Below are 72,089 nucleotides of genomic sequence, written 5' to 3' on the forward strand. Positions count from 1 at the left end.
ATGCTTCACTGCCCTCCCTCCATTAATCACATGATTCTGCTAAAATGTGATTTATTGTGTTCCTGCTATGCAGGATTCCCCAGTGCGCGCTCATACACACACACACACACACACATACACACATTTGGCAAGTAATGTAGAGGGAATGTGCTTTCCCCTTATCACAAGATCAGCATGAGCAGGGGGGCTGAACACAACACTTCATTATACTTCACAATATTCATTCAAGGCTTGTTCTGGGAAAGAAGGACAAATTACCAACTTCTGAAGTTGGGCGTCTGGTATAGCTGCAACATAACTGTGCACATTTCTGCCCACACAGTAATGACATATTTTCTTAAACATAGGATATCCTCTATGACTTCCCCTGCTTGTTTTTCATTCTTTTATTTGTGCCTTTCATGTTACAAATAAACCAGAATACTAGTATTATAAGCCATGGCAGTGATCCCTTCAGAAGCACAGATAAACCAAGCGTATATGTATCAGACATGTTTTTGTGGTTGTTTATGTCATGGTCTGATGAAAGAAATTCATTTGCAATACTTCTAATGCACCACATAAACCATATTGCTGGATTAAACGGTTGCTCCAGCAATTTTATATTGCAGTTCCATACAGACGGGAGACTCTCAAAAGAGAGATTAAAATAAAATAATCAAAATCAAAACAGCACAGACTGACATATCCACATTTTTAGTCTTCAGTAATGGTAAAGCTCCAAAAAACAGTGGATTCTACATTACATTTCCCATAATGCAACCATCACCAGACTCTCACTGCCCGGATGTGTCTTTCAAACTCCGCACCTCCAGCTTGTAATGCAGTCTTTCTTCTCATAATTTGAAGCCAAAATAACCCAGATGACATCATTGGGATATTTTTTTTCAGATGTACCTTATAGACTATAATAGGTAGCCTGATGACTCTTAAGGGTAGTTGCTTTTTCATTTCCCTTCGTTATTTATTCTGAGGGGTTATTTCTTCCTAACCAATCAGTAGTCAACTAGGATAAGTGCATGTTTTTCCCCATTGGTCGAAGAAATACAACTGCCTGCACAGCTGCGTTAAATTTATCCCTAATTGCTGTCACCACGCCGTCTATGTGGCCTTTTTTTTTTCTGGCTCTGGCACAGAGAGATGACGCCCACATTCAGTAAATAAGATGACCTTATTTTAGAGTCCAATTTGATGTTGTATTTTTATCAAAATGGAGAGTCAGGATGAACCAAAAAAGGGCACAACTGGAAGCATTCAGGGCCAGTGTTCCCTCTAAGCTGATAGGTTTGTTGACATACAGAACATCAAGCGGGCTAATTTAGCACAGTGAGCAGTTACATCAGTAATCTGTCGTCGCTCCACTTTGTCTCTAGAAGTTAAGCCCGCTCATGCATGTAGCACTTATTTGGTGATGAATGACGTTAGATGCAGGGACAATAGCACCACACTCAGACCATCTATTAACAGTTTATCCTGCCTAATTTTGTGATTTGACCCGCTTTGTTCTGGGTGACAGTGACAGTGGTAGTCCCCGGCCCAGCTGTGAGCAGCAGGCCGACCTAATGCCGTTACATAATGCCGAACGAGGCTCTGATCAGTTGCATAAGCCAGTTAAAGGATCGTGCTCTCATTGGGGGCTCACTACACTCCTCTGCCTGCTATGATTTGGTCCCGGCCCTGCCCCCGAGAGACCTTCACCATCATCATCAGGCTCATCAACAGCGACTTCACCCTCCTCCTTTGAGGGTTCGACGCACCTGGCAACCCAAGTTGAAAAACAAGCTAAATGGAGCCCTGACACATTTAGGGTTTTAATAGGCAGCCCCAAAAGTCTTCATTAGACAGCTGGATGATGTTCACCTCACGCTTGTTATCAAAGGCGTGTGAGGACAAAATAATGTGTGATACATTACACATTCCTGGAATATGATGAGTGTGTAGTTGGATATTACAAGGAAATAGTTTATATTTTAGCTTATAATATTCAAATCAATAAAATAATGAATCAAATAGTTGAATAACTGATGAGTACAACTCTCTGTGATTCTAATGAGGCCACATTATCAAGTTGAGCTGATAAACATTGTTTTTGTGATTATTCCTCTACTTCACATGTTGTGTTTCATTGCGTTTTGTTGTCCTGATGCTCTCAATGCAGTTTAAGAGACTTTTTCCAGAACCAAGTTAATATTCACAGATAAAACAATAGTGGTACTAATAATAACAACCATAAAATGTTTGTGTGACTATGTTATCCTTAAATTAAGATTAAGGTTTCCCAGATTTTCTTTTGCTGGCAGTAGTCAAGCCTGAATTAGACATTCAAGCCGGAATTTAGGTGAGTTTGCTTTCAGGACAACGGTGCAGAAATGTGACTTATGGACCCGATGTGACCATTATGTATCTGCTTTATTCATTATCATCATTCATGCCATTATAAAACAAATTATTTATTATATTAATAGACTAAAGGGATTAGAATGACTTGAGTTTTCTGTCATTTAAACTGTATTGTCATTGTATCCCCCAATGTGTATGTGTGCCGCCCAACATATGGTTATATTTTATTATAAAGTAGAGGACATTATTTTTAATTTGATTACAAATCCCTCTTTTATTTTTCTCTTTGCTATTGAAGGCTAGTCATTTTTTGTTTTAAAGGGACAGTTCAGCCCTTAAATGCTATTTAAGCATCTAGATTGTTTTGGTGTCAGTTGCTGAGTTTTGGAGATATCGGCCATAGACATGTCTGCCTTCTCTCCAATACAATGGAACTGGATGGCATTCGGTGCTCAAAGTGCCAAAAACAATTTATGTCATAAATCAAGACTCGTTTACTCAAGATAATCCACAGACCTTGTTGTGAGCATTTTCATGTAGGAACTATTATCTTTCTCCCGAACTACACCCACCAACCATGAGTAGCTTTCTTCTGTGTGGTGAGACGGGTGTAGTTAAGAAAGAAAATAGTTCTTACATGAAATTGCTTACAAGAAGGTCTGTGGAGATTTTCAAAAAAAATTTTCTTTCCTTTTTTTTTTTTTATAAGCCAAGTGCCGTCCGTCCCATTGTATTCCAGAGAAGGCAGACCTCTGTATGGCCCATATCTCCAAAACTTGGCAACTCACACCAAAACGAGCTAGATGGATAAATAGCACCAGAGGTGAGAGGAAAAATATGTCTTTTTGATTTTGGGGTGGACTGCCCCTTTAAAAAAGGTATGGCCGGAAGTGCTGTGTTTTCTCTATACCGGACAATGACAGCAGTGATGCTGGCGCGTTGGCAAATTGCAGCATCAACTTTCAAGAGGATTCATTTCGTCCCACAACCATCAGAGCATCTGGACTGAAGTGCTTAGTAATTACAGCCGGTAACAACTTGTGTGTAACAGTCTGATATGAAGATAGTGACAGACCTGTCTGACAGGATGGAGAGACACATAACAGAAGCTGGAGGTGTTGTAAAAAAAATGAGCATAATTACTGTTATTTGAGGGGTGTTGTATGAGGTGTTGCTGAAGATGCCAGTGTCAAGCTAGCGAGAATTAAATAGGGCGTTTCCGGTCTACCATTAGCTATTAAAACATGATGACCTTAATACAGGGTCAAGTTGAATGTGGTTGTATTTTCAACAGTGCTTAAAGTTTATATGTGGACTCAAAGACGGACAATTCACATATTCAGTATTCGAGTTGCACTTAACGTCGTGCCCACAGTTTTGTCAACAACTCCAAGGCTCACGTTTCCGCCTTTACTCTGAAGGCCACATGTGAACATTTCCTGTCTGGTCTTGATGAACCTCGGCTGACTTGATGCAGCTGGTGAAGCTTGTGGCCGCACCGCAGAGAAGTGAAGTTGAGCATCCTGCAGGTAATGTAAGCTCGTACACGGTGTCAGTGAGGCAATGTTGGATATATTATCACATAATACGTAGCTTTGTTTTAACGGCAACATTTTTACATGCTGTGGTAGGACGGGTAATATCATTTAGCATGTTTTTTCTTGTCGCTATTTGATCAGAATGAGAAGATAAAATGTAGCTAACGAATAGCATAGCCAAAGCTAAGAGGAGATGTTGTCCTTTTTCTGTAATGTTTTTGGCTAACATGTTAGACTGGTCCTGGGCTTGTCCATTCCCCAAAACTGGCTTCATTCATTGTCTGTGACAGGGAGGAGGAGGAGGAGGTGGAGGAGGAGGAGGTGATCTGCGGCAAGTCAGCCAGAGTCTGACAAAACAAGACAGGAAGTTTGGGGATTTCACCTTCAAAATAAACCTCGAGCGTGAATTATATTTTTGCAGTTGGGCGTGTAGAGCAGCAGAGGTGATGTTCAAATACTCTGCTTTAAAGCACAGAGCGGAACTGAGCTGAAACAGAGTAGAGATGCTTGTTCCTGTGATGCAGTTTTATTTTGGAAACACTTAATTTAGGAGTGTGATGTTCCTTTTAGCTTGACGCTGATTTTAGTGGCTGGACTGTATGGTTCGGTCGGTGTGTGGCATTATGTAGAAAAACTGGAGTAGTGTGCCCCAGGTGCTCTGTTAATAGACACTGTGTTGTACTGCTGCTGCGGTATGTTGTGCCAGCTGTAATAGCAGCTACCGCTTGTTTCCAGCTACTCCATTTAAAATCCCCCAAATGAGGCAGTTTTACACAGGTGTGTGTCTTCTTTGGTCAGGGCTTATGGTTATTGGCTGTTTTGTTGCACTGGGCTACATCAGCGCTACGAACCCCGTTTGTAGCCAGGCTCCATTCAAAAAATCTGGCCCTTCAATATGTTTGATCAATTCTGCTGCGAGCGCGCATGTCTGTTAAGAACATGACTTCAGATGTTTTTTTTTAAATGATTGGTATTTTGGCGCAAAGGTGCCACCAACACTTCTTTTATTAAAATTCTTTTTTTTTTCACTCCAGTCAGTCACCGTCCACATGTGTTTTAGAGGAATATCATTGACAAATGTTGTGGGGGTTTTTTTTGGCACATTCACTGAATTTTTGAATGCCGAATATACAAAGGGACCATCAATATTCAGGAAACACCGTTATTCGTGTTATTTAATATACGCAGCTTGTTGAGAAGCGTATTTACTCTAAAATGTGTGATTTGTTTAACGGACTCTGGCGTTGCTGTTCGCCCGTGCAGCATCAGAAAACGTAGTTAACCTGTCTGCTGCCACACTGCCTGCATGATGCCTCCCGGCTGCTCGGACATTTCTGCAGAACCTGCTGCAAGGAATTCAACATGACATCATGCGTGAGAAACATTTCCGTTCAGGGCCGCAGGATCAAATCGCCAATAATATTACATAATCACAACCTAGCTTAAATTGGTGGGTTGATCTGGATGTCAGCGGCCAAGTGGATAAGCTTTAACGTCCCATGTTATTTCGGTATATTTTTACCCCATGAAATAAAAAAAATAAAAAAACAGAATGTAGTGGAGGATGCGCTTACAAAGAGCAAGAAAATGACCTACTGTACAGATCAACTCTGCAACCCCAAAACACTCCTCATTGCAATGATGCCGGCTGGATTAGAGGGCATCTGAGGACAGCTGTAGCTTGCAACATCGCTTTGCTGCAAAGACACTTGATACAACGGGGTATTTTTCATTTTCTCCATGTGATTGTGATTGGTTTATCACAAGATTTAGAATAAGCTAACTCTCCAAAGGCACATCACATTTCTGGGCACAAAGTGGAGCAATGTCTGTCTGAGTGTTCAGGATTTGATCAATGTGATAAATCTCCTGTTATCAAGCTGCAGAAGAGCAATGGTCATGGATGTAAATAATGCTTGTTTTCATTATTGATTCATCTATTGATCATGTGTTTGGCTCATTAAAATGATAAAATATGGGGGAAAAAAGACTGTCATGAGTTCTCAGAGCCCAACTGATGTCTTTGCATTATTTTTATGTATTATATTATATGACATATTTGCAGCATATTTCATTTACAATGATATAAAACAAGAAAATCTGCAAATTCTCACACAGACAGATGTTTGAAAACCTGGAACCAGAAAAGCTGTCTCATCGAGTTACGTACTAAATATGATTTGTAATTGAGTTGATTGATCACAGAGGACATAGCTGATATAATAGGGTGGCATACAGTAACCAGACATCCACTTCATTATCGTAATAGTATTAGGGCTGTAACTAATGATTGTCATTATCAATTAATCTGTCTATTATTTTCTTGACTAAGCGATTAGTTGTTTGGTCCACAAAATGTCAGAAAATGGTGAAAAATGTCGATCACTGTTCCCTAAAGTCCATGTTGACGTCCACAACCCGAAGATCTTCAGTTTACTGTCATAGAGGACTAAAGAAACCAGGAAATACTCACATTTGAGAAGCTGGAATTTGGAAATTTTTTGATTCCAAACAATTAAGTGATCAAAATAGTTGGCGACCAATCGAATAATCAACTAATCAATGCAACCATATATAGTATACCAAAATAAAACATACACTTGTTAAGTATAAAATCTGAAATGTGCAATAGTTAGTTTATGTGAAGTTAAACATATTGATAGGAAGTAGCAACGCATCACACATCACAGATACGCATAATGACTCACTCCTTAATGAAGTGATTTCATTGAATTTTTATAGTCAAGGTTTTGTGTTTGCAGAACATGAAGCACTCTTCATCCCCATCATCTCATCATCATCAGTCCTGCTTTTTCTGAATCCAAAAGGAACCTGAGCTGCCTCTCTGTGTCATGTTGTCCAGATATTTGGTATTCTCTTGTCAGACCGTGTCCTCCTCGACAGGGAATTTCTGTCCTCAAAGGCTCAGTGGAAAAGCCAGTGGCTGTGACCGTGGTTGTTTATTATCATTTTTCTTGCCTCGCCGTTGTCCTTCACCTCATCCCAGGAAGGATGCACAGGGGACATAACAGTCTGCGAGTGTATGTCCCATCAGTCAAGTTTGATGCTGTGTACCTGCATCAATCATTCACCCACATGATGAACAGGAGGCAGCTCCTGTTATTTTGTTGTTGTCGGACGGCTTGTCAGGGAAACATTGACCTCATGTATGTTTTTGAAAGCACAGCTCAACATTTTAAAAGCAGAATATATTCCTTGTGTCACAAATCTGCCTGTTGTACCATGAACATGTACATATTTAAAGGGTCACTCCACCAATTTTACACATCAAGCTCGGTGGCCGTGAGGAGTACCAGTCAGTCTGTGAAAACAGTTGGATACTCTCTCCTGTCGCTCTGAAGGGAGCTTTTTCAAAAATCTGAAAAAAATATGATGTCAAACAAATGTCAATCTTGAGTTGCATTATGGGAGTTGTAGGATCTAGTTAGCTTGAGCCACTACTTTGAACTAAAAGTCAGGATATCCTCCGCTTTGTTGATTTTAACCTTTGATACGACTTTTGTGAGTCCCTAAGTTTTATGGAAGTGCAGGACTGGAACATCCCTTTAAAGAATTACTATGCAACTTGTCATTTTCTGTTTCACTTTTTTTTATCCATTTTTGTTGTTTATTTCTCATTGTTGTAGTGGTTTTCATTGTATTTCCCAGAGACAACCTGTGTAACCTTGGATTTTTGGTTGATGATGTTTGAGTTTCTGTTGATGGTGCTTTTTTCACTCTGTACCACCAATTCGACTATTGCATCGACTATTATTGTTGCACTGAAACAGAAAAAATTAAATGCACGTTTTTCCCACAAAAGACCAGACATAAAGTGTTGAAAACAGCCAATAGAAAAGCTCTGGTTTACTAGATACAGGTTGAATCATTATTGTTTTATATCAGTAAACAATGAGGAGTAGCAAATATTGCTGTAAGGCATTTTGCCAGCACTTTTATCCAGAGCGACTTACCAAGCTCTTGGATGTGACTTCCAGTGTATCAAGCAGAAACAAAACCGTCATCGCCATTATGTACTGTGATTCCTATTAGTTTGTTATGGATCCCTGTAGGTTAGCGTTGCCTCTGTCAAGCCTGATGTAGTCATGGGTGCTAAAGTGGGAGGATAATGGCCTCACTGTGGCACTGATAGGCCCGGAGCCCAAATGGCTTTCACTGTGTTTGCCACTGGAGCCAGAATGGTGTGTGTGTGGTTTCTTGACACTGGACATAAGCAACAGAGCTCAAAAGACAACCAGTCTCACAGTCGATGCTGCCCGGCTCATAACACATACAGTGGTGGTACGGTAAACATTTATGCGGTGTGCAGAGTCTCAGAGTGTGTCCTGAAGTCCCAGGGCGAGCTGTTGCATCATGAAATGGCATACACTCTCAGTTTTTGCTACGGTCCTGTCAAAGGTCTCTCTGTTCGGCCAAGGGCAGTAGAGCCGGGTGAGGACAACATTGATATTCATGCAGCTCGTTCTGACGGAGTCACCAGCGGGCACCTCATCCCTCAACTGTCAGTCATTACAGTGTCCTTGGTAGCAGGTGAAATGTGAGGACACTTGTATCTGTAGAGCTTCACTGATGTTCATATCGCTCTTCCAGACGCTTAGCGAAGGGAGGAAATGCCGAGCAAATAAACAGCCTGAACTTTATTGAAACATCAAATGAACACCTCTCCAGGTGAGGGAGTGGAAATATATTTACCCAGGAGAACATGTGGCATCATCCTTCATGAGTTTGCCAGTCTGAACCCTTTCAGGACAGACTGAGATGTATAGATGACTGAGAATACATGAGAAAAAAGAGGTTTCAGTTCATTCCGGTGTTAACCATGTAAACACAAGGGCTGGGTACTGTTAGTTATATTAAAAAAAAAAAACTTTACCAATTTGCTTCATTTAGATAGCAACAGCAGATGATGACAGAGGATGCAACAAAGGTCTTTCTATTATTAGAAGTAAATTTAGATGCACATCGAGGAGATGCTTGCAAAAAAAAATAGCTAATGAAATAGTTGCAGTCAGTTTAGTTTAATTTAACTTAATTTTCTTTGGATGTATGTAATGATGATGTCATAGATATGCAGATTAGCACATGACATAATCTAGCCACTTTTCCTGCAGGCTTTAGCCACTTCCCACTGAAAACAGTTGGCATCACTGTCCCTGATGGCCACGTGGCCGTCGCCCTGCAGGTTGTAGCGGCTCCTTGAGAAACTTTCCAGTAAACTTGCTTCTTAAAAAATAAGCTCCATACATTCAATACCAACTTTCAGTGTTCTAACTTTAATTTGAAATAGTATCAGTGAATGAGGTCAATTCGTATGTGTCCAAGGCGTCCTCACGGTCTTAAGAATTTCAGGAAATCACAACATTCATTTTGACCATCCAATACAGTAAAAATAGGAAGTAGGAAATGACCATTCACCATTTCCCAAAGTGGTTACAGTACATAATGCTGAGCTTGCTTTACACTTATTGGAACAAATCTCCTCCCAGTGCAATATATCATCAACTCCATGTCCTTGCCTCAAACCTGAAAAAATACCATTTTATAAGTCTAAGTGACTACAGCAGTAATAAATCACAGATTCCTGGTGCAAAACCTCGTGTTTATGATTTAAGATGTGTCATGTAACCAGTGCTCACATGCGAGTTAGAATGTGTAGTGCGCGCACATACATATATGCATTGATAAGGGTGATAACATTCCAGCTAGTCATGCAGGAAGGGACCCCAGGGTGGCCCTGGTCATCCATCAGGAGGACTTCCCCCAGCCGCAGAGGCACAAGCTTAAATGTCAAAACCGCCGTAAGCAAACAGGTTTCCTCTCTGTCGGCAACCAGCCTAAGTCGACGGGAGCGGAAATTGACTCTCATCCTTGTTAATGAAAGAATACACTTGCCTGTGTGTGTTTGTGTGTGCGTTTACATCCTTGCCTACGCGTTTGCTTTACCATGTGCTTGTGCACAGGAAAACGTGTTGGCACAAAAGCTTGCACGTGTGCTTTGTGAACGCCGTATGCTCGGGTGTTAAGTGTTGTGTTTACATGCAGTGCGTGTGTGTGTGTATGTGTGAGGTGCATGGGAATCAGAGCATGTGTGCGCTCGCTGCGAGTTGTTAGGCCCTTGGCTGAGCTGCAGCCCTCTGCTGGAAGGGGTTGGATGCCGTCAGTGACCCTGGAGGCGAGCGTATGGACCCAGCTTGGTTTGCTCTGCGAGGTGGAAGGGCCTCTGGTTTCTGTGACCCCTGTGGAGAGAGCAGCCTGTCAGGCAGAAGGCCTGTCAGCTGCAGTCTCATTCACAAATCACCTAGTGGACGCACACGCATGCACACACACACACACATGCACACACACACACACACACGCTCAAAATGCATCCACATTCATGTCCAAAGATGTCCTTGCTTCCTTGAAAAATTGAATTACACAATGTTGAGACTGGCCCTTTATTACAAAGGGTTGTAATGTAATCAGAACAAACATGCATGAATGTTTGATTATTGCTCCTGCATATTCTTACTATGAGTGATATCATAGGCTTAATAATAATAATAATAGAAACACAGCTCAAAGTGCTTTACAAAATAAAGAAAAGAGCAGATATAATAAATCAGTACAATTGAAAACACAAAGGAACTTGTATAACATTAATAATAAGAACATACGCCTATAACATATCATTACTATAAACACACAAGCGGGATGTGAAGATTTGAGCCTCTTTTGCACAAACACTGAGAATGGACTGAAGTAGAAGATTTGTGTTCAGAAGTTTTGCAACAACTTTTGAAATAAAAAAAAATCACATTTTCATAGATTTTTCAATGAGGTAGAAGGAGGAGATGTCATTTTAAGAATTTCTAACCAGTAGTTTGTTTTTTTGTTTTTTTTGTGGAACAACCATTTTCATTTCTATATTTCTTAAAACACATCCAAAAGTGATCTTTAAGAAAAAATGTTGAAAAATATACTAAATATAATTTTCGGAGAATACAGTGGATACAAACTGTTCAAATTTACTAAATAATACTAAAAGGTATCTGATGTCAAAATCCTATAGATGTTGATTCACACTTGAAACTTTCAGTCATAATTCTTAAAGCTGCAATAGTTAATTTTTTGGCGATGCGGGGGCAGTGCTGCAACAAGCTGTAGACACAACACTAACATATCATCACCTTATAAATTTGTTAATGTTAGCAAACAGTCGCCTATTTGCATATCCAGCAGACATGGAACATTAGCATTCAGTCTGAGATGCACTTCTGTTTACCGGGAAACGCAAGTCCAACATAAACTCTCTTTTACCTCTGTTTTGCTTTCCATCAACTGCTGAGGCTGACAAAACAGTAAAGATGCAGGCTGTAAAACCAAAACAATGAGCTAAAAGATGCTAAAAAAGCTCTATGAAAATCAGAGCAATGTATCTGTTGATTTGGGTGCATTCATACTGATTGGCGCAGCTTTAACTCAGTGCAGAGACATTCACAGTGTGAGAGGAACATCACACTGACGTCCACACCATACTGTGTCCCTTCCTGTCTCCTGCTTACTCCTGTTGACATTGTCATTGTTGCAAGGTTGTGTTTTCTCTGAGCAGAGGGAGAACTATATGGTACTAGACCGCAGGCTTTTGTTATATAACAGCACTTGTATCTGTTTTTCTGGATTTGTCCCACAGTAGGTCTTTTATCCATGATGCTCCTGTGATAGAGACTGCAGCCCTGGTAGATAGCCTGCTTTCACGCAGAGCTACTGCTGACTCAGCTGATACCTACAGGTAGACCTCATCGGCAGGAACGTCCCAATTATTGCTTTGCATCGCGAGTGTGTGTCAAAATATTACCGGTGCCTACAGTAAGACTAGCTTCTCCCTGCCTCTCTGTGTGGATGATATAGATTCCTGGATAGGCGGGCTCTTTGGCAGACTGCCTCATCCCTGTGTGTCGATTCACTGTTAGTGAAATAAGAGAACATATGGCTGCTCTCTCCCTGCATTACATCACCTTGAGATCCAAGCAGATTGGTTTAAAGCTCAAGGAAAAAAAGAGAAGCTGACTGTATTTGGATGGTTTTTTTTTTATCTAGCTGTGTTTTCTACAAAAATTGGCATGCTGGCCTCTGAAATGAACTGTGTCTTAATGAAGTAGATGCACAAAAGGTCAGCGACTTTTTTTTTCTTCCGCTACTTGAAAGCAGGCTTGGATGTACTATTTTGTACTCTGTATCCCGCTTAACCCAGCGTACAGCCCAGCCAGATGCATCAGGCTCAACTGTGTTAGTATTGATCCATCTGAGTTATATCACATCATGCAGAGTTACTGCCTGCTGCACACGTTCAGGCTCCTGTGAAGACTTTGCATGTGGTTGTTATCAGCTATTCACTGGTTTCCATTAGCTTCCTGATTTAGCATTTCTACCTGGCTCTTTTCATGCACTGATGCATTGTGTGCTCTCACCAGTCCGATACTGGTAACGATTTGGTTTGAAACATCTTCATGACATCTCAACTTCAGACCCTGACTCTTCATACCAAAGCCAAACCACCGTCATTAGATGCTCATTTTGAATTTTAAAACAGAGGTATCTGAGACTGAGTGTGGAACCTCAATACTTAAAAAAAAAGATACATTTTTTGACATTTCATCATAACAGATCCATCTCAAGCTCCAACACATCCAACCAAACAAACTCCATCTGTTGATGAAGTTTGTGAAAAGGATAGTAAGTGAACCTTGATTTGGGATTATTTTCTCAGAGAAAAGGGTTTTGTTGTTGTAAGATATCTAAAAAGTATTGCTTGGTATTGGAACTGAAACTTAGGTATCGTATTGTACTGGCATCAAAATATTTTAGACGATACCCAGTCATCACTTTCACATCTTCATAAGGTAACTTTTCCATTCAACGACTTCCTATATAAACCATTTTTTGTTAGATTTTCAAATATCTTTTCTTTGCAATTCCATTTAATCCCAAATGTGTTAAGTACACTCCAAATATTTGCGGTTTGATATGACAGAGCCAGAAACCAGACATGGAAAGTCCCCTCTGATGTCATCACCAATAAAGTCTGGAGCAGTTCAACAGAGAATTGTGAATGATCAGGTCCAGTTACTGTTTCAGAGACAGTCTCAAGGGGGATTCTTTTCCTCAGAAGTGTACTGTATGAATCTTGTTTACTTCCTGGCTCCAAGAAGTCCAGAATATTGATTCACACAGTCTTACAAGATGTAGCTAGTCATCTACACTGCAGGTGTAGCCTTAAGCAGTATGCCTTTGTCATCATGATGGTGATGAGTGTATGCAAATGGTGTCACAGTTTCACTCAGCAGCCTTACCGAAACCCACACTCACACCCTGAAACCACAAACACTGGCAGAAACAGCTTAACATAGATGTGGGGACAAATATAGGGAGCGGCTGGTCATTTTTCCTATATTTAGCATTTCCTCTCAACATTTTCAACTTGTTTTCTCTTCACTCGCACAATGCCGCCCATTCTTCGCTTCTTTGTGCCTACTTCCTTGTTCCCAATTGGGTTTGCCGCTGGTCTAAAATTATACTTTTCTGTAAATGAACCCGTTGTCAGTGAGTCCCTGTCTGTAAATATCAACATATCACAATTTTTATTTATAGAGTGATTACCCTTGGTTAAGGTATAGTATCTAAATTGGGTTTTTGGAGGTTTGAAAAGCAGAAAAGGAATCTCCAGGATTTCTATGAATGCTGTCAAACAAAAATACTTCGGTTTTTACGGCAACACTACTATGATCAGAACTTTGTCGAAGTCACATGTACAGCATATAGCTAGTTATTCAAATCCTTTCCTCTGCTGTTTTCATAATTTAAGCCATGAAGTATCGACTTTTATCAGCCTGTTTTGCTGACCAAGGAACTGCAACAACATCAGCCAGTCTCTGGCAGAGCTTCCAGTGGCCTGGAAGCAGGGTTTTTCCTGGCTCAAAATAGTGCCTTGGTGGTGGACCACCCGTGCAGATCAGTATGTGGAGCATGATAGACTGAAAGTGTTAAGGGATTGGTTAACGCTTTGGTGGTCCTTGCTCAATACGTTGATGCGCTCAACCTCCTGTGAAATTTGACGAGGAAAAGGAATCATTTATCAGTATTTATATATGATATTGAATTACATTTGATTGAAAATAAAAGACACGCATTTGGTTGAAAATAAAATACACGCAACAAAGATTAATGTTTTTAAAAGCAAAAATAAGTAAATGAAAATATATTATTGACAGAACTCTGAGTCCCATCAGACAACTAGCCCCAATTTCACAGTACTTGCTTTCTTACCGAGAGTTAGATGAGAGGATCTATACCACTCTTATATCTGTCCACTCACTATGAGGCTGGAGACAGGAGATGCTTAGCTTAGCTTAGCCTAGCTTAGTATAGGTTAGCTTAGCTTAGTTTAGTTTAGGTTAGGTTAGCTTAGCTTAGTTTAGCTTAGTTTAGCTTAGCTTACTTTAGCATAAAGATAATACTGGTAGAAACAACTAGCCTGGCTCTATCAAAAGGTAACAAAAAGCACCCTCAAGGACCTCTAAAATAATTCGCTAATTAACATCTCATTTGTTAAATCCATACACAAAACAAAGTGTAGAAATGACAAGCTGCACTTTTTCGGGGGTTATGTGCCAGACTGTTTCTTAACCGGAAGTGACGACTTCCTGAAGTCTTATCTGGGGTAGCTGTTTCCTCTAGTTTCCAGTCATTGTCACAATGGCACACTGGCTCATAACCCTCTATGTTGTGGACGTATATTATGACTGACCTTAAATCTGATGTATTTTGGTTTAATTTCCCTTTAGTGAGGACCCTGCCTGAGTACATATTAAAAACAAGAAATCCAACAAAACAAGTAATATATCACTACAAAGTGCTTTGAAATAATGAAGTGCTTGAAAAATGAAATGTATTAGCCATGGTGTGTAGGATTGGGAGTGTCTCAAAACTGTAGTTGCTTGGTAGGTGTATTATGGTCACAGTGCTGTGGTGCACAGTAAAAATCTTAATTCTTGCTCCTTGAACACACAGACAGGCCTCTTTGGTTCATAAAGGCACATTTGTACATACATGGAATTAGTATGTTATTGGAGCAATAGGTAGTCTGGTTTGAACTTGCACCACCCACCACAGCTGAGCTCTGCACAACATCTGTCAACATGGTCTACTGTTGGGAAGTCAGGTCTTCCAGCAAGCAGAGCCTTTTTTTGTTCAGACATTTTTTAAAGCTCAGATAGCTATTTCTCTCTGTGGACTCTTTAAATTGCGGCACCGTAGCCTACCATGTGTTGGTCACATTGCTGTTTTCTGTGGCCATCGAGGCAGGTTGAGGTTGAGAGGGGCATCTGTTCCGTTCTGGTTGGTGGTTGTACGTTGGAGGGGGGTCTCTGGTCTGTCTGTGGCTGGGCGTCTGCAGGGAGGCAAGGGGACCTGTGGTTATAGTTATATGTTGGGATTTATTGGCTGGGCTTACACACACATGCACACACGTACTCATGCAAAAAGGTACACATCAACCTTCTAGATCCAGACAAGCTGTTATTTTTACAGTCAGGTACAGTCCACTGTGTGGAAATGCATGAAAAGGGTCTTCTTCTTTACTCACTGTTCACTGAACCTATGCACTCCAACAGACATGTTTCAAATCAAACATGCAATCCAGTATTTTTAACAGACAGTGATAATGCATCTCTGAGGTCATTAAGTACTACAGGCTGACTTGGTAAAAACCACCTTGTACTGTAGGAGGCAGCGGCAGTGACAGATTCTGCTGTCTCTGTGGTGTTTAAGGGCCATATGTGAAGCCCAGGACCACTGGGATGCTGAGGAGGACACTGCCTGTGTTTTCTCTCCTCTGACAGGTGGCACAGTGCCCAGAAACTCCCTCTGTGGCACTGCAGGATGGAGCCAGCACTGTCCTAAGCTTGGATGCTGCTGCTGATACTCCACCCCAAACCAACCAGGGTCGGACCGATATATGTGTTTGTCAATATTGGCCTCTTAGGTAAAATCAGACATCGACCGGTCACTGTCGTCCTCCTCCAATTTGATGGAGGTTCATCCCTGACTGCAGCAAGTCAGTCAGATGTCTGAGCAGACAAATGATGTCATTGTGGTGTTGAGGGGTTTTACTCAACTTGAAATCTTTAAAAGCTGCAGTGAAACTACTTTTCCTGTCTTTAAAGATGTGCTGACCCACCTTAGAGCCGCTCTAATCAATCTTTTTCTAGTAAAAATTGAGCGAATGACAACATATGATGTGAAAGTTGTTGCTCATACTGATGGACCCACAGAGAATTGTTTGTTTTGGTTTTACAGCCCGCAGCTTTACTTTTTTGGTTCAGTCTCACAGCTCTCATCAGTGCTGTGGCCAGATGCAACAGGCAGCTGTTTTACAGCAAAAAAAACAACTCAGATAAATATATAGTTATGGTGCCAGATATTTAGCTCTGGAGTTACTGGAACAAAACAGAATAAAACACAGCTCGAGGCAGCGTGATTATAGTAGTTACATCTGTCAGGTGAACACAAACATGACTCTAAATGAATTGCGAAGTTGCTTGGTATTTGCTGGCTGTATCAATTTGCAAGTGCTAACGTGTGATGATGATGTAATTGTGATAATATGTCCATGTTGTTGTTTACAGCTTTTTCTGCTGCCCCCAAGTGGCCAAAACACACAATTCAGGTTTAAATAATATGATTAATGCAGCATTTTTAACGAAGAGTTTGATAGGTCAAATATGATGTTTCAGAGGCTTTCCCCAAATACAAATCAGTGAGAAACACTTACTATTTGTATGTTTTAGATCATGTATGCCAACAATAAATCAATATTAGTTGACCCCTTTCTTTCACCGAAGTTAAATGAGGAAATGCAAACTCCTTCTAATAAGTTTAAAGAGAGAAATTTTAGTATTGTACCTCCAAAAATTTGGGGCAAGAATTAGATACAAAAAAAGAATGATCAGACAGGTGACCTTTAGTCACTAGCATCAGTTCAGCTCTTCAACACTGGATCCTAAAATTCCCATAATGCAACCAATAGCATCTTTTCTTTAGACCATCCCTGTGTGGTAAACACCCATGTTTTTCAAACTCCACTGCCCTAGTTTGAAACATAGGCTTTCTGTTATATATTTGCGGTCTCTAAGCCGAAATACTCAGGTGATGTAATTTGCTCAGACACCAGGGCCAGCCACATTAAAAATGCACACCACCCAGGCACGTAATCATGTGTATTTATACTGTAAATACCCAACGTCACCCTTCACACCACCAAGTGATAGTTCTGATGCCCTTTCAAGCAGACAGCAGCCATGTAGGAGTAGTAGAACAAGTCGTACAGTAGCATGTATTTTAGTGTTTCTTCATCCAGCTAGAGGCCTTAACAGCCTTATGTGCCCCCAGGCTTTTACTTGAGCCCTGTGCTCTACTAGGCTGAAGGTTGTCTTGTTCTGCTCTAATGTCTTTTCTAATGACCACTGTAGACAACTGTTACCCTGGTGATGAGATAGACAATGCAGAATGAAACCACCAGGCTTTACTGTAAAGTAGTGTTGACCTCCTTTAAGTGTGACCTTCCATAAAGGGTGATTTTTTTTTTTTTTTTTACATACACACATGCTTTTGTCATGTTGCAATTTTACACACAATTCTTCACCCAATAGCCAGTGATGGTGATTATAATAAATTCAAAAAATAACAATACAGACAAAAACCTTTCAATTTCAGAAAAGCATTAGCGTTTCCTTTTTCTCTTAAAAGACCCGTTCTTCTCCACCACAGGGTTATGTCTGCTCTAGAAGTGGGGTAAATGCTATTCTGCAAATAAAATCCCGGCTAAACTGAAATTAGGAAGATTTACCCTCTACATCTGCATCTTTAAAAATAGCCCATCATTTCTATTCAGCCACGGCTAAATGTTAATGTATTGTATAGCTTGAGGTACAAAATGAATGAGTGTTCGGTTTAGTGAAAAGAGGACAATATTGTGAGACCTTATCTTTTTGTTTCCATCCCGTTCCCGTCCTACATTCCTAACAAAAAGAAATATTCCTGTAGAGGAAATGTGTTTGGTAGCATGATGTTCACACTGTGACAAGGCCGTCCAGACAAGCCCCAGCTGCACAGAGGCAAACCTCCCCTGTGAAAGAGCTCAACACTGCCAGCTCTGTCACCTCCACAGAGGCTGACAAGTAGACCAATTCACTGAGCCAATATTAGTCTGCATGTCATAATCAAATAATATGACAACAAACCAAATATGTTGAAAGCAAAACCCGTCTTTATTTTCAGTAGATTAAGCCTCAATAAACAGTCATTTCTCATAAATGGCGAGTGGTTTTCAGGATTCAATAAACAGATTCAAAGAAACATGTTCTTTGTCAGTTTGATATATTGAGAACCAGTTCAAATCACTTCTCAATACCAAACCCAACCTCTGATATGATGGGGTTTCCTTCCTGGTTACAGCTAGTAAAGATGGTCTGTTTTATTTTAATGTAAAATTTGAATATAGAAAGATGAATCCAGTGTCAGAAGATTTTACTTCCCGTTTTGGGAAGAGTTATAGTTGACAAAGCTAGCAAGTCTAAAAAACCCAACACTGTCTTGTTGTTAAATAACATTACTGCTGTAGTTGCTAAAAGTAGTTAGTATGACATTAGCTGCTAACGCTAGAAGAGGTAATATAGGGACATTACTGTTTCTGCTGGCCCTGCAACACCAAAGTAGCCCTTGTTAACTTGTCCTGTGTTGTAATTTATATTGTCTTAGATATTTGTCCTGCAAGAAAAGACAGTCTTCTACATGGTCAGCACTGTAAAAGTGTAATTAGCATTAACATTAGCAGCTAACTGTAGCTAATTAGCTTAATTAGTCAATATGATGGCTTTTTTGTTTGTTTGTTAGTTTCTTTCAAGCACAAAAAATGGACTGTATGGTTGTTGTGTTTGCATGTCACACAGGCTGGGAGCACTTACTCAGGGCTGCCAACTTTTGACTTCAGCTTGGAGTGAAATTTGTTCCCGTGAGGTTGAGGAAGTTGGGGGGGGGGAGTATTTTAGTAGTACTTATTTTTGTTCATTATAAAATGAGCATTACTCGTGGTAAATTGACCCACTCGACCTCTCTCTGGCCTTATGAACCAATACCTTTTTTATAGGACTTTTTCTTTTTGCTAATTTGTGTTTGTTGGGTAGCATTTTTGATATACACTCCAGATATCACGCATATTTTTCTTCAAAACATAGAATAAGAAAGATCTATGCTGCTCACCAGATGATGTAAATAACTGCAATAACTTTACTAACCTTGCTCTACGTAGGCCAGCTCTACAACTTTACACCAACAGTTCCTGAGACACACCTGGTGAATTCATAAATAGACAAATGACCATTGCGCACCTGTCAAGATAACATGACTGAAATCCGTGAGGTCAGTAGTTGAAAGCCCTGAACCACCTCCACCACCCACACACACAAAAAAAGACAACACATTCAAGCATATTGTTGGCTACATTTGCATGGCATTTCATAAACAGGTCTATGTTCATCCCATGGAGATAAGAGGTTTTCAATGAAGGTGCTTACCATCGTTGATAACGTTAGTATGACTGCAGCATAGACGTAGTGAGCCGCACAGTGAAACAATGATTTGTTGTTGCACACTTTCCGTTCAAACAGATGATGATTAGTGCGTTCTTTGAGAATCTGTGAAAAGTGCTGCCTTAACCTTGTTACACTCTATGCCTCAGCCCATCTGAACTTGGAAAAAAAAAAAAAAGAACTGCTGTTCTTTCGCTTAAAAATCACAAATTTTACATCAGAGGAAGCAAAGATGGAAAGTTAGAGTGAGAAAAGGCATGTGTGGTGTGAGATCATGAGATCTGTACCAAGTCTCACGCTCAATCCATGAGAGCTGGCAGCCCTGACTTACTGCTCTGACACAAATATTAGCATGCTAGAATATTAGCCACAGCTAGTTGTATTGGCTGTGAGTGTGAAGTGAATAGTGTATGCTGCCCTCATGTCTTATTGGGGAACATTGGGGAAAAGGCTCATGTCAGTCTCCTGAGTTTTAATTCCAAGTCAGAGATATCAGGAATTTCTGATAGCTCCAATTTATTCATATCTGCCTTCACTTGTTATCTATGTAGCATTATTAAAATAGCTATTTTAAAGCTCTTTTTTTTTAGTTATTTTTATCTTGCATGACTACAAGGCTAGCAATGTGAGTAACCATCTTGGAATAACTCGCCAACTCACTCAAGTTGTTTTCCCGTTCTCCCTGCTCTTTCAATATGGTGTGAATCAACATTAGCATTGGATTGGATGAACACTGGGTATTATAGGAATAGCTGAAAACAATTGTACACATAAGAATGGCTTTTACTTATTTCCAGTGTTTGGTACAATTGGAAAAATGAAGGTGGTATTGTAGATTGACATATTATCCAAAATGATGATAGCAAAGTGGCTATAAAAGGAGCTGCTGCAGTGGTGACTTTTAAGCTCAGGCAATGGTGCTGTTTCATAATGTTTTATTGAAAAGGATAAAATTGCCAATCAGAATCTTGAATCCAGACATTTTTGTATGAGAACTGGCCTTCATACACCATTTTCAAATTTGGAGCCCCACTCACAAGGACTCTCTGTTGCCTGGTGCAGGATGGACACCCTGGGCTCGCTTCCATTTCCCTCTCAGCTTCCCCTTTTCACGCCCAGCCAGATGAGCGGCTGACCGCCTGCCTTCATCCCACCGGCTGGTATTCCCTCAATGCTTCACATGTCTGCAAGCTTTCAGCCTGCTGAAAAAGTCACTTGGCATAGGAGGGAAAAACCCAAGGCATATGAGAGCTTAGAGTGATGTCAGAGTTGCCTGGACTCATTTCAGCTTGACCCCTGGCAGGAGCATGAACGTTACACAGTCGTGACATTCTCCAGAGCTGCTCTTAAAAACCGGATCCCTTTGCTTCTTTCTCTCTCTTTTTTTTTTTTTTTTTTCCACGTGGGTCCTTGTTTTCAAATTTTCCAGGGTTTTTCTCAGAATGCAACAGCACTAGCTCTCCACCTATGCTGGAAAATGTGAAGTGAATGGGGAAACTGTGTTTTAAAAATATGAAGTAACCTCCCCTCCGCCCCCTTTTCCCAGTCAAATTAAAACACCGACCACTCACCCTGCCCCTCTACCTCTCACCGCTTTGCCAGCTGTGCAGCCTGAGAACGCTGCCAAAAGAAACACAAGCTTACGTCAACTTCCAAATAAGGAGCTGCTACTTCACTTTGACCTGAAAGAGAGACACTAAGGGGGGTATGAAAGAGGTGGAGATAGACAGGGAGAGAGTGTCCCCTCCTCCTCATTCATACGCATAATATACTCAGCTACCTGTTTGTCAGCCCAGTGCACGTAGAGCGGAGACTCGATTACCCCTCTCTCTTCACCGTCACTCTCATTCATCCTTTCTCTCTCTCTCTTTCCCTTCACCTCTCTCTGCCTCTCTCTGCTCTCCCCATTTCCAGTCATTCACAATCGGAGGACAACACCACCTGCTACCAGGTAAAAAAAAAAAAAAAAAGAAAGAAAAAAAAAAAAGCCATTGATATCCTTTGTCATCTTCAGTGATTTTGATGTCTGTGATGTAATGTGAGTGATGTGATGTGAGGACTGGAGGATTTTCTCCATTCAGGTCTTTGTTATTACAAAAGGCTGTTACATCAATGAGCAGCCAAGAATCATTTGTGGAATTCTGTTCTGTGCAACATGTTCAGAGACATTTGAAACAAGCTGAATATTTTTTGCCGTTTTTAAACATATGCAGACAGCGCAGCTTCTGCAGCGAGGCTGTTTGCGCTTGAGTGTGTGTGTGTGTGTGTGTGTGTGTGAATGAAGGAGAGGGAGAGTGCATATAGTGAGTGGTTCGTGGGCTGTGTATGTATTAAAGCTCACAGCTCAGACTGGGAGTGAATGAGCTCCCTGTGTCGTGCATTCAACCTCCTATGCTTGGCATGTCCTCCTGTGGACTGGGGAGCGTTCCCGAGGTGCGCGCGTGCCCACACACACACACACACACACACACACACACACACACACACACACACACACACACACACACACACACACACTCCATGCACACAGAGGAATAGCTATGAATGCACTCACTCCCAGAGGGCTCTCCTCTGTCCCTGGAGAGCGCCGCTATCAGGCTGCTGATGAAGCTGCGCTTTCTGACTCAACGGCATTGCTAATGCTCAGCTGACATCGTGGTTGGAAACACAACAACAGATGAGGGCATTCACGGTGTCGCTTAGGTCAGCTGAGTCTGCAAGATGATGATTTAGGATGAAGGTGAAATACATGAAATATAAATTAGCATGCTGTTTTCATTGAGTTTCATCATAGAATTGTCAATGAAGTTTGTACTTTGTGCCTCAAAAATCAGATGCTTTGTATGCCACTGCTTCATGGAGCCTTATTAAGTGTATTGTATGCAAGGCAATATACATATTTGTACATTTATATTTATGATATTTTATATTTGCCTTTTTTTGGTGATGCCTAATAGGAAAAACACAACAAAAAATGGTTTTAAAATTGTTCATGTGGTTTAATTGTTGACTGGTTTTTCACGGAGACCGGTCCAGTGTTCTTTGTCATCCCCACGTTTGCCTTTTCCTCTCGAATTCCCCCCTGAAAGACTGGAGGAGTATCGGTGTAGTACGAATTCAAGACTCCCAAAGTATTGATTTTCTTTTGAGATGTGTACCACCGTTCTCTTTCCAAAAAGCTGTAGCTTCTAGGAGGGAGGCACCTTCGCCGCCTCGCTCTCTCTCCCTCTCTCTGTAGTCGCTGAGGATGCTGGAAGATAAATTTAGCCCTCCAGCTCTCCTTCCATCTGCTACCACATGGTTTAGGGCCGTTACCATAGGAACCACCGCTGGGTGCCCATTAGTGTGAGAAGAGGAAATTGACAAGATTTTTTAAAAGCCATTTATACAATATTCTTTTTATCTGTGTGTGTGTGTGTGTGTGTGTGTGTGTGTGTGTGTGTGTGTGTGTGAATGTACACAGTATTTCACAGATTTATAAAAGAGAGTTGTTTTTTTTATTTAATTTGAGGTGTTTTTGTGTGTGTGTGTGTGTGTGTGTGTGTGTGAGTGTGTGTGTGTGAATGTACACAGTATTTCACAGATTTATAAAAGAGAGTTGTTTTTTTTATTTAATTTGAGGTGTTTTTGTGTGTGTGTGTGTGTGTGTGTGTGTGTGTGAGTGTGTGTGTGTGAATGTACACAGTATTTCACAGATTTATAAAAGAGAGTTGTTTTTTTTATTTAATTTGAGGTGTTTTTGTGTGTGTGTGTGTGTGTGTGTGTGTGTTTTAGTACCTGCAGATTTTGAGCGCACGCTACAGATTGTAACAGTATGCCCACACTGTATATGTTCACACTGTAACCTTTAGACAAACAGCAGAAAATGACTTACATGTGTCAAAATGTCTGCTGCCAGTGTTTTTTGAAAACTATTTAAGTCAGCGGTTGAGGGGAGATGTATTGATTTTTAATGCATAGTTGCTATAGAAGCAAACGTGTGCGCAATTACCAAATGTGTATTTATTTGCACAAGCAAACAGCTGTCCGACTTTACTGCTGAGAACATTACACCTAGACGTGTGTTTTCTAGCAGAGCCTCGCAACGCTTCACCCAGAGAGAATCACAGAGGCTGAGAGCCAAGGACAGGGGGAAAACAGGATCCATGTGGAGAGAAGGATTGAAGAAAAAAAAACAAAAAACTGCCTGATAGGTTCATTTGCACTATGAGAGGTGCAAATGAACAATCTTTAGTTAGCACTGGAAAGTGTGACACATGCGAGTGTAAATGAACAGATGCATGGTTTTAATGATATGATTTAGTACTTACAGTAAGTGTTCAGTCTGAATTTATTTGACCCCAGTCATTGTCACCCTCATGCAGAGTATGTGGCTCCTCTGAACGTTTCACAGTCTGAGCTCTAAGGCGTTATTTTCAGTAAGATGACAGAGTCTGACTTTCCTTCCAAATCTCTTTGTCCAGATTTTACTACCTGTCTGACCTACATTTAGCACTTACTGGTCTCACTGCAAGACATTTAGGCCTGTAACATCTGAATGGTCTGCAGACTACAAAAATGATATGCCTGTAAATTATGCCTGTTTTCTGTTATAAAAGAAAGAAATGTTGGATTCATAGTCATTCGATATTGGCATGCATACTGTTCCCACAAGTTATATCAAAGATGGTTATCAACCTGTTATCTGTAATTTGGATATTGTCCAGCAGCTTTGCCGTCTTCCACCAGAATGTGGGTGTAGAAACCAGCTGGTCAGTGCGTGGGATGCCTTGTTTACTGTTTCAGTATGCTGGCACAAAAAACATTCAGTTTTCTTCAGTATCTCCACTGAGTCACCTTGTGTATGCACTAACAGCTAACAGCCATCCCTTGCCTTCATTTGGCTGGGGCTTTTTAAGTATCTAAAATCACAGTTAATCAGATCTGTACAAGTACTGTCTGATGATCATCATTGTGAAGGAAATGAGGTCTGATATCAGACAACACAACATGTCAAATATGCAGCGTCAATTAGAGCATGTTCAGACACTCTGCCCACCAGGTTCACATGCCAAAGCCCATTAGTTAATCCCACTGTAATCAATTATGCAAAGGAAACCTCAAGCAAAGCAATTTCAACAGATTATTACAACAGATTTTAAAGAGTAGGGAGGAAATAATAATATCACTGATGTCATTTTTATTTCCTGTTGATTGATGTAAATCCCTCCTCAACCGAGAGGATTGGATGGTATTTCTATCTGAAAATGACAAACTCTTCATGGAGCATCATTTTTTGCTCTGTCTCAGCAACGAGAAAATTTGGCTCATTTTTATGAGAGTGGGTGAGATATGTAAGTGGTGCTGTCTGACAAGGAAGACATTGTGGTACACAGTTTTGAAATAAGTAATGCACGGTTGATTAGAAATCATTGAAGAACTTGACAGTTTCAAATTATGCTGTTGTTGGAATATTCCTGTCACAGTCATTGGACATATTGCCTCTCTTATGGAATGTTAGCAGGATCATCATTTTTTACTTGCCCCATGCTGATGTATTTTTAGACAAAAAAATGTTACATAAAGCATTCTAATTTAAAAGTATTCAGCAGCCGGGGGAAAGTGTAAGCTGGATGTTGACACATACAGTGATTATGTAACACACGAAACATAAATATCCATATTTGGCGAGCGGAAGGTCAGAGGGCTATCTGTGTCTCACAGTTGAATTGTAGGCACTATTCTATATAATGAGTTGTTTGTCTTCACAGATCTTCATGTTGAGAAGACAGAAGAATCATATATTCAGCTGAGTCAACTGAGCATCAGTGTGTGTGGCAGCAAGACTGGCTGAGTGCTTCAGGATGGGATACTTTAGGTCAGCATGGCGGAGGACATCCTCTACAGCACACAACATATCACAGCTTCATTTTTTGATGCCGCCGTTCTACAATTGATGGCAATGTCCTGCTGTCAAGCAATAAAATTTAGGTAAAACAAGTAAAATTATGAAGCCTGACAGTAAACCTAAGTGGATACAATTTGATAGAATTCACTCACATTGAACCCATTACCCAGTTAATGATTTGGCTTGAACTCTGTAGCCTGGCACAGGCAGACGCATCCCACGTGTCTACCTGAGGCTGTCCTTCCATTTTATGGAGGCCTTGCATAGTTGCCTGACGACTGGGGAGCAGTCCGGAGATCAAGAACATTGTCAACCAGCGTCTCCTCAACAAGGCCCCCAGCCTAAGTCTCCCTCCCAGCAGCGTCAGCAACAGCAAACTGGCTCCCCAAAGCCCCATGGCACACCACAGCAGCCCAAACAGTCTAGAAGACAGCATCCTGAACGTAAACGTCTCAGGCACCAGCGGCAGAGCATTGACTCAGATACGGCGCTGGAACACAAACATGAGACAACAACAACAGCAAAATCAACCACAGTTTCTAGTTTGTCACCAGGAGTCCCACCTTTGTCAGCAGGTGGCCCCACGCAGTCTACACCTGAAACCCAGGAGGGTACTCCAAAACAGAAACGTGAGCGTAAGCCTCAGAGACCAGGCAAATATGTCTGTACTTACTGTGGCCGTGCATGTGCAAAGCCTAGTGTCCTACAGAAACATATTCGCTCCCACACAGGTGAGAGACCCTATCCCTGCGCCCCATGTGGCTTCTCTTTTAAGACCAAGAGTAACCTCTACAAACACCGCAAATCGCACACCCACAGGGTGAAGGCTGGTCTGGCACTTGGGGAGCCGAGATCTTTAGAGGAGCAAGTCACTGAGTCAGAGGATGAAACAAGACAGTTATCATCAGCATCTTCCAATACAGAAAAACAAGGCAGTGTAGCCTCAATCAAGAGTCATGAAACAGACAGGGCCAAAGATTGCACTGGAGGAAATGATGACTCTTACGCAGTGAAAAAGAGACTGGCCCTGCGTCTAAGTAGAGGAAAAAATGTTCCTCAAGATGCTTCTGATGAAAAGTCCTCATCTCTAATTTTAGGGAGTAAAGGCAGTACAGAATCCGGTTATTTCTCTCGCTCTGAAAGTACAGAGCAGTCACAGGACAGCCCCCCGAACACAAGTGCCAAAAGCTATGCAGAGATCATACTCGGCAAATACGGACGTCTCGGACATCTACAGAGAATGTCTCGTCCTCATAACCAGCAACCCTCTGATCAGGAGGACAAAAGCATCCCATTCACGGTGCCCAAGAAGCAGGTCATTGACCATATCACCAAACTCATCACCATTAATGAGGCAGTGGTGGACACCAGTAAAATTGACAGTGTAAAACCAAGGAGATTCTCACTTTCCAGAAAGAATAGTTCAGATTCTCAAAAGAGTTTATCTATGAAGGAACCACTTATTCATAGCCCTAAAGCTGGAGATCTGGGATATAAAAACAGTGGGTCCATCACCATGGGAGTTCCATGTGAAAAATTTCATCATCCATCTCTAAATGTGGAGCAGCCAGCTGGGCAAACATCCACCGCCCCTCTGGTGAGAAGTCACTCAATGCCATCTGCAGCCAGTTCATTTGACGCCTCCAGTGGTGGCCCTAGTAAATTCCGCCTAAGTCAGTCCTTTGATGAACAGCAGCCTTCGCGGGCATCCCGTCGTTATGGGATGTTAAGACGGCAGCCAGCTATTGAAATTCCCCTTGGTGCCGAACTTACAAAAGAGGAACATGAGGATTCTCATTCATTTTATCCTGACAGCGTAACCACTGTGCCTGACCACAAGCAAAGACAACCGCAGCCATATGAGTGTGAAGCCTGTGGCACCGGATGCAAAGATTGGATAGGCTATAAGAAACACAAGCAAAGCCTTTGCTTACCACATCATCCCAGAAGTGAGGTGGTAATTAGTCAAATGGAGTGCTCACAGCTAATTAACCATGCAGTCAGAGCGGGATCTTCAGCAATGCGCAAGAGAAGGAAAGAGGAGAGTTTTGAATTTGATGACCCCTCTTCTCCATCTTTGCCCTCTCCTGCCCTCTTGTCAGGACAATGTAAAGATGAGAGTACTATAGCTTACGAGGGTCCCAGAAGACCTACACTGCAAACCTGTTCAGTAATTCAACATACTAGTTCATTTGAAAAACAAGATTCTTTGTGCAATGAGAATCAAGGCACTGAGGCAACAAAAAACTCTCCGCCTCATGAAGAATATCAACTGGTGCCTCAGAAACAACTCCAACAACAGTCAACAAAACTAACATCCCGAAAACTGGTCCGCCAACACAATGTGCAGGTTCCAGAAATACTGGTGACAGAGGACTCTAACATGAGCACTATGACCTCATTAGAGCCGTCCTCTACAGCAAAACATTCAGAGAAACCTGAAGAATTTCAGTGGCCACAGAGAAGTCCCTCCCTGGCCCAACTCCCTATTGAAAAGCTTCCTCCAAAGAAGAAGCGGTTACGTCTAGCTGAGGTGGCCCAGTCCTCAGGGGAATCCAGTTTTGACTCTATATCCCTGCCCCGCAGCCCTAGTCAGGACAGTAGTGCATCTTATGCATCCAGTCGTTCCACATCCTTTGAAGAATCAAATAGACCAGACATGGAAATAGCAATATCGACACCACTGAGGAGATCAAGAGCTCCTCACATGTTGACAGTGCCTGGGGTGCATCAGCACAGAGAGATGAGGCGCTCAGCATCTGAGCAGGCACCACATGACCCACAACCAAGTGTCCTAATGGCTGAGACCCGGAGTAAGTCCTTTGACTATAGTTGTCTGTCCCCTGAGCGCTCTGCAGTTGGTTGGAGGGAGAGAAGAAAATGTCTCCTTATGAGACACACTGCTATCAGAGATCCAGATGAGGAGGAGGAGGAGCAGTGTGCTATTCCGAGCCGTAGTCCTGATCATATCAGCCCCAGCACATCTTCTCAAACAAGCCCGACTTCTGCATACTGCAGTCGGTCCCCTGCTTCTCCTTCATCAGGTGACACAGTCTTGCGTAATCCAGTAAGATCACAATGCAAAGAGATCTTCTCTCAGTGGAAACTCAGTCAAAATATTCAGTTAGCAGGGAGCACTGAACTCTCCCTTACTCATGGCCCACCTGTAGATCCTCTAAAAGAGGAGGCCTCAAACATCCATACAGGGCAGCCCCCTCCTCAAGCACCACAGCCCTATCCTACACATGGACCTTCAGGGGCAGCCAGAGCTCACTACCTCCCCATGTCTACAGGGCTGAAGCTAGAGATTCCCTTACGACATGATGATTATTCAGAGGTTCGAGTAAGTCATTCCCACATCCAACACTCTGTCCCTCACATCACTTCCAGTCTGGAATTACTGAGGCCAGTCACATCTCCAGCAGTAGCAGTGCGTCTCCAAACAGACACCCTCACCCCAGCAAGTGCCATATACACCACATTGTCTCAGTCCACCTCACCCAGGCCACAGGAGGCGATTGATGCTGTTTCACACAATATATGCATCCCAACAGCTGAATACAGAAACCATAGGAACACAAGTCCAGACCTACAATTGTGGTCTGAGGATGGCCTGAGGTTATCAGGCTCAGGGAGTAACAAGCGCATGCTTTCCCCTTCAAACAGTATAGAGCTGCCTCCTGAATCACAACAGCAACAGAAACGAGTAAAAGAAGCAGAGGAGAGGGAGGTGAATTGTGCAGACAAGTCGTCAGTGGATACATGCAATCAGGAAGTCAAAAGGGAGGATCAGTCGTGTCAACCCAGTGTTTGTTCTCCGGTCACACATGTTGGACCTTCATTCCCAAGTCTCCTGTCCAGCACCTGTAATAGCTGGTGCTATTTGAACTACATTAAACCAAACCCCTCTACTCTGGATGAGGAGAAGCCTTCAGTGTATTCATCGTGGTCCACTAGCGGCTATGACCCCAACCCACCTGGCCTCTCCAGCAAGACAGCTCTCTCTCTGCTGCACTGTAAGCAGAGACTCAGTCCCTCCATCTACACCATATCTCCCATGTCAGTCAGGACGACAGAGTCAATGGAGCAAGAGGACGACACAAGACCAGGCTCCACTGAGGTAATTACAACACTGACCACTGATTACAGTTGTCTATAAATCTATAACAGAGCACTGTATGTAAAAATTGACCACCATGAGAGATTGTCTGGCATTTTCACATTTATTAGACCAATCAAAATGTAGAACTTACAGGACAGAGAGAGGGTAGATGACATGCCATTAAAGAGTGTGAGTCACATGTGAAACTAGATGGTTAGTGCCCACACTGTCACTGTGTTTAACTCCAGTAAAGTCAAGGAATTCTGTTGCACATATACAGGATTGATTTAGGGTTCTTGGTAAGTTAGCATAGCAAGCCTCTTTGCAATGATGACACGCTGAGGGAAAAAATATATGTGCTTTCACAAATGCTATGATACACAACGTTCAATGAGAATTCCCAATTTTTGTCTCCCTGGGCATGCTGGAGCAGTTGGTGAATTTGCCCATGTCTCTTTCGAGTGTAGGTCTACAACAGCCAGTCGCACTGCGGAGACCATGAGGGAACAAGGAAGGGACAACAGTCAGCAGATGACATCAGGTCAAACAGAAAAGAGAACAAGGAAGAGAAGAGGAAGGAGGGGGAGGAAGTCCAGTCATGCTCCAGAAATAAACAACCTCCTGAAGTTTGGATTTCCGAGAAAGAGTGAGTACAGTATGAACTAATGACAGCTCAGCACTGTGTAAGATGCATAAGAACATTAGCTAATAACATCAGTGTTAAATTGAATGTTAGTCATTGCTTACAGTGTTGGAGGATTGCGTCACATACCGTGGTATGTTGTGGAAACTGATGTCTGTCCACCATGTTGGAGAGGCCAAGGGTAGGCTGTCTGCACCAACAGAGTCCGTCTGTTGATGGGATGAAGCCAGGAAACTACCTAGCTTCCTCTGCCCCTGCAGAGATTCATTTATACCAACCATCACAGCCATTCACATGTAGAGGCAGCATGTTTCAGTCTCTCACACTGACACCAAAGGAATACAGAGAAAATCTAGGTACATGTACTTGTAGCATTAAAGGGAGGCTGCCATATGGAATGGAATTGGGCACAAAAAAGACAAATGTATAAAACGAAAAGTGCTGGGGTCTAAAAATATGCTGAGAGAACACGTATTTTACTATATATATATATATATATATATATATGTGTGTGTGTGTGTCTGTGTGTCTGTGTGTAATTTATATTTATAAATTACATTATAATTAATTTTAATGTAATGTATTAGTTTGGCAGGCATGTAATTTGCTTTTATTATTAATTGAATATTGCCCAGGTAGGTTAATACAGTGAATTTCTTCTTTATAAATAATCAAAGGCATAAAAATGGTTAGAATGCATCCCAACAGCACTGGGAGGTTCAACAGAAGTTTATTAGGCTATTAGACTTTTTAGGCTACTGGTTCTATGTAGTAAGCTCAAACTCCCGGATCCCACTATTATTAATTCAATTCAACGTAATTCAATGAACACCGTTACTTACACTCTTACTGTAAAATTACAGAAAGTGTTGTCAGTGTAATAACTTTTTTCTTACGTTATTGTCACAGAAAATACTAATTTCTGATTGGCTAGCAGGTGTATAAGAGGACACCTAAAACAAAGATACAACCTACAGTTTAACCACTGTTCTAAATCAGTGTGCAATACAGCATATCAAATGATACATACAAATGCGAGTAACCATAGAAACCAAACGTGTGCTTAATTCTGTATTACCAGATGTTAACTGTCACTGACATGGACCTCACAATGTGTTAAAACTAACTATGAACAACTTTTACAAATGGTTTATGAATTGAACACATGCTACCTTGTTATCCTTTGGTGAGCAATGGCATTAGTGCAATAACACACCCTGAGGTATCTCCATATAGAAAATATTGGTCTCTGTGGAGAAAATACCACTCTGCTTTATGTTCGTTTTGTCCCAGTCTTGTATTTCAGGACACATTGCCATGTATTAACCCTGACCTGTTTGTTATTTTAAAAAATGTGATTCTTTTTCCTTTTAGTGACACAACAGTCTTTCACATTTCACTGAAAGTCAGTGAAATGCAGTAAGCAAACGTGTAAGGTGTGAATTTGTTTGGACACACTTCTGTCAGGAATTTGTCTTAATTAAAGCAAACACACTCCTCAGATTATTTTGCGCCGAGGTTAAAGCAGACATGCTCAGTACTTTTGATACCCATCAGAAATAAACACTGCAGCGATGCGATGCAGGGGAGTGCAGAGAGGTGCCATCTGTGTGTCTCTTTTTGGTTCGGGAGTGTGTCTGTGAACAAATCCCTGTTGTGACTCATGTTGACGCTCATCACAGCCTTCCTAAAAGAGTGAGTCATCCTCACGCCTGCTCGCTTTCTCCTTCTCCGTCTGTTCAGTCTGTCTGAGGGACAAAAAAGACTAAAGTGAGGCAGTAAGGTAGTCGGATGCTGACATTTTTTTGTTGTTGGCATGGGGGAGAAGGCGAGGGTACTTAAACTCTAATCTTGGGTGTAAATGGTCCTTGCATGAAAAGACTATGTATATACTGTACCTGCTTTATAATATAGGAGTACAGTGCACGGGCATGACGGCAAAGTGTTTCTCTTTCATTAACTTGAAAGTTTTTCAAGACTGTAAAAGCCACCGTTCTACCTGCTGAGTTTATCCAGCCGTGAAGCCTGTAGTGAAAATAGAAGAAAAAACAGCAGATTATAATCAGAAGGATTGTTTATCATAGGAATGTGTTTTCATTTTCTGTGTTTTTTCATGCTTATTTGGAGCAGCAGCTGGTCTGGGCCAGGGGTTCCCTCCCTCTCTGCGCTGTTTTTATTGGCTGGTTGCAGCAAACCCCGTACTTTGGGCCACATCGTAGGCTCCCCCTTGGTTGGACTCAGTGGTGGTGTGAGATGTGATGGGGTTATAAGCAGGGTGTGATTTGTGAAAAAAATCAGAGGGGAGGATGTTTATGAAATGTTTTTATTCATGAAAATAAATCAGAACTAAAGTGGGCCTATCTAGACTATGAAGCATATTAGGCTATTTCTTGCAGCTGTTACAGTAACATTTATAAAAATAATAATGAATTTAATAAAACAATTACGAAACTTGACCTTGACCGCTGCATTTGTCCAGGAATGTTTTCATTCATTTTTTAAAATGCAGCTCATCAAGTATTGCAATATTTTTACTCTCAGCGATGTGATGAAGTTCACGTCTTGTCCTTTCCTCACCCGCACATGTAGGAGATGTGATCATATACAATAAAACAAAAGGTTAAATGCTAACTTAACATGCCAGAATTAAATCCCCCAACACGCCTTTCAGTACTGTGGATAACTCCACTCGGCCAGACGTGCCAATACGCTTAATGCCATTCTTGTCACTTTTTAATTCACCTCTTCATAGCAAACTTCAGTATCGAATAGAAAATAATCACAACATGCAATAACACAATGTGCTGTCATCATAAAAATAAATAGGCTACAGTACATGCCTACTTGTCAGATGAAGAAAACAGTCTGCTTTGATGATGAACTTTTGTCTTCTTTTTATGCTTTCCTGTAGAAGGGTCGTCCACAGCGTGTTGTTTTGACCCACATCTCTGCAAATGCCAGGAAGGAGGCGACCCCTGGTCCATTTACTGCATCATCATGTAGCCCAGACGCAGTGTCATCTGCACTGTCACACGAGCACTTACAGTGAAAGTCCATTTCTGATTTTAATGTTGTTTGCACTAATGACTGTTCTCAGGTTGCAGAGAACACTTCGATTTTTTTTAAATAGCCTGTTTTTATTTTAGATATTTTATATGGTTAATGGTGAAGCAGCATAAATCACTATGAGGGGGATACATTTTTGTCCCCACTGAGGATAAAAATAACTCAGCAGAGGCAGGGATATATAGACCAGAGGGAGGTGAAGGGGGGGGGGGGCGGGAACCCCACCATTCCCCCCCGGCAAATCACACCCTGGTTAAAAGGCACAGAGGTGGGGTTCTGGTTTTGGCTTATGAAAGCCGCCCTGTTGAAGCTGAAGTGGGTGCTTCGCTGAGGGACCCTCAGTATACACGGAGGTGTGGACCCCCGGCCCAGCTGCCACAGTGAGAGCTCAATGTACAGTAAAGGCCAAACAGATAGCGTACTTATGCTGGATAAATACAGGCACTAAAAAGCTGCTTACAGGTGCTAAAGGGCCCACAGCCTGTCTGTCAGCTCCACTTACACTCTTATTGATTGTGACTATTATTCTGAGAGGAGCAGCATCAATAGACAAGTGACAGGGAAACTCTCTGAGGACGAAACTGAAAACTCTTGTTTTTTTCATACCTACAGACCTAATGAGAAGTATGGCATCGTGCATGATGGAGCTGGAGGGAAGTGCCAGTGTAAGGAGTGTGGATTTCATTGCAAGAATACTAGTGTGCTGGAAAAGTGCACCCATCGCATCACAGAATCCTCATTATACAACTGCAAACACTGTAATGCTGCTTTCAAAGCCAAAGGTGAGGAAAGACCATGAATTTTATTTTGTTTGTTTCGGAATTTGTGACATTTATGTTCACTGTGCAGCTTGTATGAGCTCATCTTCTCTTGTATTTATAGGGAGCCTCACTGAACACCTGAGATCTAAGGCACATGGAAAAGAAACCTGTTGTTACCCAGATGACACAGATGAAGGTATGCTGTGTTGTTTATTTTTATTTGTTTATATGGGGTTGCTAATATTTTTGGATTGAATGTACCAATAAAAAGTATTTTCTGCCATTTCTCTTTTTTATCGCTAAGAATATTAATAAAACATGGTCACTGAATGTTTAAATTCAACTGAAGCTGCCATTGTTTTTGCTACAGATCTGCTTTGTAACTTACATGTCCTCTGCTCTCTTCTTTGGCACTGATTTACATTAGCACCCACATTAGCTTTTAGGCTAGTATCACCTCATCCATAAGCATTGACTTGTGTTGCACTCAGTTGTAGAAAAATGTTTGCAGGCTGCAGAGCTGTTTAGCTAGTCAACTGTAGCACCTTGAAAAGTTTAAAAACGTACTTGCAAATGTCCTGATTGGTCAGTTTGAATGCCAATTGATATCATTGTTCTGAAGTCCCACTGCTAAGAAAAAGCTTTGTCCTTGGCCTGTAAGCTTCATTTAGCAGTGCAAGTTTGTTTACATTGTGTCTCAATGTACTTCCTAGATCAGCTGTCAATCAAACCCATACACTGGCCTGCCTGAGAGGCTTGGAAGCAAAGAGGCTTCTCATGTTTCTCCAAAGACCTCATTTTCTGTTTTTGATAATAAAGAAAAGTATTTTTTTTTTACCACAGAAAGGGCTGACTTCTGTGATTTTAGTTAAGTACGCATTTTCCAGGAACAATTTCACTTAATGTGTAATGCCTTCTACAAAGGAGATAAATTAAGACTTAATTTCATTCATTAGTTGGAAGACCAATAACAGTCCTTTTTATTGGTGGCTGCTCACAATTACCCTCAGTGCTGTAACCTGGCCTACCCACCCGTTCTCATTAACACTTCAAGTATTGATTGATTGATTAAAAGATTAAACTAGGTCTCTCATTCTATTGACTTACAGTCTTCGTCACTTTGTTTGACATTTCACATTTCTTTGAGGAGAAGTGTAAACATTGGTTATCGGCGTATCAAGATCTCGGGCGTACGAGATGTAAGATATGTGGGAGTAGATATGCAACATGGGTGAGGCTCATACATGTAATACCAATGGAAAAAAAATCTCTGCTACTTATTTTTTTAATGATCTGTTGCAACACAGGCCACTAATACCTGCACAGTTTTATTTCCAGTGCCAACTTGGCCATGGAATTGGAATTTAATAAAAATTAAAATGGTGCTAAAAGTTTTTACCTGAATATTAGAAATGCATCTGAACAGCACAGTTTCCTCTGAAACACCTCTTGTATGTACAATAGGTGACATTGGCAACTATTACCCCAATAATTGATTGTAACTCTAGAATGGTGTTTCGGTAAGAAAGAGGGCTGATGGAAAATAAAAAATAGTAATCTGTTTTGAATTTTTTGTCCTGTCCTAGGAGTCTGTGAAGATCATTCAGTTCACCCAGATGAACAAAAAGATGATCAGTTCTCCAATCTGGGAAAAGGTGGAGATGAGGATGATAACATTAAGGACAAAGATTGTGATGAAGACAACTGCTCCACAGCTGCTGAAAGCTCTCACACTGCCTCCCCTGATAGCAAGAAACCTCATCCAGGAGGCCAGCTGATGGAGCCTGAACTCAGCCGATCCCTCACACTTAATCCCAAGGATTTTACCAAGAAGAGCTCGGCCAGCACCAGGAGGGCCCTGTTCGCCCGCAGACGCCTCGACGCGTCAGCATCCTCTGGAGGCTCTCCCTCTCCAAGTACTGCATCCCTGATTCCACAGAGGGAGCCATCTCCACCCCGTAGCCCATCGCCCAGGCCTCGCCACTCCCCTGCTCCCCCTTCCTCCCTCTCCCCATCCAGTTGCCATGTCTCCACCTCCCCGGTGAGACCAGCCTCCCCTGTCAGAGGCCTTTCTCCTGTAATAGTCCAGTCCCATGGAGCGGGGACCTCGGGGCCTCCAGGCTCCCTGGCAGACACCTCTGTTCAGCGTTGTCTTTACCCAAGGGACCGACCATCTACAGCACGACTGGTAAGTCACTTAAAAAAACACAGTGACATAACATCTGTTTACAGCATTTTGATTAGTTTTCCACTTATAACGCAACCCAGTCATTGTTTTCTGCATGTATTTTAGTCTAATTCTGTCATGGTGCTGTGTTTTTGTCATGGGTATAATTAATGCTGGTGAAAATGTGGCCTTTGTTCAAACCACAGTCTTCACTCACCTGTGACTTGATCCATCTCTGTTTGTTTAGCCTACAGTTTTAAATAAATCAGCTTTTGGCTCACAAAGCTAATCTTGTGTGGCTCAGTCAAATCCCAGTAAGTCAACATCTAGAACAAATATAGATAGGCTGGTACATATGAGGTTATTTTAAAGTTGCACATTTATTGGAAAAGGAAGGAAAGGCAACTCTCTTGTTTTATATCAGTCAAACCAAGCCTGCAGCTCCGAGCCTTAAAATAATGCGGGAGAGTTCCCAAATAGACACAACATGTTTTCCCTGGGCAGCCGCTGATAAAATGAGAACCAGGCCGATCGTTAAATACCAAAGATTGGAACCACATGTCGACGATGAAAACAACATGGGTGAATATCTCAGTTTGCTCCAATAAAATAAAAAACATGTCTACTCCAAACTCGTCGTTATGTTATGGTGTAACCTCACCACTTCCTCCTCACACCAATATAGGTCTCATAGGAGAAGACACTGATTCACATTCTCCACGGGGTTGTTTTCCGCATCTGCACACAGACATTTCTGTTCACATGTTAGCTACATCTGTAAACTGAGTATATATTTATAAGTTGAGTAATTTTTATCCACCAAAATATTTGATGCATACATATGCATCATGCATACATTAAAAAACCTCCATACTTGACTTTCTTTATATCCTTTCTTATATATATTTCTTTAACACACATATTTTCACAAATTTAATTCATTTTATTGTGTTTCAGCACACCATTCTCATAATTCAACTTATACTAGAGCTTGACTGATAAATTGTTTGAGGTTGTTTAAAAGTACTGTAAAATGCCATAATCTTTTAATAACCAAATCTAAGGATCTAAGTATACTTATAAAAATATTTTTATATAAGATAGGTATTATATTATAGGTATTATATATATATACATACATACATACATACATACATACGTGCATACACACACACACACACACACGTGTGTATATATATGTGTACATATATATATATATATATATATATATATATATATATATATATACACACACACACACACACATATATATATATATATATACACACACACACACACACACACACATATATATATATATATATATATATATATATATATATGTGTGTGTGTATATATATATATATACACACACACACATATATATATATATATATATATATATATATATATATATATATATATATATATATATATATATAATTCATACATTTATGCTTTAAAATATTCAAGGAATATTGGAATTATCACGTATTATCATTAGAGAGGCTATATTACTTTTGAAAGGAGAAATAACACATTCTTCCTCTGACAAATGAAAAGTTAATTAATAAGCAATAAAATGCACCCTCAAGGCTCGGTCAATTCAGTACACTTAGCTTTCCTTATACAGTCTTACAGTACTTATGTTGTAACTTATGTTGTCTAGCGTTAGCTAACGTAGCAAACTATATTGCTACTTTGTCCCTTCTCTTTTGCCATTGTTAAACTGCACTTGAGCATATCACAGATAAACATTTGAATGGTTTTAACACAAAGAAGTAAAAACACAGGCTGAATCCAAATGTTGATGTTATCAGTTTGTATAATTTGGCCTAATGTAAGCATGTAAATGTTAAATAAAAGAGGACCCAGGATTGAGCCTTGGGGAACTCTACATATCACGTTGTTCTGCTTGGACGCACAGTTACCATTCAAATGAAATCCTGAACTGAGATTCGTCACATAAGAGGTGGTCCCTTTTTGTTTTTGAGGAATGAACATCAAACTGTTTCTGACTCTGCAGATTCTAATATTTTATCATATATTATCATACTTTTGGATTATAGCCTATGAATTGTACATAACTTAACAAAACATAACAAATTTTTCTGCTTTTATCATCATTCCTTTCTTTATGTTGTGACATCCGTATTAATATGAGGTATGATTCATCTTATGAGCAAAACCTGTTTACAGTAAGTAAACTCTCTTTGACAGTCCTCTGCACTCACAGACTTCCTGGGAAAGCTCCCATTAATTCAGTAAGTCTGCAAGTGCGGGGAAGGCCAGACATTTGGATTCATTCACAATACTTCAACCGGAGGCATGTTTGTTGTTTCCTGCTTGTGGTCCCATTCCACTTTCTCTCATGCAGGTTGCCTAATAATGATGTCTTTAAAGAATAATTAACACCAGGCTGAAAAGTAGTGTTTCACTGCCCTCTCTGGTTGAATGTTTTAAACCTGTTTAAACTCTGATTACCATATACTTCTACATCACTGTAGCAAGGTGAGAAGTTAAACCACTGGAGGTCAGAACAAACAAGATTTTCAGGACATGTTAGGATGCTCTCCGTAGTAATTGACTGAATGGGAAATGACAGGAAATACAATTTACCATTATCCTGTATTTGCTACTTGTGACCAGAGTCGCCAGTGGTTTAGTAAAAGTTCTAGCTTTAAAAGAAGTCATGTATGAGCTCTCTGGACCTCTGTCGGTGACCTGTGTGACGTTCAACCCAATCCTACGTCTCTGTCAGCTGCAGCTGTTTACACAATGTCACAGTTGCACAACAAAGGCCACCGCTGAGACCTAACAGAAACATGTGGTAAAAGATTAACACATCAGCATTTCACATATTCTTGATATTTGATCCCATGTACTTTTTTTTCTTTCATTGCTGGTTGCTCATTCACAGCACCTCCCAGTGCTTGGCTTTTAAAAGTTGTTATGTCTTTACTGTATCCTATTACTTTATCCCAGCAGGACTATTCAAGTTTCATTTTATCTTGTCTTGTTGTAGTCTGTGGATGAGGTTGGTCTCACCCACATCACCCCACATCCCACTAGGCCTCGGGGAGCCCACAACGTCCTGAGTCACCTCCCTCTTCACTCCCAGCAGCCGAGCAGGGCCCCGAGCCTTCTAATACCCATTGGGGGGATTCACATGATTCAGCCCAGGTCGCCCCTCCCTCTGTACACACTGGTGTGCAGCCCCACAGCAGCCACAGTTAACACCACAGGGGCAGGGACATCTTGGAGACTAAGTGAAGCTCCCAAAGGAAGGTTTTCTCTGCTGCATCGACAGGATACTCTCAAAGAGACGTCGCCCAGCAGCCGAGCCAGCCCACGGGACCCCGGTGCATCAGGGGAAATGTCCAGGAGTAGCCGTTCAGACACACACAGGAAGGCCCAAGGATGCTTTAGCGTCCGAAAGCCGTTGAGTCCCGGAGCAGAGACGAGACCTCCGGAGGTGAGCACAGATGCACATGTTACAGAGAGGTGTGTTTACCCCGAGACCACCCAAGGCCAAAAAAAGGCTCCTTCCTCCCAGACACAACTCTGATAGGAGGGAGAGTCTGAAGGGACAGTGCAAAAGACTACAAACCAGAGAGAAAACACTCTGGTTTAGAGACCGTGGACAAAAGGCAAGAGCACTTGAGCACCGCTTCTGAATGACGCTATTATGTAATTATATGAATAATATATAGACAATATGTTAGATATGCAGTATGTTTTGTAAATCTTTTTTTACCCTCTTGTTTGATGTCATCGGTGTTCAGTTATTTATGTGCTATTATGCAATTCTGTACTATATGCAAAAGCAGCTGGAATGAAAATAGAAAAGTTTTAATCAGTTCATCTTTTCCCTATTAACCCCTTTGACAGCTATAATATACTATTGCTGTGTTAATGTACTGTATTACCAAAATGGATATAGAAAGGTACTACAAATATTTATTCATCCCGAACAGTATTTTGAAGTGCAATTTTATGTCAAGATTGTGGTTTGAAATGTCATTCTTAAAGGCTGTGATTATTATTATTTCTCAGTTTTTTTTATTTGTTGTTGTTGTTGTCTTTGTTTGTGTTTGAAGAAGCAGGGTTACGATCACCTCCTTTTCTAACATCTTTAGAAAGAGAAGCTTCAGATCAAGACGTTCCAAGTGCACTGACAAATGATTTGATACCCAGAGGAAACCTGTTTCACGTACATGGTAGCTACGGTACAATTTTTTGCATAAACAGATACATGTATTTTTGTGTTGTTGCTTTTATAAATGATACAATCACTCTGTCATTTTCATGTTTACCATTAAACTTCTCATTTTTACAGATTTATATTAAAACTGTGGTATGCTTGTGGTTTTTGAGTTAGTTACAATTACTGATACATTTTCAGAATGTAAGGACATGAATGGAATCCAGGGGCTGTCTGAAGGTAGGAAAACTGCATTTAAACACAACAGCATGCTGAAGAAATGTTCAGGAATGTAAAGTAGTTTGAATGTAAAGTAGTAGACATGCTAGCAGGAATGCTGCTAGTAATTTGTAGTGAAAAGGTCAGGTCATCCAAATTACAAGATAAATACAAATACACACACACACACATATATATATTTATATATATAATACACATAGTTCTGTCTAACTATGGAGGTAATTTTGGGTGTACATGCACATGTTTTCTGAGATTTCAGTCTCTAACAAAATATAGCAAAGATGAATGGCATTTCCTTTACGGTGCTCAAAGCATTGGCAAATTACAAATTACTTATGAAATTCAACAACATCATTATTTTTTTTACTATTTATATAGCACCAAATCACAAGGTTTAGACCGTACTCTTTCATTTACAGAGACCCAACATTCCCCCATGAGCAAGCACTTGGCGACAGTGGCAAGGAAAAACTCCCCTTCAATAGGAAGAGCAGAACCAGGCTCTAGGTGGGCGTCCATCTGCCTTGATCAGTTGGGTTGAGAGAGTAAGAGATGGACAGCAACAACAACAATAATAATAAAAAATATGACTAATAATAATGATAGTAGCAGCGGGTGTCGAGCAGGACCACGGGGGCAGCAGGCAGCCCACAACCACAGATCCAGATTCTACAGCTCTGGAGACAGAAATACCCATGAGACAAGAAAGCACAAAACTACAGGAGAGAGAGGATGCCGAGTTAGTAACATGCATTAATGGGACATGAATTCCTACAAATGGAGAGTAGGAGGAGAGGGAAACTCAGTGCATCACGGGAAATCCCCGGCAGTCTAGGTCTATAGCAGCATAACTAGGGACTGGTCCAACACAAGCCCAGGCTGGTCCTAACTATCAGCTTTATCAAAAAGGAAAGTTTTAAGCATACTCTTAAGCATAGATAAGGTATCTGCCTCCCAGACCGAAACTGGAAGATGGAGAGGAGCCTGATAGCTGAAGGCTCTACCTCCCATTCTATGTAGAGATTCTAGGAACCACAAGTAAGCCTGTATTCTGGGAGCACAGTGTTCTAGTGGGATAATACGGTACTATGAGCTCTTTAAGATATGATGGAGCCTGACCATTAAGAGCTTTGTAGGTGAGGGGAAGAATTTTAAATTCTATTCTGGATTTTACAGCGTGCCAGTGCAACGAAGCTAAAATGGGAGAAATATGATCTCTTTTTCTAGTTTTTGTCAGAACATGTGCAGCTGCATCCTGGACCAGCTGGAGAGTCTTTAGAGACTTGTTAGGGCAGCCTGATAATAAGGAATTGCAGTAATCCAGCCTAGAAGTAACAAATGTGTGGACTAGTTTTTTTTTGCATCTTTTTGAGGCAGGATATGCCCTTATTTTTGAAATGTGACGTAGGTGAAAAAAGGCAGTCCTTTTATGTGGGAGTTAAAGGACATATCCTGATCAAAGATAACTCCCAGATTCCTTACGGTGGTGCTGGAGGCCAAGGCAATGTCATCCAGAGTAGCTATGTCATTAGATAATGTGTTTCTAAGGTGTTTAGGGCCAAGCATGATGTTTTGTCTGAGTTTAGTAGCAGAAAATTGCAGGTCATCCAGGTCTTTATGTACTTGAGCCATGCTTGAAGTTTAGTTAACTGATTGGTCGGTTTCATCTGGCCAGCCAGTAAAGAGTTTAGTGAGACCAGTTATCCAGCATCATGGATGCTAGGGTTTAGTGAAGCTAGATACCCCACAGAGCGCCTGAGTAAATTGAACTTGCTTGGTGAGACCAACTGCTTACAGTAAATAATCCACAGAACACTTTCAACAGAAGAAATAGTCCCTATGAAAACTTTTCACACTTGGATGTGGAGTATGCAGAGTAATGAGGACACAGATTATGAAAAGAGATGTTGAATTTTTCAAATGTATTTTTTCAATGCTGTGTGTACCACAAAATTCCATTCACTATAGTATCCTGATCCACTGTATTAGTGGCGGTAGATATCTTAAAATGAGGGCAAATAAAACCAAATCTATCTGCTTGTCTTAATCCCATGAGGGGTAAATGAGAAAAATGTTTGTTTTTTGTAATTTGGTTGTACTGACCCATTAAAGAGCAACACACCCGTGTGGTCTTCTAAATGCATGTCCAATGTTACAACAGGGTCAATAGTATGGTACAGTAATAGTAACAATACTTTTCCTTAAAATTGAATTCAATTCCAGGGAGACAAAAGATTATAGAAAAGTGAATTTTTGTTTTTCTGAAACCTGCAGATACTGTGCTGATGGATGTGGCACCACCCTGTGGCTATGGTAAGGTTGTATTTGATGAGATGAAATACCACTTCTCAGAATGAAAGCACTGATCTTATATGAAATCTGTTTAATGGCCCGCCTTGTTTTTGTTGTTTTTTTCCTTCTGTATTCTGTATTTGACATTAGTCTTTCCATTTCTTCTCTGAGCTGATATGGTCATTAATGCAGCTCGTCTTTGTTTCCCAGCACTGAAGATGTCACATGTAACCACTGGGTGGCAGGAGAAAGCCACTTATGGTTACTGCTGCCTGGATGCTGAAAAGGATGACATCACAGTATTCTGAACCCTTCTGCTGTAAAAAACTGTCCAAGAGATGACACACATACAGCAGGAATACAAGTACAAATATAAGGATGAACTCCCTGTTAGTCATACACTGGGAATGGAGGGAAAAGGGGGAATTTTATTGTATATTTTCTTATTTAAACTGCAACGTGATAGAAACCATGGACAACTGAGGTGTGGCAAAAGAAAATATTGTGCTTTTATTCCTACATGTGTGATTATTCCTCCATTTTTCAGCAATCTACAATCAAGTGTTAGTGGGAAAGGTTGAATGAATATGTAGGAGCAACAGAGCAACAGAGATAGCAAAAGCCAAAAAAAACCAAAACAAAACCCCTGAAATGGTTTGCCGTTTACACAGTGATAATATGATTACAACAAAAATATCAACTGAATATTAAGACTTATTTCCAAAGGAAGAGTGATAAGGTTAGAAGAAAAGATCCAAACAATGAGACGGGGATTTCTTCCTCTGAGCAAAATGAAACATCAAAAACAAAAACATCGGCGACTAGGGGATTCCTGTCATATTGAAAGTGCAGAAGGAGGTTATATAAACAGAATGACCCGACAGACCTATGGCAACACAGTATTTTATCAGCAACAAATACCCCCTTCTTTTATGTCTGCAACACTAAGAGAATTAAAGACCAGAATATGTGAACGTATCCCATTTGCTTACACTTGACCTTGTTGTTGTCATGTTAGTAATAACGAATAGTAAACTGGCTCAAATATGGCAAACACATATGATATAATAAAAAGAAAAGCACACACCATAATTTAGTTAAGTTTCACAGTTGAAATATTTAAAATTCTCATAGATATTACCTTTTTTAAACTGGAGGTTCAGCAGGCATTTTACAAAGTAAAAACACATTGATAAACAAGAGTCTCTAAAGATTTTCTCACTTTTTCTCATTATTCCAAAATGTCTTCAAAATATGGTGAAATAATAAAAAACTAAATGAGGCCTAATTTTCACTTCATGGTCTCCGGCAGGTTTCATTTGCAAATAACAATGTTAAACCCCCATTTGCCATTTGAACATGATGTGAGTCAGCTGAAGGTCATGGGCATGTTAAAGCTCATACAATAGATATAAATACAGATTGACATCTCCTTCTAATAGAGGACTGTCCAGTTTCTTTTAATTTATGAACTCATCCCTTAATTTTTGATTTTTTTTTCTGATGTCTTTTTATCGATACACAGTTTAAGAGTGCATTGGGTCACATATGTATCTCCTGTTTTGATACATTTATCAGCTTTGAACTTTGTTGTTCTTTATAATAAATGTCTGTTACTATGGCAGTCCCATAGTTTATAGAATATATCCTGTATCAGCTGGTTCAAATTGTGAAAATGCAATGTCAGAGAGGGTGGAATGAGTTAGTTAGAATTAGTTTAACCTTAAAGCTTTCTTTTCTTCTTTCTTTCTTTCTTTCTTTCTACCTTTATTTTATTACACCATGGGAAATACAAGCATACAAAATCAACAAACAAAATTAGTTAAAATATTTACCATGGGAGATACAACCATACAAATCAACAAACAAAATCAGTTAAAATATTTATCATGGGAGATACAACCATACAAATCAACAAACAAAATCAGACTGGTAATGGACGGTTATTAAGTACATTCCTTAAATGTCCAAGAGGTATGAGAGTATTCAGTTTTAGGTCACGTTGCAAGAGATTCCATGAGTCTGCTGCACTAATACTAAAAGCAGTCCTTCCAAATCAGTCCTGGCACGAGATACCTGAAGAACCAGCCAGTCACTGGAGTGAGTTAAAAGTGAACCAGGGTTCCAATGCAACATAGATGGCATGTATGATGGTAATTTTCTGACCAGGGCTTTATAGATATAGAGATACCAATGATTATTGTGTCACTCAGTCAGAGAAGACCATCTGACCTTATAGTAGAAGATACAGTGGTGAGTATTGTAGCTGTCACCAATAATAAAGCTCAGTACTGAGTGGTAAACAGAATCTAAGAGCCTTAGTGTGGAGGCAGCAGCATGTCTGTAAATTACATCCTCATAATCCAGAACTGATAGGCAAGTTGATTCAACAATCTTCTTCCAACAAATCAACAGAAAGCAGGTTTTATTCCTGTATAAAAATCTGTTGCCGTAATTTGCCAACAAGGTTTATGATGTGGTATTCAAATGCAAATTTGTCATCGAGTCAGATGCCAAGATACTTGTATACTGTGACCCTTTCAATATTCGAACCATTGACAGTAGAGATATGCAGATTACAGTAGTCTATGTTTTTGGATCATGAGAAAACCATTCATTTTGTTTTATTTGTTTAAGTTTTGTTCAGTTTAAGATTAGTAAGAGCATGTTGCAATGCATGAAAGGAGAGTTGCAGTTTCTCGATGGCTAATTGAACAGAATCAGCAATACAATACAAAGTAGTATAGTCCACATAAAGATGAATTTGGCAACCACGCAGGGAAGACACAATGTCATTGACATAAATGCTGAACAGGAAAGGGCCCAGAATGGATCCCTGCGGGATGCCTGCTGTAATTGGCAGGAATCCAGACTGGGTCACAACATCCTCACACACTGACATCTGTCACGTAAGTAATTCCGAAACCAGCTGCAAGCATCCCGATCAAAGTAATGCCAGTAATGAACAGTCTTTCTATAAGTAGAGAATCGTTACCTGTATCAAATGCTTTCGCTAAATCTATAAATATAGTGGCACAATGTTTCCTGCAGTTTAAAACAGTGATCTAATCATTTAATACTAGTGTGAGAGCTGAAGTGGTGCTGTTATAAGTTCTAAAACCAGATTGATGTGGATGATTTCAGCGGGTTATTGACTAATGATTCCAGGATTTTTGAAAGACAGGACAATTTTGAAATTGGGCAATAGTTAATTAGATTGTTACCATCTCCACCTTTGTGCATCGCGACCACATGGCCGGATTTCCAAACCCTGGGAACTATGCCTGATGAGATAGAAAGGTTGAGTATATATGTGATATGTACCTTAATAAGAGGTACAGATAATCTGAAGAAGAAAGGATCCGAATTATCCTCACCATCTGACTTCTTGATATTGATGGCCTGCAGTACTTTCAGAACAAGATCAACAGGGAAAGGCTGAATGGAGAACTTGGACTCTGGGATAACTGTATACACACAATCATTAATTGTGGAAGGGGTCCCTATAGGTCTATCCTCAAATAAGTGGGCAGTAGCAGCAAAATGTTTATTAAAAGCTGAACAGACATCATTCAGTCCTGACACTAAACAATCATCAAATTTGAGACTTGGGGGAAGAGGAGTAGTGGCTTAGTTCTTTTTGACTGCTTTTCAGAATTTGGCCAGGTCCAAATAGGAGTTTGTAATTAAGTCCAAATAGTATGTTGACTTGGCAGCCCTAACTGCTGCTGTATACTTGTTTCTTAGACATCTAAATGGCGTCCAAAGAATTTGATCCCCTCATTCTTTTCCTTAAAGAGAGCTGATACGTCATGGGAAAACCAAAGGCTTAGTCTATTTTTTATTCAAATTTTTTTTTAAAAGGTGCATGTTTATTAACGATGGAGAGGAAGGTTAAGGTTAAACTAAGTTAAAGGTGATATATATGCACATTTACAGGTCTGCATTTTTAATCTGGGTCTGTACTGGAACATCATTGCATGATTTACGGTTCAAAAAACTCCTTATTTATCTTACTAGTGCAGTGCCCATTCAAAACATGCCTGTTTGGAACAGGCCGATTTATCAGTACCTTACCTAGAAAGAACAGTGGCTGTCCCCTAAACACCTCTCATGCAGACTGTCGCTAGACGCTACCATTTACAGATGCTCCCTAAAAACCTCACACACAGGCTATCAGTAGACACTATAATTTACCCATGTTCCCTAAAAGCCTCACATGCAGAATATCTGGAGACTACAATTTTGAGTTGAGCTGAAGTTGATCAGATGAACTGTAGTGCCTGTTCAAAACATACCTGAGACATCCTGCACTATGTCTTGAACATACATACAAAATTCCCACGTGTGAGAAACGGGAATACAGCTCTAAACTTTTTCAATTCATTCTCTATGGTAGTTCTCATCACGACACCATCTCTGACCACAATGAGGGTTGCAATGGCAGAGTGGCACTGTCTGTATTTCTGCTTGTTGACTCCACGGGCAGAAGAATAAGCAAATCAACATTATCAACCTAAATTATGAGGCATTTTTATATATTCCTTGAGAACCGCTCATCCAAACAACTTCACACATCGACATTGCACTTCCCCGTTTCCCCAGCAATCTACCCACCAGGTATGAGGTAGATCGGATGAACGGTTCTTGAGGTCTGTGAAGGACAAACCCACATACATACATGCATACCAGTGGAGGCCAGTCCATAGAGGCAGAGGAGGTTGCTCCTCCTCTATTTTTTGAGAGGTAAGAGGAGATCAAAATATAAAAAAGAACATTTAGTTGAAATTAACCATTTCCAAATCTCAGTATTATTTATAAAATATTTTTTCTCTTTTCTTTAGAAAAAAATCCATTATTGAAATTCTGGTTAAAATGCTTCAAGAGCGACACCTGCGGGACAGGAGAAAGGGCAGCGTGTGTGAAGTGGTGGTGGGGGGCAGTGGGGGGGGGGAGTGGGGGCAGAGGAGGACCTATGAGGAGGACGGGCTCCTGCTGTCCTCTTCAGGGCGGGATCTCTTACATAGATTTTATGTACTTCATTTTTTTTCATGCTAATCTATAATTGGCCAAGACACGTAAAATGACGCTGCAAGTGAGGACGTCCTCCCTAACCAATCAACAACCAGAATACAATATTGACATCACGTTGGTCCAATGATAGTTTCCAGATTTCATCTTCAATTCTCTCCACTGTAAGGCAGAGTAGCAGCAGTAGATAACGAGCAGTAGATAGCTCCTTGTGTTAGCCAACGCAACAGTTAGCTTGTTGTTGCAGCCTGAAGGACTATTAAGGACTGTTGTTAAGCTAACAGGAGAATGGATCTAGACTGTGCAGCGCAGCAGCGGCGTAACGTCACCTGGGAGGCCGGAGAGATAAGCAACCAGAGAAACAACCAGGAGAGTAAGCTTGTTTGTCATTGTTGCTAATGTTATCAGACTGGTTAAGCAGCAGCCACAAAGTTCTGTGAACTAACAAATAAGGTGACCAACAGCTACAAATGGACGTTATGGATACTTCATCTCCACGAAAGAAAGAAGACGTCAGATAACGTGAGTCAGATACATCTTCTCTCTCTCTGTCTCTTTGGTTAATTTCATCTCTGATGGTTAAATGTCTCTGTGGCTGTTGTGTGAATTTATCTCCATAACAAGAATGCAACAGAGATCATATAATGTGTTGTGGGTAGTTTGCTTGTTGAAGTTACAGTGAACTGTCTGGACTCACTCATGCATTTGAAATTAATCCCGTTTTTAATTGAGTGGTTGTTCAGTCAGCTGTTGATGTTATGTGATTAGTGAATGAGTGTGGAGGAGGTCTGGCTGCTTGTTGTGACAATTTCTTCAGTTTGTTTTGAGCTGAGTCGTATATTGAGTAACAAGCTTAAAGTAACCAGAATAACAAGTGTTAACATGTCAGCTTTGTAGACTATATTTAGTATGTCGTGCATATAGGTAAGAGTGTGTAAGTCATGTATGTGATACATGCATTAATACTTTCTGATGTGAACCTACACTTTTACATCTGTGAATGTTTTTAGTGTTCAATCTTTCTAGTATTCAGCACTGATTTGAACCTCAGAGTATCAAATCACAACCTTTGTGGTACTTTATATATTTCTGTATACTAAGAAAATACATAGGAAACACGTGTAAATCATGTGATATGTTGTCTATTTTTGATGAGAACATAAATCTGTTGTTACAATAGAACAATAGTATAAATTTGAATTTCACTTTGTTGGTAAATTGACACATTCTGAACCACTGCACGGCTAAAATGAGAACTTCTTTGTTTAGAAACAATATGTATATGCTAAATGTCTTTAAATAAGCAGCCTTTTCACCACTCAGGGGTTTTTGTTTTTGAAAGCAAATACTTTTATTGGCATACAAAATTGCCCCCCACCCCTCTGATTTCATCAGGTGGGACAATAATATAGTATGATGCTGTTTGTTGTAAGATTCCATGTTGGTTTTCCTCCTGTCCTCCCCAATTTTTTGAGTCACCAACCACCACTGATACATACATACAGACAGAAAGACAGACAGACAGAGAGTTCTTGCTCTATATGGAGAGATACTGGCCCTTTATGCAGCCTCTCAATTCAGCCTCTGTCTAAAACAGGCCGTTTTAGCTTCTGTCTCTTTAAGGCCCCCCCTCCTGATGAGCCCACTCTATTCTGATTGGCCAGCTCTCTAGAATTACCATAGTTTAAAAAAAATTCCATATGTTTTCATGTATGAAAAGACCCAAAATGAACACTGTAAACTGACTCTCTCCTCTGCTCCACTATTACGTCTATCAGCAGGTCTCAACAAGGGGAGTCACATCCACCTGCTACATGACACACATGTCCCTATTTGGACATCATTCCCAGTGTTGGGGGTGTTCTCCAGAGATAAAGCTGAGGTAATGACACACCCAAAGTGGGGACTCTCCATAACCTTTGGTTCCAATTCTCCTTTCCACAAAGTTAGGTTGTAAAAAAATAGGCAATAAATGAATCGCAAGAATCACCTTTGAAGTTCCTCCTACACATTCCATGGTGTGCTGTCTCTGTGTTATGGGTCTATAAATAGGTAGAGGTCTGTCTGCAATGAAGCGATGCGTGAAGTTTTACCTCAGTAGTCAGCGCAGTCGTCTATGATCTGGGAAACTCCAGTTCAGGACCCGGTGTGGGGACGTCATTCGTAAGGTAGTTTATTCATGAACACTTATTTTAACACTTTAATATCCTAAAAATAAAAGCGTAATAAAAACAAAAAGTTGATTCTATCCACTTTTATTTGAATACAAATACAAATAATTTTGCTGCCGCGACAAATACAGATACAGATACAAATACTGGGCCCTCTGCGCATCCCTACCACTGTTGTTGGATTTCACTACTTTTTCTCTTCCTTACTCAAAATGTCAACTCCTCAAATACATACACTCAAACAGATGGCCATTTATGGGCATGTGTGAGCTGATGTCAGCTCGTCAGCAAGGTAGAAAAAACCAAGTAGGTCTATTTGTGGACTCGCAGTATCTACACGACACAGTCACAGTATCACAGTATCTACGCATAACACCCACTCTACTACATGACACACCTACTTGGTTAGGTTTAGGCATGGGCAGTGAGATGGTTAGGCTTACGGTTAGTGGTCAGGGTTGTGTGTCATGTAGTAAGGTGGGTGTGTCGTGTAAGTCTGCAAGACTGCGGATAGACACTTCTTGAAAAAAATCATAGCAAATGAAGCATTCACAACGGGCTGAAGCCCTGGATTTTGACTTGCAGGGAGCAAGAACTTTGACCATATTTAGCATCCAACATCATAACAATATATGAATAACAGAAAACCAAAAAAAGTCAAATATGACCCTGAAAGAGTTTTTAAATCTTTCATTGTATATTGAGTTTTATTTAATCACTTATTGTTTGAGATTTTCTTTCCCAGAGTTCAGTTTCTCTGTAATATGAACACTTTGATACAAAGCTGAAGACTGCCTTGAGTCAAGCATCTTCTAACTCTCCTGGTATGATAATGAAACATTATTATACGTTTTTGTTTTATTTTAATGAGAGCTCAATGCTCATGAGTCATATTTCTTGCTATGTCAATTCCAAACAAATCAAACATGAGGGGATCTTTAAAATGATCAAGTATATGACAAGATTCAAAGTTTAACACTGTAAAAATGCCTTAAAAAGCATTATACTAACTTAATTTTATCTTTTAAATGAATACTGTTCTCTGTATTTTACATGTTTCATTTACAATTGGTTGTACTTTCACACCACATGACTCAGAGCTTCTGTTGACTAAACATAGCACAAAAAGTAAGGAAATTTGTGTTTGGTAGATTATTTCTTTGTTGTGAGAATGCTTCTTGGGGGGTGGTGTAACGGGACAAAGTGCACAGTGAACTCAGCAGTCACACATTTCTCTGCTCTGTATTTCTCTGTTTTGTGTCTTCAGGTTCAGTAGTTCAGTAGTACTTCAGTAGTTTCCCAGGCAATGACAAAGAGGTTGGCTCATGTACCGGAGCAGCGCTGCACAGAGACTCCCAAATGCTATTGATTTCCAAATGAATGGATATTTTGTGTTATTTTTGGCATTAATGAATATTTTCTTGGCCAGGCGGGGATTGTTGTTGTCATAATTGTAGGAGAAACACTGATTCAGTAAACGTTCAGTACGTTCAGTAAACGTCGAATACAGCTAGACCCAGCGGTCTCCATTAGTTTGGGCGAGTTCAAAGTTGTGAAAATAACGGGGGTGTTTTGAATACACCCCCGTTTTCACAGGTAATTTGTTAGTCTGTCCCTCCCGCCACAGGGAATAATGGATTAATCCTGGAAAGCTAGTGGTGAAGCACTTTTCTCCTTAGGAAAATAACACGGAGATTATTCGACCAATGAGAATTTAGTCAGATGAGAGCATATCGACCAACTAATCTACTAGTCGACTAGCAGACTACAGCCCTAAATCTTATACCGTTGGAAAGCCTGTTTATTTCCCTTTTAAATGGTGCCACATTTGTAAGGAACATGTATTTGTGGGATGAGCAGCAGAGCTGAGTATGTGGATTGCGCCCATGAAAAATTTGCCAAATCTTACCTAGTAAGTCCCAAAAGGGACAACAAATCTTGGCAAAAAATAGCACTGGGTGTGACAGACAGGAATAAAAACAGACACCCTCATCATTCCTCACAAATCACACTGAAACTATGTCGGTTTAGTTATTTTCGGTCTGTGTATTTGATGATGTTATCAAAGCCTTCATCTACTGACATGAGTGGGTTTTTTCCCATATTCGTGTCATGTCTGTGTGTGTGAGTCACTGTTTGATGCTCCTCTTTTGACTCAGACTCAATCAACTATTGCCATGTTTGCTTCCTGGTTGTCTTCTACACATTTTTTTTTACCCCAAGGGATGACATACCAGCATTTGTGATATTTGAAATTAGAGCTAAGACGGTGATCTCATATAGAAAGCCTGTTTACTTTTACTAACCCTGTCTCCCTTATGCTGCATTCACACGGTGTCAGCAGATAGGAAGCGCAGCAAAATCTCCCTTTATTGTGGGTTGGGAGTGTTGGTGCATTTTTCTTAGATGATGTCACATCATTTAAATAGCCTAAATTAGCAGCCTTTAGATAATTGCATTTGGAGGGGTTCGTGAATCCAGATACAAACAAACTGTTTCCATAAAACTCTGTTTTAACTCAGTTATTAGCTGAATCAGTTGTAGTAGTGTTGATATTGTATTTTACTTAAATGTAACTGCCAGCAGTGGTGGCTTTGAAGGCCATTTTGCCAGTGGTCTGTTGACACTTATTCTTTTTACCAAATGTAAGATATTGTTGTCAGAAATTCATTATATATCTGACTCAGAATTACAACTAGGAGGCTAACATAATCAGTTTTTTTAACTTACTTGCTGGTAATTACATTCTTAACGGTAGGATGTGAACATAGTTACTGTTGCTATGCCTGTTTTATTCTCACATGGTACATATGTAGTTTACAATTAAAACTGTAGGAGATTTACAACTCAAAAATTCCATTAATTTTTGAAACAATGTGGCCTTGATTTCAAACAGAGCTAAACACAAGCAGCCTGTCATTTCTGGTCTGTGGCTACTGATTTTTCCAAGCAGGTTTCATGAGTAGCTAGCTAGCTAGCTAGCTAATGTTAGCTCCATGAGTTGGTTAAAAAACTCGTCTGCGGCTGACCACATAAAAGTGGAGCTTAAATATGCACTTGATGGCTACATACATGATATTGTGCTAAAAGCCTGAGACTAAAGCTACATATTCCAGCGTTGTCAGCATCATCCCCAGTTGATCCAGTTGATTGATTGTATTGCAGTGTAGAGTTAGCCCTAGTGTTGTAAATATGACAAGAAAAAGTTTAAGATCACACTTTTATTTTGTTCTAACATAGCCCTGTTTGATGCTTAGCTCATTGTGCATTGTGAGACAAGGAAGTAGAGGTTACATTTATGGTCTATCATACTTATTTTCAAACTGTATATTTCATCTTTGTACAAGAGGAAAGCCTTTGAGGATAAGGACTGACCATTGGCAAACATAATGCTTGTGTAAACATTTGGCTAGCTGGAGTGTGGACTTTCCTAAATTCAATAATGAGCAGAACAAAGCTGCTAACGACACCTAAACTATGATGTGCTAGTCATATGCTGGGTTTTTAAAGAATGTATAAACTGTAACCTCACAAAAATAGTTATCTAATGATATATGTTTACTCTTAGCCTTGGAGGTCAGGTCAGGTTAGGGTTAGGTTAGACATGCTATACAACAACATAGAGTAGATACACTACATTAAGCACACTGTTCTTTACTTGCACTGAGAGCAGATATTTTGCTGTCTTGATTTCTGAATTTCCAATTACATAATGACATTAGAACACTCAGGAGGTACAACCTTTGTTGCACCTCCTTATTTGTCATTGTGCCACAGCTCCTATGTTTAATCTCATCCTTGAGGAATTTCAAAGTATTCTGCAATCATGGCTCCGCTATTTGTTTGTCATCATGCTGCCTCACATTCCTCAGTCGGCGTCAGCAACGGCTGGAAGTGGGAAATAGATAAAGGCACATTTTTTTACACTGCAACTGCAGAGTCACTGTGTTCCTCTGCTGCTTGTCTAGAGAAAGCAGCAGGGGAAGGGGACAGGCCGGAAGAGGAAATGAGCAGGAGGGGGTACCTTTAGATTTGGCCCATACCTCCAGTCTGCACTACTGGACAAATATTTGCTCTAGATGAGTTTTTTTTTTTTCAGCACTGTGACAAATAGTTGGTCAAATGCCAGTTGCTCTGCATTGTGACATCCCTTTGGCATTTCCCCTACCTCTTAACCCCTATAAACTATGACCACACACACAAATAGGCACATGACATGTTCCAGCAGTGTTTTTTCCTTCTGTTGTCTCTGTATCATCTCAGTTTCCTCTGATGTAAAATTCCTCGCCATGTCAATGATTTTCCATACTTCAGTTGACGCTCTGCCTTTGTTCTCCTGGGAAGCAGCACAGGAACGATTAGCGTTATGACGGCCGAAGAGCAAAACCTCCTATCTGAAAAATGCACTTTTTTGAGAAACTAAAAAAAACTTGTTGTTTTCTTGCAGAATGCTATTTGTTAAGGTTACCCAATACATAATACACTGTTTTTGGACTATATTACTATATTATGTGTTAACAATACCGTGATAACCATACAAACATACTGTAAACATTACCACATAATATAGTAATATAGTCCAAGAACAGTGTATCATGAATTTGGTATCCGTTTTTAAAAAAAAAAGTGCATTTTTCAGACAGGAGGTTTTGCTCTTTGGCCATCGATTAGCATATTCACAAACTAAATTGTATATTACAATATTTTAGAAAGGGAACTGATTTTGATCAGCTACTGTATATGAAAAGTTTTGATACGTAAAAAAGTGTAAATAGGTATTTTTTATAGGTTTATTTAAAATGAAAAAAAAGTTTATTTTAAAATCACAATAGAGACTTGTGTAATTGGTAATCTCCATAAGAATGAATCTCTATAAAACTGCGGTAGTCCACTGACTGATTGCACTGATATGTACAAGACAAACATGTTGGTCCATTGTTGAATTATCTCTACTGTGCATTTCATGATGTGTGGACGTCAGATTTGTCCTTTGCACCAATCGTGCCTTTGTCTGAGTTTCATTCCAAGGTCATCCTAATCCAACCACCCACATTCTTCCTGCTATCATGTTATCAGATTCACGCACAGTATTAGTTCCTTATGGCAGTACATGCCTGTGGATTTGAATTATATAATCCATTTTTATAGCTGATAAGAAGAGGGAATACCTGAGGGTGTGTGTCAAACTATAACTGTTTAGGATGTGTGGTCCAACTCTGCTCGCTGGAAAGTGGTTTCTGTTATTGTCACTGGTAAGAGATATGCAGTAAACAGACAGAGACAGTGTGTGTGTGTGTGTGTGTGTGTCACTGGACTGCATATGCATGCTGGCATGTGTGTGGGTTGCAGAAAGCTGATGTGGCAGATGGCAGCGTATCTTTTCTATGGAGGTTAAGCCATGTTACACGCCGAGAGATTGTTTGTGTGGTGGCGTAGGGGCATGTGGGACGATGGTGCCATGACCTCACTTTCCTGTAGGCCAGGGCGATGACAACTTTCCTTGACTTCATCATCCTCGTATCAGCCGAGTGGCACATGCAAACCCCTCTGTGTGTTTCTACTGTCGCCGCTCATCTCTTCCTCTTATGCCTCCAGCCTCATCCGCATGCCTCGCAAAAAAAAAAAAAGAAGAAGAAAGAAAAACACAGGGCATGTCATGGCCTCACATAACCTCCTTACATCTGCTGCCACTTAATTCTGAGTGGTTGATCAAAATATTTTGACATCTTGTTATTCTGCACAACTGTTGCTCATTTAGCATCTGTAAACAGGTTAACAATAAATAGCTTATAACATGTAGGTATCCATAATAAGTATATAAACATATAATGAATCATAGTTGTAATCATACAGAATATGTCTTCACATTTTATATTAATGTGAAATATGAAGTATTTGTTTATTAGATCCATTAATTATGTTATTATATTTGTTAATGAAGTATTTACGTATTTATAAATGCTTCTATTTCACTCTCTGTGCCAGTTGGAGGAGGATTTGCTCATGTGTTTATATATAAACACATGTTATACTGTATTATCAATCATTCATTATGCACCAGTTACTTCTAGGAGAAGTTGTAATTGTTGATTAACACCAATAAATATCTTATATCTGCTTACAATAACATTATAATATGTTATAAACATTTTAAGTGGTTATATACCGCTTATAAATGTTAATGGGGGGGGGATTAAAAATAATGTGTTACAGTTTATTCCCTTACCACAACGTGTCTCACATTCTTTGGCTTCTCTCTTCACCCTCAGACATGTCCACAGAAACAGGCAGAGCAGGCAGAACACACACACTTTAATACATTAACATGTGCAAACCAGCAGAATTCCTCGTTTTCATCACAAGCAGACTCTCACTTACCCCTCACATAACCACTGTTGTTACTGCACTCAAATTCAACTGTTAAATGTTCATCTTGTCTTCAAAATTGTAATGTTCAGGACACAGAATGTGCATTAATACTTCAAGTTTACTGTGACAGTCTCAGTCTAAGTCTTAGTTTAGGACATTTTTATTTTTGGTTCAATGATCCATAATTGTCTTAAGTTTGCAGTCGCACAAGAGGTAACTCTACAGCACAAACACTCAATCCTTGTAATTTTTGGGTCTGCAAAACAAAATTCAAATACTGTGAAAAGATGCTGAACACCAGTAGGAAATATATGCCTTCTGGCTCTGTAATCCAAAAATGGACCTTTTAGAAATCTCAGTACCAGTTGAGCCCTTCTTGGCCTGTTGGGGGCGCTGACGCTTCTATAAGAAAGGTCAGTGCTGGAATGTGAGGTGGGCAAGTGGAGTATGTGTGTGTTGAGTAACAACACTCCTCTGCATAGACAAACACACAGAGGTGGGAGGGGCCAGCATCATGATATCATCCAGGGGGGGTATAAGTAAGACGTCCTGGCAGGGACGTGAACACAAAGCACCTGTTGCTGCTCTCTGGCTTCAACACACACAACTGTAAAGATTTGACTACACTTCTCGGAGTGTGTGAACTTACTGTTGTTACTTTGACACATCTGAACTTCAGACTCCAGACACAGAGGATGATGATGGCTTCCTTCACGTGCAAGATATTGACTCTATTCTTCATCATCTGCGTGACTCTGCAAGAAGGTCAGTAGCTTTTCTTTTCTTTCTTGGGCTTTTAGAGTGTTTTAAAAATATTTTATATTTTTTATATAATATTTTATATATTTTAATATTGTAGATTTTTGTGGTTCAAATCCAATAAAATTGTAATAATTTGCTTTGATAATTATTCGTTTTGGCTTTGAATTAAATAAATGACCGCCTCCTTCTTGACTTAGACTTAATAAAGGTTTGAAGATTAGGGTGAGGTTATTGTTTAACCAGAATGTGCAATTTTACAAAATAGTATGGTACAAAATAGTTGATAGTGAATAATAGATGCAGGTATGCTGTTTAATTTGATGCTGCAACCTTTCACCTTCTGCCATTCAGCACATAATGTGTAGCAAGATCAGGGATCTGCCTTCCACAGAATATTGACTCTGATAGATAACTCACCTTTTATTGAAGAGTAATCGCATTATTACCGCAGTGTTATTGATACAATAAAGTACAGCCAGCTTGCAGGATTGTTTGACTTGGATTACGTTCCATGATTTATATGATAAATATGTTCCACTATTAATCACACACTAGTGGGTGTTAGCCTGCCAAGTGGATTTGTTTGTTTTTACATGTGATAAGCACTAACGCATTGTCATACTGCAAAGGATTAGTTGGCTCTTTTTAATCTCTGGATCCTTTGTGTTTTTCTAGGTTGTGGACTCCCCTTATCAGACCAGACAGAGCTGCCAGCTTCACATCCACACCGCGTCAGGACCAAACGCTGCTCCTGTAACAGCTGGGATGATAAAGAATGCATCTACTTCTGCCACCTGGATATTATCTGGGTTAACACGCCAAGGTGAGGCTGCAGGCATACACCCAGGGAACTGCATTTCAGACTAGATATTAAGATTCTGATAGAGTAACACACCCTAACCCTCAACAGCGCTCAGGGATGACTTCTAATTTGTCCACATACTTTCACCTGCTTTATCATTAAAAGTTTGGTTTCTTTTTCAGTAAACTCCTTCCTTACGGTCTGGGAAGTCCCTTGTCTCGTCGCCGCCGTTCAACCAGCCGTTGCGAATGTGCCAACCCAGCCGACAAAACCTGCTCCAGCTTCTGCCATAAAAGGTGAGCGTGTTTCCCTCCGCACCGTCCTCCTTCCACCTACCCACCTAGACTTGTAGCAAGGCATCCTTCCCATCACGCACCCTCCTTAGATGTCAGATAGTAGCTTCTGTGTCTCGCACCAGCGCCAGTCAAGTGTGACGAGCCTGTACAGTATGTTGATGTAGAGGACGAGTCAGAGAGGAGGCAAAATGATTGAGCCTGTGATAATGTTGCTACAGTATGGGGGTAGTAGACACAGTGCAAAGAACCCGCATTTCCTCGGAGGCCTTGAAATCACAACGATTTATTAGAAGTGCTGCTATTTTTAGACAGTTAAGTTTTTTTGCTTCTGTTCAATGGAATGTTTGTTGCGTGTTGGAGTTATTGCAGTAATGAAACCACCAGTATAGATTAGTTATCGTCTCTAGATGTTATCCTAGTGGTGTTTTCTAAGGCACAATCTGCATTCTCGCCCATAAGGCATCTAAAATATATGGGTTTGGAATTATGAGGAAATTGCTCAGTCATCCCTGAACTCATTTTGTTTTTTTGGGGGGCATTTATGCCTTTATTAGGTAAGGTAGGCAGACAGGAAACATGGGGTGAGAGAGATGGGTATGACATACAACAGAGGTCCCTAGCTGGAATCAAATCAGGAACGTTGCATTTTGTATCAAGGTTTAATTCCCTGAAGTATGAAAGGGTTGTGTCCTTGTTTTAATATTTTTGTTTTATCTGTCCACAGCTCAGAGGATCCCAGGACTGATGTCGTGAGCCCATTGATAGAATCTACAAAGACACGTAGCAACAAATTGCTGGCATCTCTCAGGTAAATGCAGAAGAATTTAAGGATCAACCTTTAACTCTATATTGTGATGTGTTTAATGGTCATTTCTAAGACATCTGAATCACCTCTTATCTGTTATTTTTCCTGCAGATCTGTGGTCAACTCCAACATGGCAATCGCAAACAAGATTCTCTCATCCAATGAGAACCCAGCTGGAGTCAACAGACTAAAGAGTCGAACAAGGAGGTAGAGGACTGAGTGACAATGAGAAGCAGTTCAACCTCTATGGACTCATCCTCCATAGTCTGGAGACTCCTCCAGCCGCCTTCAATGCCAGCACCTTGGTTCTGAAAAAATTCAAGACCCTTACCAACTCAGGGGATGCAGAGGTGGAAAGATGGAAGGCGAAAGAATCAGTGGATCAAGCATTTGATCGACATAATGGCTTCGGAGACCGACAACTCCACAAAACAGAAGCCCTACGGCAGGAGCAATGATAGGATGAGTAATTTCTTGAACTCTCCTTGAACTTTTCTGAACTTATAAACGGTGTCTGCACATGCCAAGGAAGGATCCCTCAAAGCCAAACACATGGAAACTGACTTTGGAACTAGTTGGTGACTAATCTGATTTGGCTGTATATGGACAGTTTCAATTCCACAACTCACCATCATTGAGGATTACATACTCAAGAGTCCTATCAACTCTGGTATTCAATTGGGAAACATTTGTCAATGTTTACTTAATGTCCATGGGACTTTTCTGTCATTGTTGACCTTTGGTTTGTTTGAATATTCCTCTGTATCAGAGCTGTCCTACCTAATGTTTAGGGCAAACTAGCAAATAGCTTTTTAATTATCAGGCAGTACTTGCAAACGGCAGCTAGTTCACTCCTGACACACATTGCCTCAGTGAAATGAAGGTCATTTCTTTGGGATTTATTTCACAAACAATTAGCTGGAGTCCATTTATACAAGGACCACTGTTAGTTCTTCACGCAAACATACACACACACACACGCACACACACACACACAGAGTATACAGTACGTTCCTCCAGCATAACAGCTACAGTAGGTCTATTGTGCTGGCTCAAGTGTTTATGCATAGCCCCTGTTTAATGTTTTCATTGAACATTGGCCAGAAGGTTCCAATGACGCGGAGCTTGCCAAAAAAATGCAACAATTGTTTTCTTCCCCTAACAAATGTTCCTTAATTCCTCTGTAATTTGACGCTGGGAAATTATGACTCTCTACTTGTGTTATGCACTTCAAAAGCTATTTATCTGTGGCCTGCTTTTTCAATGTGCCATAAATTCATTCACTCCATCTGCCCTGTTTGACTGCAGTCGACAGGAACTGATGGACACATGGAAATATAAGCCTTTATTGTAGCTCAGAAAATACTCACCTTCAATTATCTCAATGCTGTATATGACGGATGGTTTACCAGCTTAGATGTTTACTGCTGGATGCTGAATGAGAGCAATTGTTGTAAATAGAATAATTTATTTATTCTCTAACTTATTCAGGGATGTATTTATATTTGTATGAATGATGCACTGAGTAATGTATAATGAAATAAAATGCAAGAAAGCAATATTTTTCAGAGCTGTGTTTTCATTCCTTGACTCACTGGATGTTCAGTTACATCGTTACATAGTGGTGTACAGTACTCAGCACCAACATAGAAAACAAAAATGATGACAAGGTTCTTGAAGGGCTCACTGTTTGATCACTTTTCTTTTGAAGAACTCTTTGCGAAAGAAATGCTGTATTTCCTCAAGGGCTTGTGATTGACAGTGTGTAGCAACACTGTACTTATCCTCCACACATGAAAGATAAGTATAAGACTATTAAAGGACTGTTAAAAATTGTATACCTGCCAGATTTAAACAAAGGAACACACTGAGTTTTTCGATATTTGGGTATAAAACCACCCTCCCCAGATTTGGATAAAATATAATTCAGCAAGTGCACAATAGGAGAGGAAACATACTTGACTTTTTAAAAGGGATTTATGTCATCATGGCCTGCAGCAGAGGATATCCGTTAATGAGTGATATCCAAAATTTCACTTTAATCTAGCAGTTCAAAATGAGAGTGCAGAAAATGAGCTTCTCAAATATTCCATTAGACACCTACAGATTGGTGACAAATTTCAACATGGAATGTCCACAGAACAGCGTCGGTGCTTGTTGTCATAGATTCTACAAGTCTGTGGAAATGTACTAGAGGTATGATTACCATCCTTTCAAAACATATTCCCCCATTTGGTGTTTTGATGTTGGTGGCGGAAGCAATGTCTAAAACTGGTTTTATACTTGCCACAAAGGGTTAATGGAGTCCCATTGCAGGCGCCACCGAAACAGGTGTAAACAGGTGTATCGTACCCGATCGGTATCATGGTCTAATTATATTCACCACAATAACATTGTTAACATTGTTTCATTCCCTTTGTGACACGAGTGATGGTGGGAAGGTCTACCTTGTTTCATTACTGAATCTAAAACTATTCTGTACAATGTCTTTGCTAGATGTGTGTTACTGAAAGGGAGATTATTGAGCCTTTTTTCAACATACTTCAAGTTGTTTTCATTCTGAACAATCTTAACTGGAATTTGGAAGTCGTAAAAGAAGGCACAAACAGCCCAAGCTGACCAGTCACACTTCTTGAAATCCCCACGCAGTATCGTCATAGCTGCCGTAAACACAACAGTGTCTAATTAGGTCAGAAATATAAATCCTCTCATGGGTGTTTAACTGTGTTGAGATCTGGTGACTGTGAAGGCCATAGCAATGTAACTGACATCATTTTCATACTGAGCAAGCCATTTGATGAACCCTTTTGCCCTTCATGGAAGCCTTTTCATGTTTCTTCATTCATTTATTTAGGTTTTTCCTTTTATTTGTCACATCTGTATTAACTCAATCAGTTATTTCCAAAAGAGAAAACCCAGATTTAACTTTACCACAGTTGTTTGAAAATTTATCAGCTGTATTCAGCAGATATGTCATTATGGTCAGGTCTAGTGTTCCATGAAGTTTTCTTTCATTACAAGTCATTATTTTTTTACAAGTCTAATTAAGTGTATGTATTTGAAATAATCATCAGGAGCACGTGTCAAATATCTCAGTGCAACATTTTCTAATAAATTCAGACTTGGAACTTACTTCATTTCTACCAGTGCGCTAAATAAAACTCTCGGGCAGGCAGGGAAAAGCAGGTATTTTAGGCACACAATGCACTTTGCATCTACTCATGAATATGTCTTCATAGTGTTGATACAGCGTAGAACCTTTTCTTCACCCGGTGTATCAACAAAACAGCAGCCACTAATAACCAAGTTCCTCCTGGCTTTGCAGGAAACTATTTGAAATCCCCTCATTAGGTGCAGCTTATTTGGAGCTTAATCACACGATAATGATGAGCGGTGGAAGTTTGTGATAGATTTTGACCAAATTATTTGTAATTGTTGAATGCGACTGATTATAATAACAGTACTATCAAATACAGTTTGTGTATTCCATTTATAGATTAAAGTTTAAATTAGATTACACCATCTGAACGTCTTTATGCTTTGCCTTTTCAGCCATGCTAGCAGCTTGGCTCCAGGGATGGCAATGTTGGTCAGTTAGTTTACCACTTTGGTGCGCAGTGAAATATCTCAGCAACTATTGGATGGATTGCCATGCAGTGCAATTGTACAGACATTCATGGTCCCCATAGGATGAATCCTAATGACTTTGGTGAACCCCTGACTTTTCTTTTAGCACCACCAGCGACTTGACATTTTTGTCTTTTATTGAAACCAATGGATGGTTTGCCATGAAAGTTAATGACATTCCCATCAGCCTCAGCTAGTTTTTGTTAAGTACTTATCAACAAATGTTAGCATGCTAACACAATAAACTAAGATGGTGAACATTATATAAACATTATAGCTGCTTAGCATCTGCATGTTAGCATTGTCATTGTGAGCATGTTAGCATGCTGACATTAGCATTTAGCCGAAACCAAACAGAGCTGCTGGTGTAGCTGTAGACTCATCTTTAATTATTTATGGTGAAATTATTTGTACCATCCAACTACTATATTATGTGATGGGGGGGGGGCTTTATTAATTAAATATTAATAAAGCCCTTGGAGGATCTTGCAATTTTAGAAACCTACAGTATATAAAAATAGAAGAATTAGTCCCCCTCCACACTCCAGTAATTTGTGTACATTCCCTATGTAAATTTACTTAATTGCTAAATGCACGGCTTCACCAATCAATTCAACTTTATTTGTGTTCATTCAAAGTGCTTTACAGATAACTGACAAGCTGATAATAAGACCGAACAAATGTACACAGTATCAATTCCCCGACCCTGTGTTTGCAAAAACAACAGGCAGGAGTCCAGCGAGACTTGTACAAACAGTCATAATCACACAATCATGATTTACCATCATTCATCATTCATCAACATGTTGAGGAGAAAAAAAGAATGGGGCAACAACATCGAATAAGGACTAAAACAGAGCGAAACAATGCAACCAGTGTTATGACAACAGCGTGATTAAGGTTGCAATCTCTAGCCCGTATCAGTTCCCTGCGCAAACAGCAGACATACTCCTGTTTTTCCTTTGTTTCTTTTCCTCTCCCGGTTTTCTCCTGTACCAAAGGAATTCAGGAGGAATGCAGAAAAAGCATCCTGTTTTCATTCCACACTCTTAGTCAGCTATTCACACTCTGAAGCGCAGGCTGGGGGCTCTGTGAGTTCTTACTGACGTCAGGGTAAATAAGTAGGAAGTCACTACGTGAACTAATGGACACACAGGTGCATAGTACTTCATTCCTTTTTGTCTTATGAAACACTTCTCATTCAGTCCAGGGAAACAACAAAGCACACAATGCACACAAAAAACAGCCATGAACCTTCAATGGACTTCAAATGGTGCCAATGTCCCACTTACTATAATCTGTCATTCCTTAAACATTTGAACCATAACCTGCCCTGTAGATAATTTAAAGCCAAAAGTCACCAACATCCTCCTTAATAAACACTCTCTGAGCTCACGTCCCTCCCGCAGAACAGGCCTATCTAAAGTAAACATCGGCTTATGGAGTGAAAGGGGACAGGCTCCCCACCATGAAGAGATAACGACCACATGTTACACTACAGACAAAGAAATCCTATGTGTTGTAACCGCATACTTCTTTTTATTTCGCTGTCTCTGCTCCTCAGAAGGTTCACTGTGTGCCTGTTCAGTTAAATGTTAAGCATGACTTCAAAGCAGTCACGCCTGCTAACAAAGGATGTTAGCAATGTCTCTGTCAGACACCTAAATCTTTTATTTCTCACAAATTACCCTTTGAACCCCTTTTTATATACAGAATATATATATGGAACAGTTAGCAATGTGAAAGTAAGAAGTCGAATTATCTCTAAATGTATGTTAAACATAACAAAAAGGCTGAACTTGAATTATAATATAGGTCAATTTCATAAGACACATTTAATGCAGAAGCATGACTTTTGGTAGAGATAGCACTTAGTGTGATGGGAAAAATAAATCACTGAAACAGTGACAGGATTGTTGTTGATGGCAAAGCGCACCTTTATGACCTACTGTGCACATTAGAACTATCATTTGCATTTGGGGTGTTATAAAACAAGAAAACCCCTCTCTGCTTGCCCCAAAACATCAGGCTACACTCCCCTCAGCTAAAAGTCCTCACCTCTCCCCCTAATAATTTGCATACAGTCCCTTGGTGCAGTATAACATGATATAAAAAAAGTATGAAGGGACTGACATCATCACTTGAATTAGAAGTTAGATCTTGTGCTACTGCAAATAATACTATAAAACCTTGTGCCACATCAACTGTTTTTGTGTTTTCACTTGCTGTTATACTGTTCCAGTCCAAGCCGGCTGAGATTACAGTAAAAGTCGGTGTCGGTACATTCCTCCTCTTCCTGGTTTTGTTTGCTAGGACTGGAGTGGCTCGGGGACAGACTGGGGACAGACTGGCCTATCTGCACCGCCGGTCCAAACATGCCTGCTGATACCAAAACATGAAGTCTAGCCATAGCCAAACAGCAAGGACCAGCAGGAAGGAAGCAGGCTGGGGCAGAAGGAGAAGTTGTTTCACTGCATGCATGAATAATGCTGCGGTTGTTTGACAGCAAGTGTTCTCTGAAGTGTCATGACTTCAGAGAACTCGCTCACAGATTGGTTAATAAACACTTACATAGCTGTTTTGAATAGCAGGCATTCCTGGGTGATTATTCATCAAGTTCAAAAGTGAGCCTCATTAAGCAGCTACGATGTGATCATTCAAAGAGAAATGTGTTTAACGGTGTACAACTTGTATATTTAACAGTATCATCTTTTCATTTCAAAATGACACTGATAAATTCATTTTCCAGTAATGACCCCGGATTGCCAGACATTCCTTCTTCTGCTGTAAACAGACATCTTTATTTCTTAATAGAACCTTGCTGGCATGCCTGTACTGGATGACATACTTCACATTATAGTCTACAGTAGATTGTCATCGTGCCTCCTCCTGTGTCACGTACACCAGATGCAGTGATAGCCGCTCACAGTACATTTGAGACACACATTACAGGTATAAACATTGTGCGCAACTCTGTAAACAGCGACTGTCCTCCGCGCAGCGCTGCAGATTGAAATCTTAATTTGCCATTCAGACACCTGACGTCCATCTGCTATCTCAGCAGGGAAACACATACTGCAGCAGGTGAATACGTGAGGAGCCGTGACAGATAAGTGTCAACGAGTGCAGAGGGACAGTGTTGATATGCACGTCCACTAGGACCAGATGGACATACTGCTTGCATGAACTTATCATGAGTGCAGCATGTACAAATGCTATCTGAAATTATAGCTACATCCCAGCTGCATACTGTCTGTATTAAAGGCACAGTGTGCAGTTTTTTTGTGCTCTGGAGAGATGTTTTGCTCCCTATTTTGTTTGTGTCTGACGCTTTACAATCAGGTGAGGAGACCTGTACCGGCACTGTAATGCAGATGTGTAGTGTAGGCAAGCAGTAAAACACAAAGATGGACAGAAAACTGTTAACAACCTTTTGTGTTAGGCTGGTATATTAAAGTTAGGTTTTTTTTACACATTGTAGCATGTTATGTACAAAAAATATAAGATACAGAGCTGATGGCAGCTTCAACACTATAGTTAAAAATATTTATAAAATGAAATATATGATTATTTAGAATAAATTTATTTAAGACAAATAATTAGAAATGAGTTAAAAAGTCAACAAATATATGTATTTTTTAGAAAAACTTAAATTCAAAGGCAATTCATTTGTTCTTAAGAACCTATTATTGTTGTTTTATGGAGGAAGGTTGGAACCCAAAAACTTTCTGATTGTGAATTTAGAATTAAAAATGATTATTAAACCATCTCATTTCGACTGTAAACATCATCATCATGTCTATGCCTGCTCACCAAATAGCCTAGTGTGAAAATGAGACTGTAAATGAGCTGCTATTTCCACTAAGATTTGGCCATGTTGTCATAGAAACAGGGAATATATGTCAGCTGTTAGTCTCAGTATCATTCTGATTGACTGAGCGTGCAGGTGAGCAAAACCTTTTGGTGCCTTTAGGTTTCAAAATTGTCAAAAAAATGACCTTATGAGGAAAGAAATGCGCTCAAGACACTTGTTAAGCCCACTGTTCTGATCTCTGAACAGTGCCTGTCCCCGGCTCTACAGATGAACAAATTCCTTTTGATCCACATTTCACATTCTCACTGAAGTGAGAGCGCACGGAACTTGTCATTTGTGCATAAAAAAACAGCATTTGAGACTCAGTTGTAGTTATTGACTTGTGTTTGTCCTAGAAAAATATCCACATCTGCAAATATTGATTTTCAGATGTGCAGATTTTGTCCATGACTTCACGTTATTTGGGACAGGTGTGTGAATGTGTTTTGCACCATATTCACTGCAGCAACTGTAGCAGAAATGTGAGTGTATGAGTTTCTTAATGTGTGATCTGTAGAAAAGGATTTGTGCACCTGCAATGAAGAATTTGAGAAGAGGTAACTATTGTGTTTGTGGAAGATAAAAAAAATTAACAAGTTTGCAATCCTAAAGTATTTTTCTCTGTGACTTCAAATTTGCTGATACACATGTGTGACTATTGTCTACATCTACAATTTCCACTGTGACAGGTGCTCAGTTGTTTTGCTAAAATAATACCATCATACTTTCGGACCAATTACAGGAAGTTCCTGCAGGCTATCGCTAGAACCGGAAAGAGGAAAAATGAGCTGCGGTAGCACATGGGGAGAAGAGACCAAGTTTTTATCGAAATATGGTCCAACAACGTTATAAAGTCAACTGGAAAAATGTGACACTGTCCACATATTTTCAGAGGATGAGAGAGAGGACAAAAGAGCAATGCCACCTGAGGATAAAGTAATGCCATAATAATATTATTATAGCGGCAACAAAATGAATCTGTCCATTCATTTTTCTCCATTAATTCAAACGACGATAGAAGGCTACCTGCTGTGTTGATGACACACCGATGTCAGACTCATGCCCGTCTACAAACCAATCAATGTCAAGTATAGGGAGACGCAGCCCATGTACGCCTACGGTAGGTGATGTTATTGTCAGGCATAATAGAAGATGATAGTACCTGCAGGAACTACTGAAATGTAGAAGTTACATCTAGTTAAATCTAAAATACCTCTCACCCAGATTCACCCAAAAACCTCTAACTCTAATCCTAACACTAACCACATGACAGGCGTGGACCACTTGTAAATCTTGTTTGTTCCTAAGAAAAAATTGTAAGTACAAGAAAATTGATGAATGCCACAAATTATCTTAAATTACTTGTATATGCCTCTTAATAACAAATCTGTTTGTACAAGTGGTTCTCACATTAGGCCCAATGTGTGACAGGGTACCTTTAATGCTAACCATTAGAGTCCAATATATTCATAGTGGAGAAATCATTAACTAGCTATATGCCAACATGCATACAAAATTTGCACCATATTTTTTACGTGGTGTTGATGGACACTGTTGTCTCACATTGCAGTGCACAATGGAGGTATTGTTGCAGCATAGTCAGAGTTGGAAAGTTTTGAAACTCTAGGCTATTTTTATTTTAGTTAGATTGTACGGTTGACAGCAGAAGGTAACAGGAAACTTTGAGAGAGAAAGAGGGGATGACATTTAAAGGTCTCCACCTGAATTTAAAACAAAGATGTCACAGTGACTCGGCATGCATTCTAGACTTCTTGTCACTGTTTCAATCCAACTTTTTGAATGTGAAGGTGAAAAATTCATAGTCCTTTTGTGCGTCACTATTGAAGCATAGAGATTTCAGTTATAGTGACATAAGAGTACACTAACAGCACAGACTGAGCGTAATGATTATATAGCCTGAGACCCAGCAGAGTTTATGCATGACTGGATGAATTTAGGAAAGCTGTGACGGCTCTTATTGATTTGCAGCTTCCTCAGCCTTTATCACACAGTCAATGAGGAAAAAAACTATGAAACAGCGATTGCTTTCTTTGGAGAACTTCAGAGAACAGTGAAATTCATTCCAATGAAAGGAAAGGCCAAGATATCTGTTTACCAGCTTGTCTTACACTTACGCACCATTCAACAGATCAAAGGTGAGTTGATGTTAGAGACTGCCTTCCTGTTTTATAAAGACGAAACTCCTCTATGAATGCAGGACAGGAACTGTGGAGGTCACAAGCCTCCTGAATGAACAATCCGCAGGGGGTCAATTAATGTTTAATACTCCACACAACTGAAAGTTTCATGATTCATGTGTTGGTAATCTCGTTAATGAGTACCATCATCTACACAAAAGGAATATAAGTGTTTTGGATTTCCACCTGCGTATGCAAACAAACACATTGGAATGTGTAACGCGATAGGAATTTCTACCGCTATTCCTCTCCACATGGGGTATCCTCTCAGTTGTGTATTAAGTGCTTCCTCATCTATTCCAGCCATTATGCAGGTCATAAATCTTCCGTGCCCTCCCACCACTTCCAGATATGGGGAGAGAGAGGTAGGGAGAGCGAGTTAGCAGTGGATCAATGTAATGCAGAGTATCTGTCCATTAATCATACTGAAACAGGCGACAGGCATGCAGTGATTGTTTGATTTTCCGGGGAAGGCTCACACCCCTACAGACCTTAAAAAGCCACAGTTCTCGCCCCACACCTCATCTAACAAAGCTACATTTGTTTTCCCAGTGAAAGACATTAACCTTTCTTTTTCACCATTTCCCAGCAGATATGGTTTTTGTTATCTGATATTGAAGTACTGAACCTTCCTTCTATTTCCTTCTATTTGACCTTCTGACAAGGTCAAATAGAAGTGACTGTCAAAAATAGGGGTGGGTGTTATGGATCTTTTGACAGGAATTCTTTTTGCTTCAGATGAACTGTTTTGCATATTTATTCATGCTGTCTTGGCAGTCAGTGAAGATGTAATCATGTAAGAAGGGGATTTTCTGTGTTTGATATACCTGCTTTTTACTGAAGCGTAAAAAGTAAGTACCATTATCTGTGAGGAGGTTAAAAGGTGATGAATCTTGATGTCAGGTTGATGCCATATCTGACAAATCAAGCCCCTTGGTCACTCTTGAAGAGGTAAATCTTTAAAAAGGGCTCAAAAATATACAGTTTAATTTTTCCTAAAATGGCTCAATAATTTTCCGAAACAGCTGAGCATTTTAGTTCTCAGCAAATATTACTCAAACAGGAGTAAATTGTGATCTATAATGAATAAGTTATTTCAATTTTTGGATTTCCATGAATTTCAATTATGAGCATAGTGATTATTGGAAATGTATATTTTACAGTTAATGGTAATGTCATGACAGTAAAAGCACGGGTGTAATTAATAATATTAACAATGGCTCTGTTCCATTAGGTGTCCCAGTAAGCATTTAAAGTGAGCCAGTATGCACAACAGCAGCTCCTTGGAACTTGCTCACGTAAATGGAATGCAGCCATCATTAATATTATTAGTAACACCCGTGCCTTTCTTGCTATGACATGTTTAAATGACTTCATTGACAGTGCTTCATTTTCTGGACTGAAAACAGTTTGGGAGGAAAATTGTAATAGCGAAATAGCATCAGGACACTATATTAACAATACCAGGAATTACGCTCTTCAATTTTAAAGGAAGTTCTGGTCTTACTTTCATATTCATACACTTATCTGGGATTATGACCAAAGGGGTGATGATATATGAACCTGATATCATTTCCACCTACCAGAAGCAAATGTTTTCACTTTTGCTTGCATGATTTTACTTGCAGTTGCAATTCACTTATCAAGCCAACTGATAAACCAAAACAAAATTGTTTTCACTCTTAAAAATGTTTTAGTTTTTTTTTAGATTAAAAAAGTAAAATAATAAAACAATAAATTACGTGAGAAATTTAAAAAAACAAACAATCAAACAAAACAAAACTTCAGCCATGCTAAAATTGCACTTAAGTTACTGCAGAAGCCTGATGGGTACCAGGGCAAATATGGTGGAAAAATAGGTGGGGAGGTGAAGGAACAACTGTTTAAAAAGATAGTTTAACAACTTGGGAACTATGCTCATTCACATTCTTTCCTAAAGTGAGACAAGAAGATTAAAATCAATATCATGTTTGTACATGTATGAAGTTGGAGCCAGGACATGGTTAGCCTAGCTTGCTAGACTGCAAACAGCCTGTTATCGTTGTTTCTTGGTTGTTCACTCTGTTCACACACAGAAATGTGGCTATTTGAAATTTTAGAGGGAGTTACTGTATGTGTTGGAGCTATCTTCTCGCATCTTTACATTTCTGTTTGTGTACAGCTTAAACACACAGCATGGTCATTAGTAAGCTAGGCTAATGTCCAGACAACTCCATAGTTAAACACAGAGACATTAGATTGATCTTTCACTCTTGGAAAGAAAGCAAATAATTGATGTACTGAGTTCACAAAACATTGAACTATTATTTTCATTCACTAAGCTGATACATGTACTGCATTAAGGAGAAGCAGGTTTGAGGTGTTCATTTCCTGGATGAATTATGGTTAAAAAAAAAAAAACGAAACTCTTCTTATCAAACCTTTCACCTAGAACAGATAATAGAGGCACCACACCTATGTTTTTTTGTGAACATAGGACACCCTGACCTACGTCTCAACTCATCTAACCAAAACTATTACCTCAGCCCCGGGCCCTCTGCTCATCTTGAAGCTAACATGCTATGGCCCATTGAAGATAAGAAGTTGGGTTCCATTTGCATGGCAATGACACCCTTCATTTGTGCTGCCTACTCAAACCGCAGTAAACACAATTAAGCAGCTAATCTCCAAACATTAACATTGCCTTCAGGTGGTATTTGACTACGATACTCAGCATGGGCTCAGCTAATGGCTCACAAATTACTACATAATCTTGTTTTATTGGAATCAGTATTCTTCCTTTTTTTTCTCAGCTTCCCTCCAGGTCGGTTTTTTCCAGTTTTAACATGTCATTGATTCTAAAAATGTGGGAGGTAAACCAATGACAATGACTTTGTTCAAAAAGGAATGCACTCTGAATTCCAATGGTTAAATTTAATCTCCGTTCTAGACACTAACATGTCATCATTGTACATGTGGGGAAAACTGATCTAATGCCCTGCTAAGAATGTTTATCCTCTTCTAAACATTACAGACACTGGCTTGAACCTTGATCTTATCAATCTACGCTCAAAAATTCCATAACTTCACCTTTGTTTTATTTTCTAAATATATCTGACACTCAGCAGATATTTGGCTAACTAATTATAGTCTCAGGAATCTCCCCTGAAAACAAAGACACTCGCCTCGAACAACCTTTTTATCAAGTTTCCGTGATGCTCTGGCTCTTCTGGACATACTCCCATCACTGGCTTTATCGAGTGGGGACGCCCAGAATGATGGCCTTTATTCATGATGGCAGGAGGATGG

General features: G+C 40.1%; 2 protein-coding genes across 3 annotated transcripts; both read left to right on the plus strand.

The window, feature by feature from the left end:
- Positions 1-3,770: 3,770 nt before the first annotated feature.
- Positions 3,771-40,125, plus strand: hivep3a (HIVEP zinc finger 3a). Of its 2 annotated transcripts, none has more exons than XM_044336381.1 (7): positions 3,771-3,869; positions 25,276-29,532; positions 29,982-30,160; positions 33,836-34,005; positions 34,106-34,180; positions 35,571-36,172; positions 39,177-40,125. In XM_044336381.1, the coding sequence occupies exons 2-7, from the start codon at positions 25,663-25,665 to the stop codon at positions 39,717-39,719; spliced, it is 5,439 nt and encodes a 1,812-aa protein (XP_044192316.1). In that variant the 5' UTR covers positions 3,771-3,869; positions 25,276-25,662; the 3' UTR covers positions 39,720-40,125. The 2 variants fall into 2 exon arrangements, with proteins under 2 accessions (XP_044192316.1, XP_044192317.1); XM_044336382.1 differs by lacking the exon at positions 3,771-3,869 and adding an exon at positions 21,223-21,476.
- A 16,879-nt stretch (positions 40,126-57,004) lies between these two features.
- edn2 (endothelin 2) lies at positions 57,005-60,348 on the plus strand. Its single transcript, XM_044336504.1, has 5 exons — positions 57,005-57,223; positions 57,896-58,043; positions 58,205-58,318; positions 59,043-59,126; positions 59,235-60,348. The coding sequence occupies exons 1-5, from the start codon at positions 57,154-57,156 to the stop codon at positions 59,332-59,334; spliced, it is 516 nt and encodes a 171-aa protein (XP_044192439.1). The 5' UTR covers positions 57,005-57,153; the 3' UTR covers positions 59,335-60,348.
- The last annotated feature ends 11,741 nt before the right edge of the window (positions 60,349-72,089 follow it).

This window comes from Thunnus albacares, chromosome 19, assembly GCF_914725855.1.
Source record: "Thunnus albacares chromosome 19, fThuAlb1.1, whole genome shotgun sequence".
Lineage (NCBI taxonomy): Eukaryota > Metazoa > Chordata > Actinopteri > Scombriformes > Scombridae > Thunnus > Thunnus albacares.

Excerpts from the sequence above, each read along its gene's own strand:
- hivep3a (XM_044336381.1), top strand. The coding sequence starts at position 25,663 with ATGGAGGCCTTGCATAGTTGCCTGACGACTGGGGAGCAGTCCGGAGAT. Across the intron at positions 30,161-33,835 it reads GTTTGGATTTCCGAGAAAGA|ACCTAATGAGAAGTATGGCA; the intron begins GTGAGTACAGTA and ends TCATACCTACAG. Across the intron at positions 34,181-35,570 it reads CCCAGATGACACAGATGAAG|GAGTCTGTGAAGATCATTCA; the intron begins GTATGCTGTGTT and ends GTCCTGTCCTAG.
- edn2 (XM_044336504.1), top strand. The coding sequence starts at position 57,154 with ATGATGATGGCTTCCTTCACGTGCAAGATATTGACTCTATTCTTCATC. Across the intron at positions 57,224-57,895 it reads CTGCGTGACTCTGCAAGAAG|GTTGTGGACTCCCCTTATCA; the intron begins GTCAGTAGCTTT and ends GTGTTTTTCTAG. Across the intron at positions 58,319-59,042 it reads TCCAGCTTCTGCCATAAAAG|CTCAGAGGATCCCAGGACTG; the intron begins GTGAGCGTGTTT and ends ATCTGTCCACAG.